The sequence below is a fragment of the Cucumis melo genome, chromosome 6, assembly GCF_025177605.1.
Source record: "Cucumis melo cultivar AY chromosome 6, USDA_Cmelo_AY_1.0, whole genome shotgun sequence".
In the NCBI taxonomy this organism is placed as follows: Eukaryota; Viridiplantae; Streptophyta; class Magnoliopsida; order Cucurbitales; family Cucurbitaceae; genus Cucumis; species Cucumis melo.
Window position 1 is genome coordinate 11,480,020 of NC_066862.1, and position 72,089 is coordinate 11,552,108.

Consider the following 72,089-nt stretch of genomic DNA (forward strand, 5'->3'; position numbering starts at 1 on the left):
ACAACCATTCACATCCTTGTAAGGAATAGGTAGTCAAACCACAAATACAGCCATTCACATCCTTATAAACCAAATTTCAGATACACTGTAAATGTGATACACACGTAAAACTAATAGACGTCCATTATAACAATAATGCATGATAACAAAAAAAAAATACATGTCATCATTGATCACAGCAACCCTTTTTCACTTGGTCACAGTTTCAAATATCCTATTATTTATGATCAGAGCTACACTTGATCAGAACTACACTTCTCATGATCAGAAATGACAACTTATGTTCAGACCAACTTATCTCATGCAATCAGAGGTCATATACCCTGTAATTGTTATCCGAATTGTTTAAATATAATAGTCATCCATTTATTGAGTATTATACTAATCCATTCATTCAATGATATTCATAATGATAAATGAGTCACAGAAACCCATTTTTAATTAACCAGAATAACACTGTAATCAACATATACTATGTAATGACCATCATTCATTACAACAAACAGTGTCAACTTGTAAATAACCCAAAAAAATATTCATATCATCGATTACCACACACTTCCTAATATGGTCAGCCTACTCCACACAGTTAAAGGTACAGATTCAATGTATTTGATATACAAATGTCATTAAACTAATAGTCATTTAATATAAGAAACATACACACATCCACAACTATACCATTTTTCCTATGTGTTCTTTTTTCTTGATCTTGTCATATATAACACTTTCATCGATTGACCGTATCAGCCTGTTTATCTCCTCCTCGGTTTCTTCTGTGGCTTATTACAATTATGTACATATGTTAGTTTATAATATGCATTATACACAGCTTCAACAGTTTGATTTTTTTCTTTACCTTATACGACGAACAATCTCTATCCCCGACCATTGGTGGTGTGCCTGATTTTGCCATTTTAGGTTGCCCACCATCTTGCCCTCTGGAAGTTTCTGCTCGACTTTCATCCATGAGCCCTTTTCCATCTTTGTCTTCATCGTCGTCCCTTTTTCCAAGCACTGTTTGATTGCTTGAATCCAAGTTCAAATCTTCAACGTCATCTTCTTCTTGGTCCTCCTCCACCTTGTCAAGGTGCTCTTCAAACACCCTTGCTCCCTGCGTAACAAATACATACCAGATACAGTGTATTTATTAAGATTCTGTTACATGCACACAGATTATTGAAGTCTACAGAACATGCTTACCATAAATACATTGGTGTATTGGGCACTCGAAGAACTAGATTTTTGGCTCCTTATTGCTTTTATTATTCCATTCATCTTCTACCTTAGTTCTTCAAGTCGAGTATTCATTTTCAATTCTACAGATTTAAGAAACTCAAGAATACCTTCCATACTTGTCTCTATCCTCTTTTGGCTATTCTCAATCCTTTCTACCATTCTCATTAGGCCACTAATCCCACTTGTAGAGGGAAAATTTTCTCAACCCAAACTTCAGAACTCTTCTCCTATTAGAAATTGAAGCTGACTAGTCGATTTGGGTTTACACATTCGCTGAATAAGGTGCAACAACAATTGGGAGGATTGGTTTGTTATGGAGAAGTTTAGAAAGTGCCCAAATATCCCCTCCCTAAACCTATTAATCAGCCTATCTCCAAGATTTTCCTTAATTTTGCCTACTACTGTGCTCTTAGTGTGTAGATTGATTTTTAAAGGCTCGTTTCTCCTCTTAGAACACATTAAATAGACAAGTCCTAACATTGATTTGAAAAAAATTATCAGTAACCACACATATATTTATCACATTTAATTGATTAACACTAAAGATATATTAAAAAAAAAATGTAACTACCACAAATGAATCTCAGACAGTCTATATAGTTGAATACGTCGTGAATACATTCAATGTAACAAAACATGGTTTATATTCATAATAAATAAATACAGTTTAATTAACTGCACAACATCGTCTAAATCTCTTTGAGTATTAACAGCTTGCTGGACCCATTTCTTGACTTCTTCTTTTAACTTTTCGTTCTCTGTAGCCAAAACACAATTCATTTCTCTTAACCGCTTTAATTCTTTTTCTTTATCATCATGATATTTCTTCAATTCTATGTTTGAAACTAAAGATTCTGGCATAGCATTAACTGTAATCCAATTCCTAGATGCTCTCCAATTATCATATTGTTTTGTAGTACCCTCATAACGTCGCAAACTCTTCATCTTCTTTACAAATTTCCATGCCTCAACTACTTCATTAATTTTTTTATTCGCTATGTCTAACTCATACAAGAATTCCCAATCTTCTAGCCCACATACAACTGGTGCAAATTGTTTTGACCATGATTGACGTAGTACCAAAAGAGGAGAATAAGCAATGCCCCCCCCCCCCCCCACCCATAAGCCTAATAGCAGGATAAAAGCCAATTTCCCACAATGGTGTGTTAGAGGACTTGTGAGCATCCAAGGAGCTCTTCAAATTGCTTTTACTGTCGTTAAATGGCTGAAAAACTGCATTCAAACTCCAAATTCTGGATCTTTTGGATCCTAGTGTGCACTATTGAATTCTCTGATAGTGTTTCTTGTATTATTCTACGGACTGCTAAATTTTATCGAAGGATATCCAAAATTATTAGGATACCTTAGATGACTGAAAATCCAAATGAAGAGCATAAGAGCACAGGTAAAGAATTTTCCTTTGCCTTGGATACGACAATGATTTAGCGATCTAAAGGTCTTTGCCATGATTGGGATAATAGGGTTTACCCCTCGTTCTATCCCAACAAAAATCTTAACAACCTCTTCTTCAAAATACCCATTAATTTTGGGAAAAATAACTGTTCCGTAAATACATAATGCAACGAGAGATAAACCATTCTTCCTTGATAAACAACCACGCGCAAGTTTGATAAGATAATTGATGGGAATACAATTCCTACCTTCTTTTGTCTTTATATGTTTCTTTATCTCAGATGCATGAATGTCACCCATAAACTTTGATAGCGACCGTTATAGAGTCAACTTTCGATCATAAATATAAGGCTTATTCCCTCTGTCAACTGGTAGGCTAATAAGTGCTTGATATTCTTCTATAGTATAAGTTAAATCACGTGTTGAACGTGAAACACTTCAACATAAGGTCCTAGAAATGTGACAAAGCTCGCAATGTCGATATATTAATGGTAGTGTATAAAAGGTCACCTATGCTTCCATATGCTTTTGTAAACTCTGCTCTATGCTCCGACGTTAGGTTTTCCTATAAAATTTTTAACTCTTCCAGGTTATTGTTGATGAATCCCAATTGACAAGTCTTTGGAAGTGGAACTTCTAATTTCTATGGCCAATCCACCCCTAACTCTAGTTGAAAATGTTTCGACCATTGAGATACATCCTCCCACGAGTCTTCATTAGGAATCAAATGGGCAACTGCCTCAGACGCGTAAGTATCTACCATCCTAGGACCAGGTATAAATAAGAATGCGTCTAGATGTAATGTTAAATGCGAGAAAGAAAACAATCAAATAATGCAATGGCTCAAACAAACTTAGTGAAGTTAATGCTAGTATCCTACAGGTCCTCAAAATGGTGTATACACGTTTATACAACCAAATTGAGTGAGAACTTTTCGTGTGCCTACACGGGAGCAACAACTCCTCGAAGGTCAAACACTACTACATTCTCGAATTTAATCCTATAGGTACAACCCGGGTAGAGGGCTTGTGCTAGTGTGTGAGAATAATATAATAAGCTAAGAAAAATTAACATTCTAAAACATATGAATTAACATGATATGCGAATCATAATGAGTGAAGCTGAATATAAGTCCTAAAGGATAAAAGGCCCTCAATCTGATCACAACCATCACGATTGTATGACCAAATTGAGTGAGATTTTTTTCGTGTGCCTACACGGAAGCATAAGCTCCTCGAAGGTCAACACTACTCCATCCTCGTTTCTAATTCTATAGGGTAGAGTCTGGGCAGGAGGCTCGTGATTATGTGTGAAACAATAATAAACAACACATTAAAAAGAAAAGAAAATAATAAATAAATAAATATGCAAGATCAAGACAACAGAAAAGGCTAAACTCTTGAGGTGGAACCTCATGTACCTAGGGGAGTCGCCAAACTGTCGTCACGTACCCGAGACGACGCAGAGCGGCCGACATCCTTAAAAAGGATTTAATTTTAAAAATGAAAAAAGGGGAGTCGCCACCAATCTTTTTTATTTTATGGTGTGATTGGACACCGAAATAAAGTAAATCATTTTAAATAAAATAAAAATTGGTCTAAGAAAAAATTAGAGTTGAGTTCGGGAGTCATTTGCATACAGAGAAGGTGTTAGCACCCTGTAACACCCGTTTTAGAAATTGATGGCCAAATTTAATTTCTTGAATATATTTTTTTTAAAAGAACTATGTCTTATTTCATTGCTCACCATTTCAATATTTAAAGCAATGATCCCATAAAATAAGTGGGATACACCAAGTATATTGAGGAAAAATTTCTCACTTTAAGAGAATGAGAAATTATTACAATTTCTCAAATACTATCATAGGCTAGTCTTTGAATAAAGTTTTTTTTTAAAAAAACATTGATTAAATTTATTTTCTCTTGGGATCAAATTTCGGACTCCCAAAGATATTGATTTCTCACCTCAAGAATCTAGAAATAACGGACTCCCAAAAATTTCTAGATTCCATCGTAATATTTTTTTAGCGACATCGGCGTGGGTTATTATAAAAAAAAAGTAGATTATGAAACCTTATGAAATATATATTTAATTTTGAGTTTAAAAGAAATAATTTTAAAGCAAAAAAAAAATCTAAATGGTTTAAAGAGAGAAATTTAAAAAACAAATTCAAAATTACATGCAATTATGATGATACATATTTTAAAAATTAAAAAAAATTAATGAAGGTCAAATAAAAACAACACATCATAAACCAAATCAAATATACCATACAATAAATTAGGCAAATAATTTAGGATGCCAATGCATGCATATACTAAATATAACGATAGTAAATGAAAATAGGTTAAAAGAAAGATACATAATAATGATAAATAAAATAAGAGAAAAAAGAAGAAAGAAAAAAAAACTAAAATGAAATAATACACAAATAAATATATAAATAAAAAGAAATTAAATAAATAAGTAAATAAAAAAATGGGACAAATGAATGACGGTAAATTTAAACATAAAAAAATATAAAATAAAATAATAATAATAAAGATAATAAAAGTTAAAAAAATTAGGAGTGTATGAAAAAATTAAATAAATAAATAAGAAAAAGTTATATATAAAAAGAAAAAAGAAAGAAGTGAAATAAAAAAAGTTTATAAAATAAAATGATAATAATAATAATAATAAAAGTAATAATAGGTTAAAAATAATTATAAATAAAAAAGTAAATGAATAAACATAAAATAAAAAAAACAAACAGAGGCGAAGTAAAAGGTTTATAAAATAAAATAAAAATAAAAATAAAATTAATAATAATAAGCTAAAAATAATTGTAAATAAATAAACAGAAAAGAAAAAAGGACAAAGGTGAAGTAAAAAAAGTTTATAAAATAAAATAAAATAATAATAAAAGTAATAATATGTTAAAAATAATTATAAATGAATAAAAATAAATAAATAAACAGAAAGAAAGAGAAAAAAAAACAGGGTTGGTTGCCACCACCCTTAAAGAAAAAAAATAATAATTAAAAACAAAATTAAACTGAATAGACAAATAAATAAAAATTAAATATAACAATAATAATATTAATACACGCTTTTTTCTTATATCTTTTTCTTTTTCTCTATTTTTTAGAGAGAAGAAAAAAAAAGTTACAAAAAATTTCTTTTTTTTCTTTGGGTGAATAACAGTCAAAAGAAAAGTGGCAAAAAAAAACTATATAAATATAGGAAATTTTCCTTATACATTTTTTCTCTCTCTACGTTTAAATAAGAGAAGAACAAAAAATAAGGATTCAATCCCGAATGAAATTGCTTGTTATATGAGGTGCGGATCATTGGGAGTAAATCCCTACCTAATGCGTTTAGAGTAAAGAAATTAAGACAAATAATTAAATAAAAATAAAATAAAAACAATAAAACGAAAAAAAAACTTAACAACCCACCTTTTGTAGAGAAATATGTTTCTTCAAAAAAAATTCGCAGGGAACACTTTTTTTCTCGTAGAGAATTTCTCTAAAACAAATTTTTCTCCCCTTCCAAATGATCAAAGATCCTTATTTATAGACTCGGGGTATCCCACAAATTAGAAAAATTTAATAAGTATAAAATCAAATTAGATATTATGTAATTTTATTAATTTTTCTTTTTTCTAAAATAGTAAAAATGTGATATTAAAAGATTTTGTCCAAAATAAAACTTATTTGTTTTTCCTAAAATGATAAATCAAAAAATATTTTGTATAAATAAATTAATTTATCTTTTTCCTAAAATGATAAGTCAAAATTGATTTTATTTTTTTTAAAATAATAGATATTCTCATTAATGGTTTTATTTTTCATTTTAATAAAAGATATATATATATATATATATATATATATATAAAAGATTTTATATTATTACAAAAAAAATTTACCCTTTTTTTTAAAAAAATAAATAAAATCTTAGCCAATATTACAATTACTATATATTTAAAAGAATAATAAAAATAATTCTAGGATGAAATTATGTGGCCATAATTATATACCCTCAAATTTTCTTCCGTGCACTCCATGCCTCTTGGCTCTTCATCTCCCACTTTCATCTTCATTTTGTGTTATGTGTTGTATCCAACTCCAGCGGTAAAGAGTCAGACCCAATCCCAAGTCTCATTGTCGGCCAATATCACTATCCACGCTCACCGTCGGATATCGCACTTCTTGCTTGTCGTCCACCACCAAACCAACTGTCAAGTATGTTTATTTAGTTATTTTCTATTAGTTTTAGCTTTTTTTTCTTCTAAAGTGTTAATTTTTTTTAACTATCAACTACCAAACCAACTAAAGTTTTAATCTTTTTCAACTATCAACTACCAAACCAACTAAAGTTTTAATCTTTTTTAAAAGTTTCTTTTTTTTTAAGTTATTTCCCATGTCGACAATTGTTTACATGTACACCATTATCAAACTTCAAAATTCATTTTTTTTCTTCTTTAAATGTTAGGAGGAACTAGTTCCATGGAAACTAGCAGTAGCATCGTTGAAGATGATTCCAAACTCTTATGGCAATATGTGACTAAAATTAAGAAGTTAAGTGACGGAGGTGAAAATTTTTCATGCCAGTGCAATTTTTGTCACATTATAAAGAATAACTCATATACAAGAGTGAGAGCTCGCTTGTTGTTGAAGATAGTTGGTCAACGAATTGGGCCATGCTAAAGGTCACTTCTAAAGACATAGCGGATATGTAAAGGTTAGAGGAGAGGTAAAAACTCAAATGGAAAGAAACACTCCAAAAAATGTTCCATTGCCAATGGCATCTTCATTCATATCAATTGGGGGAATGAATGTGAACAATTCAAATAGCTTTGAGTTTGAGAACAAGAAAATAAAGGAAAATACAAGGGCTATGCATTTGAGAAGTCACAAGTTTTGCAGTGTTGTAGTAAGTTGCATGGGTTATGTTTACTAAATAAGTATGCTTTATCATTGTGTTATAAGAACCATGCCTCGAGGTAGACCTCGAAAGCACCCTGATGCAGAAGCTAGTAACGTTGCTAGAGAAGTAACGGTGGGAAGTGGGGAGTCTGATGCCGAATCTAGTCGCCTCCATGTTGAGGGGAATGTAGAAGAACAATTGCTTGATAGATTGGCTCAAGGATTAGTTTCAGGGATTAGAGCGGCACTATAAGACCCTAAAAAGAAGTATAGGATTGAACAATTGAAAGCCTTAGGTGTCACTACTTTTGCGGGGACAACAAATCCCGTCGATGCTGAAGCATGGCTTACTTTGATTGAAAAGTGCTTCACAGTAACAAGTTGTCTGGAGGATAGGAAGGTGGAACTTGCTGCCTTTTTACTCCAAAATGGCGCTGAAGATTGGTGGCGTATAGAAGAAAGTAGACGAAGAACTACAAATGATATGAGTTGGGACGAGTTTCAAAAGACATTCTTTGACAAATTTTATCCGCGCTCCTTCCGAGATGCAAAACGTAGTGAGTTCTTAAGGCTCACTCAAGGGTCAATGACTGTTGCGGAATATGAGAAGAAGTATACATAATTGTCTAAGTATGCCACTAGAGTGATTGAGGATGAGGCGGAAAGATGTAAGAGATTTGAAGAGGGGTTACGAGAGGAAATTCGTACTCCTGTGACAGCTTGTGCAGACTGGAATGATTTCTCTAAGTTAGTGGAGGCAGCATTAAGAATAGAAAAAAATTTAAAAAGAAAGGAAGCAGGAAAGAGAAACTTCCAAGAATTTACGTACATTCAGCTTGTCGATGCATCGAAATCAACCAGGTAAAGAAAGAAGTGGAAGATTTGTGCTAGGGGTGTCTAGCAGAGGAAATTTTAAGTCTCAGTATAGTGGTTCTTCTTTTTCTAAATCAAGATCAGGCGGAGGAGCCTAGAGATCAAGTGGTGCTAGTCATACTATATCTTCTACAGGAGGCTCTCATGTTGCTCGATCAGATAAGGTTGTATCAGAATCTGGCAAGAGCAGTGTATGTTATAACTACGATCAGCCAGGACATTATCGTAAAGACTGTCCACATTTGATACCAGTTGGTAATACTATCTTGAAAACCACTTCTTAGACAGTAAGCCAGCAGCCAAGAACCACAAGAGGTAGTGGTGGAGGCTCTAGTTGGGGGAAACATAAAGGACCAGTGGATCGCCCTCGTCAAGAAGAAAAGGTTTTTACAATGACACAACAGGAGGCAGCAGATGCACCAAATGTTGTGACGGGTACGTTATCTATATTTGAAAGTCTAACTGAGGAATTTTTGATAAGTACATCTGTAGGAGATAGTTTTATAGTAAATAGTGTGTACCAAAAATGTAGTTTTATAGTAAATAGTGTGTACCAAAAATGTAGTATTCTTATTGGTGGTGAAACTTTAGAAGTAGATTTGATTCCATTAAACATTCAGGAGTTTGATGTTCTCTTGGGAATGAATTTTCTATCTAATCACTATGCCTCCCTAATTTTTCATCAGAAAGAGATTGTTTTTAAACGTCCAGGGACAAATGAAATCATTTTCCGCAGTGACAGAAAAATACTCCCCACCTGTGTGATCTCTGCTTTAAAGGCCAGTAAATTGTTGAGGAAAGGTTGTATGACCTACCTAGCACATGTGATACATACACAGAGTAGTAAGCTGAAGCTTGAAGATATACTAGTGGTAAGAGAATTCCTAGATGTATTTCCTAAAGAGTTATCGAAACTATCGCCTAATAGAGAGATTGAATTCTCAATTGATTTAGTGCTTGGAACGACACCCATTTTACAAGCTCCCTATAGAATGGCACCGATTGAACTGAGAGAGTTAAAGTTACAGTTGCAGGAATTGGTGGATAAGGGCTTTATCTGACCTAGTGCATCTCCGTGGGGTGCACCGATGTTGTTTGTTAAAAAGAAGGATGGTATATTGAGGTTATGTATTGACTACCGACAGTTAAATAAGGTACGAATAAGTAACAAATATCCTTTGCCCCAAATAGATGATTTGTTTGATCAACTTTGTGGTGCCTCTGTATTCTCTAAGATTGACTTGAGATCAGGTTATCATCAGTTGAAAGTTAAAGAGTCAGATATACCGAAAATAGCTTTTCGAACAAGATATGGGCATTATGAATTCTTAGTAATGCCCTTTGGGTTAACTAATGCCCCTGCAGCCTTCATGGACTTGATGAATCGGGTGTTTCATTCATATCTAGATCAGTTTGTTATTGTGTTCATAGACGATATATTGGTTTATTCAGAGAGTAAAGAAAAGCACGTCGAACACCTCAGGATAGTGTTGCAGACACTGTGGGATCGAGAGTTGTATGCTAAATTCAGTAAGTGCGAATTCTGGTTGGATCGGGTAGTATCTTTGGGTCATATGGTTTCAATGGAAGGCATTTGTGTTGATCCTAAAAAAATTGAAGCAGCAGACAAGTGTGAAAGACCTACCTCTATCACTGAGATCCAAAGTTTTCTTGGTTTATCGAGGTATTATCGTCAATTAGTGGAAGGGTTTTCTAAATTGGCACTTCCATTAACCAACCTAACTAGGAAAAATGTAAAGTTTGAATGGACAGATGCTTGTGTATGGAGTTTTCAAGAGTTAAAGAAAAGGCTTGTTACAACTCCAGTTTTAACACTTCTGACTCCTGGTATAGAATTCGAGATCTATTTTGATGCTTCTCATCAAGGTCTGGGTTGTGTATTGATGCAAAAAGGAAAGGTAGTGGCTTATGCTTCTAGACAGTTAAAGAAGCATGAATGTAATTACCCTACCCATGACTTAGAACTGGCAACAGTAGTCCTTGCATTAAAGCTTTGGCGGCATTACCTTTATGGTGAGAGATGTCATATATTCACTGATCATAAAAGCTTGAAATACATATTTGATCAGAAGGAACTAAATCTAAGACAGAGAAGATGGTTAGAATTAATCAAAGATTATGATTGCACCATTGATTATCATCCTGATAAGGCTAATGTGGTGGCAGATGCTTTAAGCAGGAAGTCAAATCATTCTAACACCACTCTAAATTCGATTGGTTCTTCACTATTAAGAGAATTGAAGATAGGTGAAGCCGCTGTGTCAGTAGGCAAGTTGGAAAGTTTAATTGCACATTTCCAAGTGCGACCTATTTTGATAGACCGTATTATTAGCTAGATGATGCAATGCTAAGGAAGTTAGCATAAGAGGTAAGACTAAACCAAAGATTGAATTAGCTTGAGGGGTGATAGTGCCTTGATGAAATATGATAGGCTGTGTGTACCTAGTGACCAAGCGATAAAAGATCTAATTTTAGAGGAAGCACATAGTTCTGCATATGCAATGCATCCTGGTAGTACGAAAATGTACAGAACTTTGAAGAAATACTATTGGTGGCCAGGTATGAAGCGTGAGATTGCAGAACATATGGCTAAGTGTTTGATATGTCAGCAAGTTAAACTTGAACGTCAGAGACTAGCAGGACTCCTAAATCCTCTTCCAGTGTCGGAATGAAAATGGGAGCATGTTACCATGGACTTTCTATTTGGACTACCCCGTACAATGAATGGGCATGATGGCATTTGGGTGATAGTTGACAGACTTACGAAGACAATAAGATTTCTACCCAAGGTCACTTTTACCTTGGATAAGCTGGCCAATTGTACGTTGATAAAATTGTGAGTGCGTATAGAGCTCCAGTATCGATTGTGTCTGATCGAGACTCCAGGTTTACCTCAAAATTTTGGCCAAGTTTACAACAAGCCTTAGGTACCAAGTTACATTTCAGTACCACATTTCATCCTCAGACAGATGGCGAGTCAGAACGAACCATTCAGACCTTGGAAGATGTGCTTAGAGCTCGTGTTTTGCAGTTTAAAGGTAATTGGGATGTTTTTCACCTACCCTTGATGGAATTTGCATATAATAATAGTTTCCATTCAAGTATTGGAATGGCACCATATGAGGCTTTGTATGGTAGACGTTGTAGAACTCTCGTATGCTGGGATGAAGTTGGAGAAAGGAAGTTAGTGAGGCAAAATTAGTACAAACCACTTCAGAGAATATGAAGATTATTAGAGAAAGATTGAAAACAACCCAGGATCGTCAAAAGAGTTATGCAGATAAGCGCCGACGAGACTTAGAATTTGAAGTTGGTGACAAATTCTTTCTAAAATTATCTCCTTGGAAAGATGTGCTTGGATTTGGCAGAAAAGGAAAGTTGAGTCCAAGATTTATTGGGCCTTATGAAATACTAGACCGTATTGGGCCTGCAGCATATCATTTGGCATTGCCTATGGAACTTTCCAGGATTCATGATGTATTTCATGTGTCAATGTAGCGTAAGTACGTCCCAAATCCATCTCATATTCTTGAAGCACAACCAGTTCATTTAAAAGAGAACTTGTCCTACGAAGAGGAACCAATACAAATTCTTGACAAGAAAGAACAAGTGCTAAGGAACAAAGTCATACCATTAGTTAAGGTTCTTTGGAGGAACCATAATATTGAAGAAGCAACGTGGGAGACGGAACAAGCAATGAAGGCGCAATACCCACATCTTTTCACATCATCACCTTGATCGAATTTCGCTTTCGAAATTCTTAAAAGAAGGTAGTAACTTGTAAGCCTCATTCCGTTCTCTTCTACTTTATCTATTTATTTAATATCTCCTTAATGATGAAAAGAAAAAGTTGATACTTTTATACTCCTTAAGATTTATACGTGTGATAAGGAAATTTTAGAACTTTTTTTTAATTTGGGTTTTAAAACTTACTTGTTTTGTATAGGTGTTGAAAAGAATGAAGAATGGTGAAAAGTGGGTTTAATGAATTGAAGGGCATTTTAGTCATTCTTTCAATATTATTAAGTTAAAAAAAACAAATTCTTCTTCTTCTTCTCCTCCTTCTTCTTCTTCTTCTTCAAGGACGTGAGAGAAAGCCCCCTCTCTTGATATTTTCTTCTTCTTCTTCCCAAGTTCCGACCAGCGTCACCCCTCCCGTTTTCGTTCTCCTCTTTTCGAATTCGTCGCCCGTTGTTTCTGCCCACACCACTGCAAAAGACCCGACGCCCCTCGCGGTTCAGCCACTCGTCGCTGTCTTCCGTTCGCGTCGTCGCCTCTCCTTCCTTGTGTGCCGCCCGACCAAACTAGCTGCTACACCACATTTCACCTTCAGCTACTATGTGTGGTAACCCGTCGGAGATCGGTTTAGTTGTTGGCGTCTATTTTCCTTTCAAATCAATCCTTTTAGAGTAAGAATTTTGTGGTTTGGGTTGTCTTTTTGGGTTAATTTGGATACCCAATAAGTTTAGACTTGGTTTTTATCATACCCATTACATTTTTATGCTAGATTTGAATATTAGAGGAATTGACGCCGCTATCCAGCACTTCGAAAACTAGAAATTGGGCATTTTGGCACAACTTGGGTAAGATTTTAAGTTCTTGAAGGTGATCTTGAGTACCCATTTAATTCTAATGATAACTTTGATTAACTCATTGTGTTGGATGTTTGATCTTTGAATTTAGAAGGTAGTTTAGTGATGTCCATGAAGTTTGGGTTACTTGGTTAACTTCTTGATAAGTTTTGGAGAAATTTTGTAGAGTTCTTGAATACCCATTAAGTTTAAGCGTTAAAATCGAATAGCCTGTGATGGTGGAGCTCGTTTACAAAGTAGAAAGTCGTTAGGGTGTTTTCCATTAAGACTAAAACTACTTTGTTAGGTGATTGGTAAGATTTTTTAAGTAATTTAGGTAAGTTTCGTGAATACCCATTTAGTTTTAGCATGAACTTGATATTACCCATATTATTATGTATGAAAAAATGAAGATTTAGAGGACTTAGAAACATTAATCAACACGTTTAAGGTTGTTTTAGACAAGTTTGTGTAAATTCCTAAGTTTTGGTTCGTTAGATTGATATGAAGTAATTAAATGGATCTAAACCTCTAAGGTATGGATATTGGGTATAAAAGCATATGGTTTTAAAGATGACTTAAGCCTGTTTGCTTGTGGCGTTAGAAGTTTAAGTTGAAGTTTAAAGGTCCAAACGTGAAAATTTTGGCTTAAATTAAATATGTGATGAATGATACAAGTTAATAAGAAAAGTGAAGTTTGACCTATTGAACCATAAATAATTTGAGTTGGCTTGATGAAGTAGTTTAGAAATAGTTGTGATATCTCGATATGCAAAGATAACTGAGGGTCATTGGTCGTTGTTTCAAGCCAAGTTGAAGTGGGGAAGCGTATAACCCCGGGGGATCGAGTTACTGACTGTGAGTGGCTTATTTTCAAGTATTTCCTTATAAATCTATATATGTTCTATAATATGCCATGATTGTGAGAACTTCAAACATAATTACTTCATGAACCATGTGCTAGAAATGTTTTCAATATGTTTTTCTGTTTTCCATGAACTCTTATTTCGAAAGCATGTTTGAACTCGAATTTCTTAATCACAATTTATAAGCAACTAATTTAAGGAATACTTGATCTGTTATTAAACGTGGATGTTTTGAATGAAAGGTTATTTTAAAAACATATTTTAGTTGCTAAGGATTTTAAATGGCTTTATGAAATGTGTTCCCGACCACGTTTGGTTGTTAAACATGAAATATGTGATATTATGAATGTTGGTGATTACCCTTAAGGCTACGAGAATGTGTTTCTATAGCGCCACCTATGGTTGTCAGGGGATTCCGGGGCTGAAAGAGGTCGTGATCGAAGATTCGAGAACCTGAGCCTAGGTGAGGATATGGATAGAGGATTGTGATATGGCATCGGGCCTAGCTTAACCCATGGTGGGTGGTTTTATGTGCACATAAGAGCGGTATGTAGTTATTGTGGTAGGTGCTAAGTGTGCGCGAGCTCCATTTGGCCGTGTGTTTCCTTATGGATATGGAGCACGTGTGAGCTATTCCCTGGCCGTATACTTAGTATGCTATCATGGTTGGTTGGATTGGTTGACGGTTGCTATCATGGTGGGTACTAAAAATGCGTGAGCTAATTTTGGCCGCATGATTCTTTATCATGTGCGAGCTATCTTTGGTCTTATCTTTAGATGCCTTGCATTGATTGTACGGATTACAGGTTTGTTGGTGGTCTAATGGTTACGAGTTAATGACGTTTTTTTCACTAATATTATATTTCTAATGCATATTTAAAATTTTCTCTTTAAGTATGTTTTATGAGCTTTACATTTAAGGAACTTGTCACTCACTGAGTATTTGACTTATGTTTTTAATGTTTTCTCCCCTCCCCCCCCCCCCCCACGGGTAGCGAGCCAAAGGCTAAGTGTTGATTGAACGTTCGTCATCAGTCGTAGATCTCCATTATTCTTTGTATGTTTATAGTATGTTTTTGTAGTGCATCATGAAGTAGTTAGTTGTGGCGAGAGTGAGGTCAAGAACTTGTGTTGAAAATCTCTCTTTAGGACGAAATCATTTGTATGTAACTTTTAGTCTGATTGTGAACTTTACTGAAACTCTGAAATTGTGAAACTGTCTGGATAAGTATGTGGTGAGACACACTTGTGGCATTGTGGAGTTTTTATGTTAATTCACATATAGAAGTGCAAAATCTCTCCTTTTCTAGGTTTGGTTAATCCATATTTTGGGGACGTGCTGTCGAATTTTTTATAGAATTTCTTGAAAAATATTTTTGCAAATTTTATAGTTTGGGAAGGAATGTTTTATTTTAAAAAGGAGTAATTCACACTACGATCTAGGTTAGAAGGGAAAACTTAGACCGGGATGTGACAAGAGTGCATTTGGATTTTTGATATTGTTGGGGATGTCATGGTAGTGAAATAAATTTATCATAAACCATTCCATGAGGCTCGTCATGTTTAATGAATTTGTGTCTCTTAAATTGCTTTCAATAGCTGAAACTCATTTTGCATATATTATTATTATGTTCAAGAGGTTTAAGCTTATTAAAGGCAGCTTACAAGCTATGGTCATCAGTGATAAATAGAAAAGTTATAGAGAAGATGATGTGGTCAGGGCAAGACATGTAAAGGAGTTGGTGCTCGAAGATATTTGGTGGGACAAAATTAATTATATTTTGTCATTCACTTTACCAAAGACATGTTAAGAGCTTGTGATATAGACACACCTTGTTTACATTTGGTGTATGACATGTGGGATACAATGATTGAAAATGTGAAGATTGACATATATAAACATGAAGGATTGCAACCAACTGAATTCTCTTCTTTCTATGACGTGGTGTATAACATTCTCATTGATCGTTGGAACATGAATAGTACTCCACTTCACTATTGAGCACATTCTTTGAATTCAAGGTATTTAATTAATTTTAGTATAGCACATCACATTCTAAGTCGATTCTTAATTAATTTTTTCGAGTTTAACATTTTCTTAAAACTTTTATATAGATACTGTAGTGAAGAATGACTAACAGAAGATCCTAATCGAGTTACTCCACATTCAAGATTTGGAACTAACTAGAGAGAGAATGAAGTGAATGAAGAGGTATTTTAGTAATCCCAAGGTTCGTGCAAAAGTTAATGTAGAATTTGTTCAATTTTCTACAAAATGTGGAGATTTTGATGATTATGATTCCATATGAGAGAGATACAGTATAAACCCTATAAGTTGGTGGACAACTCATGGGACTTATACACTAATGTTTCAGAAGATTGCGTTTGAAGTTTTAGGACAACCATCATCCACCTGATGTTGTGAAAGAAATTAGAGCTCATATTCTCTTATTAACTCCATCAAGAAGAGCAAAATGACGCCTCAATGTGCAGAGGATTTGGTATTTATCCACAGTAACCTTTATCTTTTGTTTAAAAAAAACTCTAAAATATTCAAAAGGAGAAACCAAGGCATGGGATATTGCGGGGAGATGCTTTTGATTCACTTGAAGATGTGAGCATTCTTGAAGTAGCTAATTTATCTTTAGAAGATCCAAAGTAAGATGCTAAAGTTACTAAGGAGGATGGTGTTCATAAGGATGAAGATGTCATTGAGATTTGAGATGATAGTTTTTCATTAGTCTTTAATATTTTATTCTTTTGTATGGAAAATCACTTTCCATGTTGAATATACCTAACATGTTTTGTACTCCTACAAACTACAATGGTTAAATATTAACTTGACAATTGACAATGACACATTGACATTTTATGTTTTTTTTAGTGAAGAACATTTAGTTTTTTTTTTTTTTTGTTGGAAATGAAGAACATTTAGTATTTTGTGAAAAATAACGTATCCCCAACATGTCCATATCTTATTATTTTAGAAATTGGCGTATCATCATATCCTGTTATATCTGTGTCCTGTGTTCCATGTTGGTGTCCATGCTTCTCAATTCCCTGAATAATGTTTTTCCATCTTCTCATTGAGGCTTGGAAACCATTCTTTTGTTGTATTGCCCCACTGTCGAGCGCTGGTGCCGATACATTTCCATTTCTGCCAATAATTTATCCAAATCTGCCTCCAACAAGTTGATTAAATCAAAGTCAACTGAAACCTACCAATATGCTTGAGAATATGTTGGAGTTTTATAGCACTGGCGGATCTATGAAGGGGCGGGGCACATGAGTTTTTAAAGTTTTAATATAGATTTTAAATATTTTTAAATATAGATTTGTATCTTGATTTAAAGATGGTATAGTGTTAGTGGGTGTCAATAATGGCAATTTCTTTTGAATATTTTTTGTTTTATTTATTTATTTTTTACTCTATGTTATTTTTCATTTTTATCTCAGTTTTAGATTCACGTTGCTTAGTAAGTATTTATTTTAATTAATTTTAAAGTTACAGGATAACCTTTATAATACTTTTATGGTTAATACTTTGGTAGAGTTAACTTTATATAAAGATGGATAGATATTATAAAACAAAAATAACGAAAAAAACTATAGAGTCATCATCTTAAAAAAAATAAGTATACATTTGATTATGAAAGAACTAATACATAAATGAATTTAGTAGAATTATCAGTATATTTTGGTATAAGAATTAAAATTTCCTAATATAATAATGATAGTTAAGATCAATTTGTCTAACTAAGAATACTTTTGTTTCTATATTCTTTTTATTGCATAGTGTCCCTATATAAGATTTTTGGATCTGCCACTAAATTAATGATCTATTAAACACAAAATTAAATTATATATATGATATAACATTCATTTAAGATTTTGGAATATATACATACAAGACCTATTGGAAATAAATTTTAAGCTATAAAAATCTATCAAACACACAATAAAAAGATTTTAGATGTCTATTATATACATTAAAATTCATATCCATATATAAAAACAAGTTTAGAAGTGTATGACCTAAACATTTAACTGTATTCGAAATTGTGTCCCCTAACTTAAAATTCTGGCTAGGTCATTATTTTATAAGGTGTATTTTTGTTGATACTATTATTGTTAAAGATAATGTATTTTTTAAATACAAATTGAAGGTGAAAATCAATACATCCGTTATTAGCTCTTCTCAACTAAAAATGTGTTTTTGATTTGTATGAACAAAACATATTAATTTAAAATTAGTTATCATTTTTTTTAACAACTTGTTTAAACTACATGCAACTCATAACTTAGATGTATAGAATGAAATAAGAGTCATACAAAATATAAAAAAGTAATTAAATAAATTTGAGCATTGAAAGATGGAAAAGAACATTTAGATAAACAAAATTAAAAAGATAAAGAGAACATATAAACAAAGAATACTACAGACAAGAAAAAAATTATAATGAAATATAATAATGAAGAGAAGAAGGAAAAAAAGTACCTTATAAAAATGTGAGCACAATTTAGTATACTTATAGAGAATTTATATTTAAAATTTAACATTTTAATCATAAATCAAATATTGAAATTATTTATATTAAAAAAAATTGTGTATTTATAGTAAATCAAATCTCAAAATCATTAGCAAATAATTTACACGTGTAGTGTAAATAAATAACTAAATTTGAAACCAATAAATCCATCCAAAGTGTTAATAATCTACACCGAAAATAATTTTTTTCAATGATAAACTTTTGAAAATCATTTATTAAAGATAACAATATTCTAACGCAATAAAAGCTATTCAAAATTTCAATTCTACACTGTATCATGGCTAATTTATTTGTAATTTTTATTCCCAATTCTATGAAATAAATATTACAATTTAAATTTAGGAGAATTCGTAGAAATAGCAAATATGAGAAAAACCCTAAATTCATCATCTTCTTCATCTCAGCCGCATCCCCCCTCACTCTCATCTTCTTCTTCTTCAAAATCACATGGTTGCCTCTACCCTTGCCTCTCTTCTCTCCACCGAGATCTCCGACGACAATCTCCCTCCGTCCGTCGAAGCCGTCACTGTCACCTTAGTTCTTCGTCAAGCTTCTGTTCGTCATTAGCTCAAGCCGCCACACCCTAAGTCGCTCCCCTTTCCGTTAGCCATCTCCTCTGCGTCGCGACGTCCGAATCTGAAGCGAGTGGATTATATCTGCTCCAACCGATGTTTGTTCAGGAAGCTCCGATCGTCATTGTCGCATCTCCACGAACCCAGCCACCGCCATCACGATCTCCCATTCGCATGGAGCTTGTTGCACCATCCATCCTTCTCTGTAGCACGCTGTCGCACTAGGGCGTGCTCTCCTCGTCGTTGGAAAAGCCTCCGTCCTCGAGCAGTCATATCCCAAGTGTGGTGCATAGTTTGTATTAATTATAAGGTATTTGTGGATGTGGGTGCATAGTTTGTATTAATTATTGGGTATTTATGGATTCTGTTACAAATGTATTTAGAAATCACATTTGTCAATTAGGTAGGGGCATTTAAGGCATTGTTCTTTCATTTATTCTTTAAAAATTTTATGTTTTGCTATTTTGTCAATTTAAAAATAAAATTGTCATTTATACAAAGTAAATCTCTAATTTTGCTCTTCTTCTTGTAAGAATAGTAAAATAGAAGGTTTACTTTAGATAAATGGAAAATCTTTATTTAAATTGATAAAATAGCAAAATCAGAAAATATGGAAAACTAATTGTTTGGATAATGTCATAAATGCCCTTACCTAACTGAAAAAATTGAATCCTAAATAAAATTATTTAAGAAACTACAAATACCCTATAATTAAAATCAAACTCCCAACACATGATTACCACATCAAAATGAAACTTTCATCTTGTAGAAACTATTGGAGCTTCCAGCTCATCTCCTTCAAATTTTCGTCTTGCTCCTTCCCCCTGATTTCTTCCTCTTTGAACCCTTCTCAAATCACTCCTTCACCATCCTCCAATCCTTCAATTCTTTCAATCCCAACAACCCATCTCTTGATTTCCTTGAAGATCTTGTGGGTTGTACGCATCTTTCATGAAGGAGATCGTCGAAAAAGTAAAGTCTAGGAATGTCATTCCACCGGTTCTTCGGATTACCGCCATCGTGCCGGAGGAATTTGCGATTGAGAGTAGGTTGATTAGAGAGAACCTTCGCCAATTTGCGCAGGATTTGAAAATTCGATTTCATATAGATCTCGTCCCACTTCGAACTTTCTAGACGTTGTCTTTCAAATCGATGAAATTCATGGAAGGAGAGAAGTTGACGATTCTCTTAAGAATAAGATTTAGTTAATTACAAAAATGTCATTAAGGCATATTTAAGGCCATTTAATAAATTGTTTAAAATATAACAAACCTCATGATCTTATAGATATATTTGCATCATTTTAGGGATAATGACAATTTGAATTCAAAATAAAAATTTATAAAATTATTTTTAAATCAACAAAATTTAGGAATAAAAATGGTATAAATGAAGTTTGTTGTTTTAGCATTATTTTAGGGATGATAATCTACAAATTTAAGTTTGGTATCCTTACCATAATTTTAGGGATTCAAACTAATTATTTAAAATTGAAGTGTAAAAATTGGATTTAAAAATAAGGTTAAAAATTGAGATTAAAACTAACTATTTTAGAGTGAGATATATAATTCTAAACTCAAAAGGTTAATAAATATCGAATATGTATTATGTATAATTTATGTCTATTTTTTGATAAATAGTTTGAAGAATTAAAAATGTGAAATAGTTGAATTTATCCTTGTGTTATTTTAGGGATATGAGGTAAAATCTGAATTCAAATTGACGATTTTATGGGATAATATAAATTGTAGATTAAAATTGTTATTAAAATTTTGTAATATGTATTATTAATAAATTTTTGATAAATAATATGAAATATAAAAAATTGTGAATTAATTGATTTAAATCCTAATAATTAGGGGTGTTAAAACTAAAGCCATATCTTTAGGGTTGTTGATGAAATCTTATGCAACAAGAAAATATTTGTTAGTTTAGTTAAGATTTACCAAAAGTGAATGTGTTTACAAATACACTATATTCGTACATTGTATTTGTAAAGGGTATGCTCAGGCAAAAAAAATTGAAAAAAATCCACCAAGCGGTTTTGCCATATCTTAAAGGATTGTAACTAATGACATATCTTTAGGGATTGTATGAACAATATAATATTTTTTTTATTTAGTTAAGAATTATCGTAAATAAGTGTGTTTACAAATACAATGTATTCGTGATATGTGATATTTTATTTGATTTTTTATCTTAACAAATACAGTATATTTGTATATGGACAATTGTAATCTATAGAGGGGTAAATTCGGATCAAAAAGAGTGGAAAAATATTTATGGCAGTTAGTTTTGCCATAAAGTAAAATAATATAATAGTTTGCTATTTTTCTTTTTTCTATCTTCATATTTGCTATTTCCACGAATTCCCCTACTTAGAGATAACCAAATCTTAAACCAATAAATTCTATTGGATTTTTCGATCTGTAAACTATAATAAACTATTTTGAAATCCACGTCAATCAAACAAATTTTTATGTGCATAAGGTATTTTTTAAAATGATAAATTATTTTGGATCTTGAATCAAATGGAGAGAGAACCAAATTCAAACCAATAGAATTAGATAAGTTTTTTTTAATCCACGAGATATTTTTTTTATTGAATGAGATATTTCTTTAAATGATAAATTTTATGATCAAACATTAGAGATTAATCTTATTTACGTATTATTGGATTCAAAATGTGTGAAAGAAAAATATAATGTTATTTTATTTTTCATTGCATTTCCACATTGATTAAGTTCTGGGAGGAGGGAGGATATAGACAAATGTGGATATGTCTATATCTTGATACGTGCGCCGCCATTGCTGTTCGTAGTCCCACGATTCACGTTTTTAGTTGATTTCTGTGCAAAATCAATTGAAGACAAGAGGTTGTTTTATTCTGGAGACGGCAAGACTATTATCTATTTGCACAATCGAGAGCAGAGTCGCGAAATGTCTTAAAGAGAGTGTGTTTTGTCACTCAGCCATAACCTCGTTTTTGTTTTACAGCTTCTGCTTCAATATCAATTTGTTGTTGCTGTTCTAATTCCTACGTAATAGTTCGCCGAACTAACCGAGCCGTGAGTTGAAGATCGAAGTGCAGCAAAACGTATATTATATACTATTTTTTAAAAATAATTTTAATACAAAATTAAATTATATAATCTGTAATCAATCACGAACACTTATATTTGTTACCGTCAAAATCTCTTTGGGCATGTTTGGAGTAAAGAGTGAAGTAGGGTAGAGTGGACTATGATAACTTACTCTTTATTTGAGGTTAAAGTTTAGTTTTACATAGGGATTGAGATTAAGATTTCAAATAACCTGTACAATTTCAATCCGAATTGATGTCTTTCGATCTTAACCAATCGTTTCAATTTGAAGGAGCACACTTCAAAAGGTGGAAACAAAAAATGCTATTTTTTCTCATGTTGAAGAAGATGGTTGTCACATGTACTACTGAAAAGCCGAAAGTCCCAGAAACAAATCCTACGAAAAGGCAAATGAAGAAACTCACCACGAGGACAGAAATCGATTTCATCTGTAAGAAATTAATTCTTAATGAACTTACTGATGAATTGTATAATTATTACAGTACCATGGTTATTGCAAAAGAAATGTGGGACGTGCTGCAAAAGAAGTATGATACTGAGAAAGCGGGATCAAAGAAGTATACTGTGAGCCAATACCTGTGACATCAAATGACTAATGACAAATCCGTGGAGGCACAATCACATGAAATAAAAAAAATAGCCCATGAAATTATTAGTGAATGTATATGTATGCCACTTGACTATCAATTTCAAGTTACTATTATTATTGATAAATTGCCCCCACTATGGAAGGATTTCAAGAACACTCTAAGGGACAAAACCAAGGAGTTCTCACTGGAAAATCTAATCACGAGATAAGATAGAGGAGGAGGTAAGGAAGTATGAACAAAAGAAGGAGGTGAATGATATCCCTAGAAAAAAGCCCACTGCAGTGCTGAAACAGGACCTGAAGCCAAAAGAAAACAAGATGAAACGTGGATCCAACAAACTGAACAACCCCTAGTCCAAAAGTACAGTACAAATTGTTTGTTATAACTGTAATAAGCTTGGACATTTAGCTAGAAATTGTAAAAACATGAATCGTTTTGCTGCGCAGGTGAACCTGATAGAAGATGAGTTAGTAGTTATGATTCCTGAAGTTAATGTCATTGGGGGTCTGAAGGTTGGTGTCTAGACACTGGTTTGCCACGACCTTAGTCTTTTTAGAAAATATAATGAGGTTAAGGATAAGAATATCCTTATGAGAGATCATCACACAACCAAGATGCCCAGCATTGGAGAAGTAGAATTGAAATTCACATCTGGTAAGACGCTTGTGTTGAAAGAAGTTTTGCATACTCCAAAAATTCGAAAGAATTTGGTCTCCGGATATCTCCTCAACAAGGCTTGCTTCACATAAACCATAGAATCAGACTTGTTTACCTTAACTAAAAATAATGTATTTGTAAAAAAAAGGTTACGCTACTGATGGCATGTTCAAGTTGAATTTGGAAATTAATAAGAATTTATCTTCTACTTACATGTTGTCTTCTTTTAATGTTTGGCATGCTAGACTTTATCATATTAATAAGAGGCTAATTAGCAACATGAGTAGGTTAAATCTTATACCTAAGTTATCTTTGCATGAATTTGAGAAATGTGTATGTTGTAGTCAAGCTAAGATAACAAAAACCTCGCATAAGTCTGTAACTAAAGTAACAGAGCCTTTAGAATTAATTGATTCTGACTTATGTGAATTTGATGACACATTAACTAGGAATAGTAAAAGGTATGTAATAACCTTTATAGATGACTATTCTGACTACACTTTTATTTATCTGCTTAAAAATAAAAGTGATGTTTTTGACATGTTCAAGGTGTTTGTAACTAAAATAGAGAATCAGTTTAACAAAAGAGTTAAGAAACTTCATTAATTACTATGTAGTTTACTAGCAGACCTAGTCTAGAACACTGGAATGCAGTAGAAAGAGTAATGAGATATCTTAAGAAAATCCAAAACATAGGATTACATTATAAAAAGTGTCCCGTTGTACTTGAAGGTTATGTGATGCTGATTGGAACTCCCTCTTAAATGACTCAAAGCCTACAAATGACTATATTTTTAATATAACAGGATGAGTTGTTGCTTGGAACTTCAACAAACAGACAATCTTAGCCTAGTTAACGATGGAGTCAGAGATGATAGCACTAGCTATTGCTAGTGAATAAGCAAGCTGGTTTTGAAGATTGCTATCAGAAATTCCCACATGGAAAAAATTGATACCAGCCATACTAATCTATTGTGATAGTACTGCAGCTATCGCAAAAGTTTAGAGACGATAAATACGTTGTAAGCACTGTATCATTAGAGAATTGCTCACTACCGGTGCAGTGATGGTGGATTATGTACAGTCTGATGACAAACTTGGTTGATCCTTTGACGAAAGGACTAACTAGAGAGAAGGTTTTTAAAACCTTAAAAAAAATGAGACTTAAGCCTATTAAAATTTGAATTATTGTTAGGTAAACCCAACTTGCAAGACTAGAGATCCTAAGAAACAAGTTTAATAGGTAACAGCTGATCACAAGTAATATGACAAGAATCATGCTAAATGATTAAGAGTTCCATTCTTATGATTTAGTGATTAGCATGACATCCTGAAGTGTATGAGGAGGTTGAACTTTGTTCTTAATGAAATCTATACTTGATATCAAGTAGAGTACCTATCTACAAGAGTACTCTTGATAGATTCACCTTTGTGAATGTGGAAGTGAGAGCCGTTTCCGATGAAATTTTGGACAGATTCCTAGAGCGTTGACTAAACTGAGATATACGTGTAAGGCCATAAAGCACGACCTATTTTAAAATTTCACTCAAATAATGTTGTGTGTGTAATAATGTTAGAAGTAAAGTTCAAAACTACGAGTTACTTTACAACACTCTAAACTATTGTCACTACGTAAAGGTTTAAGTCATCAGATACCTTTACTTAAGCATAACTCTATAGAGACAGACACTACTCGATGAAAATGTTTTCAAAATTTTTCAAGTGGAGGACTGATAGTAAAAATTTTTCAAGTGGGGGATTATTGGATGAAAAATTTGTGAAAGGAAAATATAATATTATTTTATTCTCAATTGCATTCCCACATTGATTAATTTTTACTGTAGAAGTCCTTTTTTTATACTCATAATTTGATCAATGGGTTTGGGCCTATAGGGTACCCAAGTTTTGGAAGGAGGGAAGAGATAGGCAAATGTGGATATGTTTAGCGCGCCGCCACCACCGTTCGTCGGTCGGACGTGACGAAGAGAGATAAAATAATATTTATATATTCTTTTACTAAAAGTTTCTTCTGACTTTCCAAATCGTTAAAAGTTTTTTCATTTTTATTAACTAAAACCGTTTTGAAAATTAATTGATATTAATGTTTCTCGAGTAATAGTGTGCCTATTACCCGTTGATTTCTGTGCAAAATCAATTGAAGACGAGAGACTGTTTTATCCTAGGAATAATAGGGCTATTATATGTTTGCATAATCGAGAGTAGAGCCGCGCAACATCTTAAAGAGAGCGTGTTCTGCAATTCAGCCGTCTATTAATCTCGTTTCTGTTTTGCAGCTTCTGTTCCAATACCGATATGCTTTGTTGTTGCTGTTCTAATTCTTACATAATAGTTTGTCGAACTAACCGAGTCGTGAGTTGAAGACCGAAGTCCAACACACGTATATTATATACTGTTTTTTAAAAATAATTTTAATACAAAATTAAATTATATAAATATGTAATCAATTGCAAACGCTTATATTTGTTACCGTAAAAATCTCTTTGGACATGTTTGAAGTAAAGAGTGAAGTAGGGTGGAGTGGGCTATGATAACTTACTCTTTATTTGAGGTTAAAATTTAGTTTTACATAGGGATTGAGATTAAGATTTCAAATAACCTATATGTCCTTTACTCTTATTCAACCAAAAGGGGTGTTTATTTCAAGAGATTTGAAGTTCGTCAATCAACTTTTGAACACCACCTTTGGTGACTGTCATTGACCAATCTCCAATCACTACTTTCTACTAACGAACTTTCGACAACTAACTTCGATGATTGTTGCCACCAACCTCTGATTGCCACTGATCAACCTTTAAAAGATTTAATGAAAACACTTTTTTTATAACAAACCGAACAAACTTGTATATAAAAATACTTTTAAAAAAAAGTTGGAAAACACACCTGTACTTTTGTACTTTTTTGTTTAACAATTTTCTTTATCATAAGAATTTAAATAAAAATGAGTTCTTAAAAAACCATTTTTTTCTGAGAAAATTGTCAAAAATAGAACATTTGACAGAATATTTACACTTTATAGAAAAATCAAGTCTAATAAATTTTGTTTTTTTTAGTGATTTTGTTCTATGAAATGTAAATAGTTTGTTTATTTTTTCTATTTTTGAAAAAATTCATTTTTTTTCCTATGCCGTTCCAAATATGCACTTAGTTTAATTATAATGCTATTTTTTTAAAATACAACCTCTCATTGAGTAATTAATATATCGATTTATGCTATATATGTAAAATCACTAATTTAGTTTAATTAAAATTTTATTCTTTTTGTTAGTCATGTTAACTAGCTTGGAGATTTAGAATTATTTTTTAAACTTAAAGATTAGAAAAACTTAGCGGTTGAATAAAAATTAAAACTCAAACTTTAGATTATTTTTCTATAGAAAATCTTATGAATAACAAAACAAAAATTAAAACTATTTACAAAATATAACAAAAGAAACTTCAATAGATTATAAAGAAATTGATAGATTTTGTTAGATTTTGTAAGTTTCATTTTTCTGATATATTTAAAAATGAAATGCTAGTTTATTTCAATTTAAAGTTATCATGTTATGATAAAAGAATTAGGGTCTTCTCAAATTACAAATTTCGTACAACCTAGTAAAATCAAAATATCAAATCATTAAACAAATGGACAAGGAGAGTATAGAGTAGAACTGGATTGTTTTTCAAAATAGTAACAACGATAAATAAAAACTATTTTGAAAAAGAAAAAAAATAAAAAGAGAAATAAAAAATGAAAATTAATGATCTATATGATAAATAACAAAAATAATAATAATAAAAAAACTTTAATGAGGTACATTAGTTCACACTAGAGATGTTAAAAAAATAGTTAAAAACCAAAACCGAAATCGAATGCATGCGGTTCAATTCAATTTGTGTTAAATTGAAACTGATTCTTACGTGGTTTGATTCGGTTTAAGATATTAAATCGATTCTAAAATCGAACCGAACCACTTTATTTAAAATATATATATATATATATATAAGTATAACTTAGGATAGGGTATAAATGTAACTTTGTAGAAATTATTTTAAAGAAAACTTGTGTAAATGTAACAAAACACCAAAGTATTTACGGCTTGTGTAATAAAGCTCATAAAATTAGCCAATTTTTAAATATTTCTGGTTTGCGCTTCAATCTTTCTTTTATTCCTCGCGATTAGTCTTCTTCCTACTATTTCGTCTTCCCCGTCTTTCCCTGTGATTTCATCCTTCTTTTCCTGCGATTTCGTCTTTCTTCTTCTTTTTTTTTCCTTTTCATCATCTTTCTTATTTTTCAATTATTTATTTACATCGTTTAATCTTTCCATCGTTTTTCTTCTTTTACTCTTTTTTTTCTGCTTTGATTTCTTTTCATCGTCTTTCTTCTTTTCTTTTTTACGTCGTTCACATTTGGGTAACCAAATCTAAACGACTGTATAAAATAAATAAAGAATCTTGAAAAAAATTATTTAGATTGGAGTAGCCAAATCTAAAGGATCGTTTAGAAAACATAAACGATTGTAAAAAAAAATAAAAGATAGTGTATAAAAAATCTTGAAAAAAATCATTTGATTGGAGTAGCTAAATGTAAACGACGTGTAACAAAATTAAACGATGAAATTGAAAAGATAAATTATACTCATATCTAAAGAATGTCGTATAAATTGTAGCCATATTTAAACGATCGCATTGTAGTCATATCTAAACGATCACTTATAAATTGTAGCGATATCTAAATAATCGCGTATCAAGCAATAATCAAATCTAAACGATCGCAAATATATTAGGCGCACGTTATTGACGGGACATTTTTGATATTTTACACGGACCTCTGATCTTTTTTTCATTTTTAGAATTGTTCTATAGGATGTAAATATTTTGCCACTTTTTTATATTTTTAAAAATACAATTTATTTTAGTGGACTTTCAAACATTTATATCTTGTACTTAATTACTATATAAATTAATTTAGTCTATGTTGATAATTTTGTACCATTTTTATTTATGTATAATGTTCATAAAAAAATTTGATTATAATATTTATAAATAAGTCTATCAGTCTTAATTCGATTTTATTTAGGCACAAGGTAGAACAGAAATGAGATTTTTTAGCTTTGAAACGCAATGGAAGCAAGGTAAACTCCACTCCAAACACTATAACACATACCATTATAATCTAATAATAGATTTTATTGTAGTCGACACCGCGCTCAAACCCTGTCTATCTCTGTGTTCCCAGACTCCCCCGGATTTCGAATTTAGGGGAATTAGAAATCAAATTAGGGAAATTTAATTTGATTTGGAACGATGAGCATTACCGCGAATCAAAGAGGGTCCCGATCATGGGCCACCGCCGAGGAGTTGCCGGTGTCCAGTGGGGCTCCGATGCCGGCCAAGAAAAAATGGTCAAATGCTATGCCTCTGTTCATCGCTCTCGTCGTCGTAGCAGAGATTATCTTTCTTGGTCGCCTTGATGTCGCTAAAAATGTAGCTATGGTCGATTCATGGGCTGATTTGTTCTATCGTTCGCCGCCTCCCCTTGCACTGATCGACGGAGGCGATGATTTGAATTCCCGGTTCATTGACGGCGACCGGATTTCGGAATTGGGGATTTGTGAGGAGTGGTTGGAGAAAGAAGACGCTGTGACGTATTCTAGGGACTTCCAAAAGGATCCGATTTTGGTTTCTGGGTCTGATGAGGTTGCTTTCTTTTTACCCCTTCACCATGCTTCATTTGTCGATTGCATATAAATTATACCCTATGTACTCGTGTATTATTACGATGTACTGCATCAATATGTTATTTAATGTGCTTTTAAGACTTTGTTCTGCATCGACGTAGAAATCCATGCAATGCTACACGTAATATCTATCGATCATTTGATATGCAAACTTTTCGTTCCATATTCAATTTTCAATGCACATCTTTTTGCATGCGTGGAGCGAGTTCATGCATTGATTTTGCATATTAGGAACTGAGATGTTTGTACCAAGATAGTGTTGTGTCCCGACGCTTGGTAGGAATTGAACTTGAATGTCCAAGCCTGGAGTATGAGACTATGAGTTGTGCTAAAAGGAGGTTGTGGCAAGGATTGGGAAAATGAATGTTCTTTAAAGGTCAGATTCTTCTTTAGTTCATGGCCCTGAATGAAATAAAAAGGAATAGTAATCCAACACATTCGTGTTAGTTGCAAGAACAGGTAAACCATATCTTAATTCATTGCCATTTCGCTTATTTGGGATGGAATGTCATTCATAAACTTCGTTGGTCTAATATGATGTTACCTATAGACATTGCTGAGGACCTCATTCCGATCCAACTTCTTGAAGGCTCCTACTTCTTGAGGATGCTTACTAATACACTTTAGCAAATGTGATAGTCAAGAAACATTGAATTTTCAACGAAAAAATCAGGGCTTTGAAATGACTTTCTTCAATATTTTAAATCTCAAAAAGTCATGTTTGGAGGCCCTATGAAAAAGGGAGGAAAATTTATCTATACCATGCACAACATTTTTCCTTCATTAATTCGTGTATAAGGATCAGGGAGACTATCTTACTTTATTCATGCTGGGATTATCATGTGGGACTTAAAGCTCCAAAAATCCTAATTTCTATGTTCTTCCACGAAATTCTAAATCCTTTTAGGTATTTGTTTTCTATAGGGGAGGAAGTCTTGTGCCGTAGAATGTGAATTTCAGGTCAGTCCAAGTAAGGATCCAGATGCTGCTTTTGGTTTAAATCACCAGGGTGGAATACCCTCAATTATTCGATCCATGGAATCATCTATATATTATGCAGATATCAAGATCGCCCAGGCACGACGGTGGGTAAGCACAATCTCTTATCTTACCATTATGCTGTTTGGAGTACAAAACTTCTCCTTTCTTAGTAAGAACATCCTTGATGTTTATTTCTAGCGATTATATTTTCTGTTTATTTTTTTATGAATAAATTTTTATTTAAAACCAGGAAATAAAATATTTAGGCATTACTGTCATGTATGATTACAAAAACTGTGCACGGTTTGTTTGTTTTGTTTTTTCTTTTCAGTCAATCTGAATGAAATGCCTGAAAAACTTATCTAGGAGAGGAAGGCTACCAGTTTGATTTACCTATGTAGGAAACAGAAGAAGGTGTCAGGATGGTGCCGAAGCGTGCAATAAGTGATATGCTTAGGTTGCTCGTGTGGCGTCAGGACTTTACTTGACCAGCCTTATTAATGGACCATCAATTTTTCCTCGTAAGATATGGTTACAACACCATGATCCCTAGAATGGGATGAAGGTTACCCATACTAACAAAGAGATAGAGAGGGAGAGTGTTAATTGTGGAAATAACTTTCTTTGTTGAATAGCTTTGAAAACCACAAATGTGCATTTATACAAGACCATTCTCTAGAGAGAATGTACAAGGAGAGTCACTCACTACACTTGTGAATGAATAGCGTCCCTTGACAAGTCCAAGGTTTGACTATTTATAATGTGGGAGGAGGAGATTGTTTAGCCTAAGTATAAGGAGGTAGTGGCCTTAGTGGGTGCTTAATTATCCCACAAATTACTCTCGGCCACTCCCCTCAAGCTCCATAACTTAGCCACCTTCCTAGTCTTTAGGAAGAAGTTGATGGACGCGGCCCTTGGTTCTAAAGTCTCTCCCCATGTTTGAACCTCCATTTTGTCCCTAAGGTCACGTCCTTTAGCACCTTGTTGGAAAGTTGATTTATTTGTCACATAGACCAGATATCTCGAATGTTGTGAGTAACGTCAAGCCAGCTCATGCAGGCTCCCTATGAGGAACACGTGGAGGCAGTTAACAGAATCCTGAGGTACTTAATGACAACCCCTAGTAAAGGGTTGATGTTCAGGAAGACTGATAGGAGAGCTATTGAGGCCTATACTGATTCTGACTGGGTAGGGTCCATTGTTGATAGGAAATCCACCTCCGGCTATTGTACCTTTGTGAGGAAATTTGTGACCAGAAGCAAGGAGTGCTGAAGTTGAGTACAGGGCCATGAGTAAGAAGCAAGGAGTTGTGACCAGAAGTAGTGCTGAAGTTGAGTACAGGGCCATGTTGGAGATATGTGAGGAAATTTGGCTTCATAAAGTTTTATCTGACTTTCATCAAGACTGTGAGGTGTCGATGAAATTATTCTGTGATAATAAGTTAGCTATTAGCGTCGCTAGTTCAACATGATAGAATTAAACATTTGGAGATTGATCGACACTTCATTAAAGAAAGATTGGACAATGGTAGCATATGCATTCTTTACATCTTCTCGAGCCAACAGGTTGGTGATGTTCTCACCAAGGGGCTTCTCAGACGAAGCTTTAACTCATGTGTTAGCAAGTTGGGTCTCATTGATATCTACATCCCAACTTAAGGGGGCGTGTTAGAATTAGTGGGCTTGGTCCAAGGAAGGATTTACCCTAATTTTCTTTCCCATTTTATCATAAGCTTGTTGTCTATTTATTTTCCCTTTGTATCTTTTCTTAATATGAGAAATTAATAAGAAAGTAAGATCATGGTTTTTCTCTCGGTACTTGAGTCACTCGGGTTTCCATGTAACTCGGTGTCTATTTTAATATAGAGTGATACAAAAGTTATCCATGACGAGCAAAAGAGTTATTTGGCATGAAATCTTCTGTGCTTTTTGATGGACCATTGTGCTGCCTCTTTTTGTTTCCAATTGGCTCAGTGTCACTAAGCAACCACCCATTCAAAGCCAGAAAAGTTGTTTGGTCTAGTATCAATTGTGTGGTGATATCAAAAACATATCCAAGTCCACAAATGAAATTCTTGATCTATCCAATTTCAATGCTCTATCTTTTGGTGTAAAAATTTACTTCCTCCGTTATCTTTTCTTGTTGCAAGTTGGAAACACCTTTTGTATTCCCTTAATGGAGCCCTTTTTTATCTTCTTGGATTATTTTATTCATCAATGAAATCATTTCTTAACTAGAAAAAAGTTATCCATAATGGAGAGAAAGATCGAGAACCTCATGAGATGGAACAGTTGGTTTCAGAGCACAAGTTGTAAGAAAACTATAATGGAAGAAGTCCATAGCCCCAAATTTGAGGGTTGAAATAGTGTTATGCAAGAGTTTGCCCACGAGGAGAAGAGTTTAAGAGAAGTAAGGGAGTTCAACGTGTGGTCGGAATCCATATTTTATAGTTTTTTTATCTGATCTATCAAGAGCATGGAAAGTTAATTTCTTTGAGGAGGCTAGGAAGCTTTCTAGGCTTAGTCAATTTTAGGGTGAAACATTGGCATGTTTTCTATGACTTAATTGATGGAGAACCGTCAAAGGAGGCTGAATTTAAGAATAACAATACAATTTGACTGTCATAGACCATCTAACCTTGAGGCTCTAATTTAATGGCTTGGCCAAGAATTGCACGATGCCTCATGTGAGTTTTTTGATGATATATGGATTGCTACCCTGAATTTCACTTCCAGGTTAAGGTGTAAATTCAGCGAGGGAATTAATATAGCTAAACAACTAGTCTGATAACCTATGTAGGAAGAAAAGAGCTAGAAGGGTTCGGTGTTCTCTACACCATGAGATAATTAGAAAACTAATGTAATGGTTGGCCTGGCTGTTTGGGATAATTGGAAAACAGATGTCATGGTTGGCCTGGCTGTTGTGGGAATGCGGTTAGTTGTGTTAAGCAGTCACGGATGGGAGTCCAGACGAGGAAGGACAGATAAACAAAGAGTTCAAGCCTTCTTGTAAGCTTAGGAATTAAAAAACCATTCTTGTTTCTTATTGTCCTCATAATTCTCTAGCGTAGAGTCCAATCCATGGAGCAAGGCATCCACAAAGAGTCCTTGGAGCTATATCCCTAAGCACAGTGATATTATCTGCAACAACCTCACAGGAAAGTTGGTGATGGCAGGACAACTGTTAGGAGTGATCATTGAAGTGTTTGCAACGCTGGGTTTCAGTATGATTTCCCCCAATTATATGGTACTACTGCTGAAACAAAGCATGCTTCCATAGCTGGAGTTTGGGATACAACAAATAACTGCTGGATTTTGAACTTTTGTGGAAACCTCAAAGAAGATGAAATCACAGGATGGGCCTATCTTTCCCAGCTCATTCCTTTTTGCCATCCAATGACCCATTTTCTTCAAAATTTAAGGTTTCATGCCCTTTTGGAGGAAATTTCGTTCAAACCAAGGAGGTTTACAAGAAGATATAGAAGGATTCCTGCCCTAAAAAGTTTGTTCCTTTCACACAACCCATACCTAAACACCTATGACAGGTTGTTGTTAGGTACTTAGATAAGAATATTAGTCTATTAATATTAAGGGTTATAATGGCCATTCGATGGAAAGTTAGTTACTGGATGTTGTATAAATAGCAGGAGGATGAGTGGGTGAAAGGAGGCTATTTCGTGGAGTGATTAGGACTTAGGTGAGAGGACTCATGAGGGAGGTTCCAAGTTCATTTATACATAGATTATCTTGTATTCTCTCATAGATATAATTCAATATATTGAGATCTTGTTCCTGTTAGGAAGAGTCTTAACAAATTGGTATTAGAGCTGTTCAATTATGTTAATATTGTTTTCTTTTAAGCAATGGAAGAGGAAGCAGGTTGGTCATGGGAGCAAGTGTTAAAATGAAGTGAGGATTAAAAACGTAAATTGGTGGAACGAGGAGAAACACCATGGACATGGGAGCAAGTGCTAAAGTGGATCGCAGATAACAAGTGCAAAAGTGGTGGAAGAAGAAGACTGGGAGGAGAAAGTGCAACAAAATCCGAAAGAAGAGCAAAAACAAGAAGAGTATGTTGATCTTGTGAGCAAAATGAAAAACAACGGTTGTTTGAAGATTGCCGATGACTCAGTTTTGAAAAAGTCATAGTGCAGGGTAGTGGTTCAACGGAAGGAAAGAAGAATGATGAAGAATCAAGAGAAACTCCACTCTTGGTCGAAGAAGAACAGAAAACAGGAGATAGATAATGTTGGCCACGATCAAAGCAAGTTTCTAAAGGTAGATTAGAATAAGAGAGAAAGAAAGCAGATGAAATCGGAGAGGAATCGAAGAAGGAGAAAACATCTTCAATGAAGAGCATAAGTAGTCTGAGAGAAATCTGAACCTACTCGAATTGAAGGGAAGAAAGAGATGATCATATTTGCACAATGGAAAAAAAATGTTAGTAGAGGAAGAAAGTTAGAAAGAAATACACGATTCCAACGGAAAAAGACAATGCAAAAGAAGAGAGAAATCAACGGCAACCACACTTCGAAGAGGCAGTTCCATCATATCCAGTGGAAGAAGAAAAGGATGGAGAAGAAATTTACTAGCAGAACGCGAAGACACAGACAAACGGAATTACGAAAATTGCTAAAACTAATGTGGTTGGAGATGAAACCTCAAGGAAAACGCTGTTGCAAGTTCCATAACCAACGATGATAGCATGGATGGCCAAGGGTCATACATTCGAGAAGGTGAGGCGGCAAGCGAAAGGAAGAAAGTCTTCTGGCAAAAACGTGGTCGGAGAAGGGGAAAGAAGAACAGAAAAATAAGAAAATAAAGGAAACTGATCACCGGAGGCCATGATCAGCAGCGAGTGGAGGCTCAAATGGAGATAAAATTCAGGGGAGGAAACGTATGCCGTTTTCGTGAAGGAATCGTGGGAAGGAAACCTGCTAGGTCAGAGAAAAGAAAATTTTGGAAACAAGTTGGTTACATTTGGGTTGGGCCTTGAGTTTTTTTTATAATGGACCAATTTTAAACAGCTTGGGCGAGGCCCATTCTCCTACAATAGTCGAAAATGTGAGAGTTTTAGAATATGGGTTTTGGTCAGGTTGTTATTTGACCTAAGACTCGACCTAACGCAAAATTATGGAAACCATGGGAAGAACTTAACCCTACTAGCTCTAGCTGAAGGGTTTTTGATGCATTCATCTTCCTTCGACTTGTCGATGCTGCTGACAAACAGTACTGTCTACCACTGCTTGTGCTTCTAACCCTCACCATCATTTGCCTTCTACAATTGATGGAGCACAATTGTAAGAAAATTCCCTCGAGCTTATCTTTCTCCAAACTGTTATTGTAATGACTCAACTTGATGTAAGAAGGCTAAGAGTTAATTGGGTAATTAGGTAATATTCTAGGTTAATTCCATTTTTACCCCTAATTGTAATAGAACTCTATAAATAGGAGGTTTCTACTCTTGTAAGAAACATATTATTCATTCTAATAATATGGTATCAGAGCAACCATCTGGGCTAAAATTGACTGCTGCCAGTGAAAGACCGAGAAACTCTTGTTGACGTCGATCACGAGAGGGAAGCTTTGAGTATTGTGCTTGTTTCCAAACAACACATCTGATTAGGGGGAACCCTTGAAATTCCAAGAAAGAAAGAAAAGACCAAAGATTTATCAAGATTTATCAAGAATGGACTTCTATCAATCAAAGAAGATGTCCAAGAAAAAACCTGCAGTAGGTACAGACAAGAAAACCAATTTTACTTTCATAAACAATGTTGATTTGGAAGAAGAATTTCAACACTCCAATTTTGGCCATGCTCGATTTTCTCAAAGAACCTATCATTATCCAAATTGGGAATTTGATTCTAGTGATTCTAGTGACTCCGACGATTTTTGTAAAGCAGTTTGGGATGGAATAAGAAGGTGACAATATCGAAAAATGGCCCAACGATCCAATCAAACCTATTTTTCAAGAAATCAATGTAAAGATTGGAAGTTGGATGAATTAAAGAATCATCAAGAATGGATTTTTACCAACCAAGAAGAACATTCAAGACTCAAAATTACTCTTTTGGTTAAAACACGATGAAGAAAGATTGATTCAAGAAAATTAATGGATGAGTCCCATACCCGCTATGAGATTAAAACCTATTCAAGAATCCAACAAAATGACTACTTTGATCCCATAGTATTGGAGGAAATAAAGAAAGAAACAAAAGAAATTCAACGTTCATCGGGGGAAATGACTCAAAATATGAAGCATCTATTAGTTCATTTTCGAGAATTCAAAAAGAGATTTTTTTTTGTATACGGAAGAAAAAGCAAAGGAATCACAGTTGGAAAATTTTCAAATTGAAAATCTTGAAGATAAAATTGAAGAACAAGAATTTGAAAATGTTGATTTGGAAATGGTCACAAGTGAAGAAAAATCCAACGAAGAAGATGAAAAAGAAGTATCAAACACCGAGCAAAAATAGAACAAGAATGACACATTAGTTGCAGTGGAAATTAATCTTCAAATTGTCCAAGAACTTGAAGCGAATGATAAAGAAAATGTGATTCTTGAAGATTTTTTTCGAAAGCTAATTCTTTTGAAATTTGTTCTTTGAATACGGTTTTGAGTGAGGTTGAAGGAAACATCTTTTCCGGGTTTATGGCCAATGGGGAGGTTCATCTTTTAGTGGCCATATTTGATTTTTTGTCTCAATTTTATCCCTTCAATCATAATATTTTTGTTCAAAATGTAGGAGCTTGGTTTGGTCATACTCCGTTGAACAAGTTTACTTCATTCTTTTTTTCTTTTTTTTTTTTGCTTCACAAATTTCTTCTTTTCAAAACTCGGGACGAGTTTTCTTTTTAGAGGGGTGGAATGATGTAAGAAGGCTAAGAGTTAATTGGGTAATTAGGTAATATTCTAGGTTAATTCTTTTTTACCCCTAATTGTAATAGAACTCTATAAATAGGAGTTTTCTACTCTTGTAAGAAACATATTATTCATTCTAATAAAAGATCCACAATCTTGGTTCTTAGAAGATTTCTCCTTGAGGTTACTTAGGCTACATCACAACTCCTTATACTAAGTTGAGGTCATTATTATTAAAATGAATAAAAATTCTTATATCTAGAATTAAAAAAAAAAGAGAAAACCAAGGTTCTTAATAAATAATTTCAAATGCTCATTCATAAAGCATAATTTGGAAAATAGAAATAAATACTTAGAAAATTTAATCCTAGTTCAGGCCTTATCTAACTTTTATAGAAAAATAATATAGAATAATTCATGAGTTTGATAAATTCAAATAATAATACTAAAATTCAAAATACCGTGAACATAAAGCGGAAGCATAAAATTTTCCGCTATGGTAAGTTGCGGTCACTTCTTGTCATTCGCCAGCTTTCCTCTACCTCCGTCTGAAAAGTTAAACATAAAAAGAGTGAGTATAAACACTTAGTAAGGGACCCATTACTAGTTCCGTTAGGAGTCTGTTAACTTCCCATTAAGGTCCCGCAAGGAAGTACCCAAAATTATCATGCTCCCGAACATACGTAATCTAGTGATCCCGTAGGAACACGTTTGGTTTTTCGGAGAACCTGAAGGAGCACCTAAGACAATCAGGTTGTAAGTGACCCTATTGGGCCTACTCATAAAACATGTCATGACAGACTAGTGGTTCCGTCGAACTCACACAGTCATCAATCTGTGAAAATGTGGTGATCCTGATGGAGACCCATGCAGGTATGACCCTAACGGACAAAGTTAACAGAACCCCAGACTATAACATGTAACATATCAAAAATATCATAACTTGGCTTGAGTATCAATCATAACGCCCTTATCATGTGATTAATGTATCAATACATCATAACATATCAGTCATCCATATTAATAATCCATATCAGTTATTAACATAAATTATTCTTATCAGTCTTCAACATCAACACATTATACATCTTAGCTACATCAATGCATAACGATAAATACATGTAAGCTTTTAATTCTATTTTCGAGGTTTAGTAGTAGAATCTCTTACCTGAGATTAGCTAAACAATAATTCCTTGGTTGACAGTAATTTTTCAATTTACTAAGTCCTAAACAAGTGAAATCAATAACTTAATTAATAAATTAACAATCGACTAATGACCCTAAAATCCATCACAAAACAACCTACCCAAAGTTGAGGTTTAACCCAACTAAATCTTGATCGGAAAAACTTCACAGCTCTCTCTCCAATTAAATTTAGCCCAAACCTTCAAGCAAAATTCCAAAATAAATCCAACACTAACCTATTCCAAGCAAAAAATTACCACTTGATGGTTAAAAACCAAAACTTACACCAAAACTCACCAATAAATGATTTCAAGGTCCGGGTGGCTTAAATGGCTTAAGAAAATAGGCTGCGACTAGGCTAGGAAGGGAATCGGCTCACACACAAGGGAGACGACTTCACGGCTCGGGGACAGAGGAAGACGACTTGAAGATAAGATGGCTCGGGTTGCAAGGGACACGACTCAGCTACGTTGAACAGAAACGATGGAGGCCGAAAGACGACGACAGAGGTAGAGATGCTCGACTCGTTTGACGGAAACATCTCTGCGGCAGATGAAGGCTTCGGTAAAGACGAAGACAAGGGTGGACGACATGCGAAACAGAGGTGAGACACGGTCGCTTGACGGAAAATGTTCGGAGTGACGGCTAGCTTCGGGTGGACAGAGAGATGGAGACACTTCGGCTTCACTGGGATGGAGAGACGCGATGGTGGAACTCGAACGGTGACGGACAGCGGCGAGGTAGGCTGGCGGCGGTAGGGTTTTCTTTGATTGGGAAAGAAGAAGTAAGATGAATAGTAAGATGGGGTAGGCGCATCGTGCATGCGGATCGAACGGGGTTAAATAACTAAAATATTACAATAATAATAATAATAATTAATATTATTTTATTTTTTCCTTTTCTTTTCCTAAAACATCAAATAAATCTTACTCTCTCCTTAATAAATCTCTTCCATCACATCATCTTTTCCCTCTTCCCAAGACAATAATATAATTACCCACAATCTTACCAAGCACAAATCTTTAACAACACCAAATTCCCAATTTCCAAAATTATATAAATATTCATTCAAAAATATCTCAATTAACACACAATAATTCTAACATAATTAAATCAATTAAGATAATTAAATTTAAAATTATCTTAAAATTTTGGGGCGTTGCAGTTCCTGTCAAGTCAGAAAGTCACAGTTTTATTCATTGTCCCTCACGAAGAAAGCATGGGCCGAAGTGTGTAAAGCTTTCCAATGGAGTATTGTAGCACCAGCAGAATCTCAAGACTGGCTGCTGCTGATAGATGATCCTTTCAAATCTGGGAAGGGAACCTTCTGGTTCTTCATTGTGAGGGCATCTTGGTGGAAGATTGGCAATGAAAGAAACTTGAGGATTTCCTAAAACAGAGAAAGTTCCCCGCTGGAAGTTTTAGAAGCTTCTCTTTTTACTGCTATGTACTGGGGTAAATTTGGCTCCTTTTAATAGCGACAACTTACATTCTTCAATAGCAAATTGGATAAAATTTTTGTAACCTCTTTGAAATGGATTTTACCTAACACCCAACCCCACCCCCCCCCCCCCCCCCCCCCCAAAAAAAAAACCAAAAAAAATAAAAATAAAAACCCTAACAGTCTTTGATGCTTTTTTAGGAATGGCTATAGTATAGTAATGACCACCAGTCTCTCATCAGATGTACCTGTTGGATACTTCTCCTGGGCCGAGTACGATATCATGGCTCCAGTTCAGGCAAAGAGTGAGAAAGCCCTTGCAGCTGCTTTCATTTCAAATTGTGGTGCTCGTAACTTCCGCCTGGAAGCTCTTGAGGCTCTTGAAAAGCTGAACATCACAATAGATTCCTATGGTTCTTGTCACAGAAATCGTGATGGAAGCACAGGTGCATTTTAAAATTTTCCTGTGACAGACAAATATAATTTAATATAATGTTTTGTTCACCTCTTAAATCACTGGGTTTTTGTTTTCTTGTTTGTACTCTGCTTTTGGTTCTAAGTCACATAATTTCCAGAGTCTGCTATGAGTAGTTCTCATCATATTGTTTGTTAGTATTAAGAAAGAGGACATTTCTCTTAATTTCTTGGGTCTAGTTTGATTCCAGTGTTATATTTGATGGTTTTTCCTTATCAGTCATTGTTGCTGTCTCGTGCTTCTGTTATAATGATGAGTGTGTGCTAGTCTTAAATCTTTTAAATCGTGAATTTGCTTGACCCAGGAAGCATGAACGCACTCTACTTATTTGTGTGAGGCATGGATGCACTCTATTGAAGTGAATGCTATTCTATTTTGGATATATTTGAAACACGTGGAGGGTGCACATCGTGACACACTTGAGTCATATAGGATGGATGTTTAGTAGAAAGAATTAAAAGACATGATAATTTTTTAGTTTAAACTAAAATTGTTTAGATCAAGTAACTGCAATACAAATTCTCATCTAATAAAACCTAATCAGCCTCAATCCTTTGTCTGCGGATAAAGCTCTCATCCGTTCATCAAGAGGAAACTTGGAAGATTTGATCGAGACCCCTGGGAAATGGAAACTTTTTGGGCCTTATTTTTACCTACGAATCGAAAAATGGAACAAGTTCAAGCTTGGTAGGCTGGATTTTATTAGAGGCTTTGGTGGGTGGATCTCCATAAAAACTCTCCTGCTTGATTACTGGAAAAAGGTGTCTTTGCTGCAATTGGAAATTATTTTGGTGGCCTTGAAAATATTTCTTTAGACGCTCTGAATATGACCAATGTGCTGGGAACTAAAATCAAAGTAAGACAGAATCTTACTGGGCGTTTTATCGGCGACTATCAAACTGAAGGATGAAGTTCATGGCAATTTTTTTCTTAATTTTGGTAGACCTTAAAGCTATCGAAGAGCCTACAGCCATTCAGAACGCACGTTTTATCAAGGATTTTACAAATCTGATTGACTTAGCAAGAATAGACCAAGCTTTAAAGGATGAAGGAGTATATTTGAAAGTTCTGAAACCGGAATGGGCATTTATTAATTCGTAACAATCAAAGCCAGGTTTTGTAAGGAATCCCCTCTAAGATAGTCAAGTCCTCAAGTCAGTTCAAACTTACTTGAACAGAATCTGTTTGATAGGTTGTACATTTGTGTCTTGAGTTTTGTGTTCTATAGGATCTGTTTTATAGGTTGTACATCAGTGTCCTTGAGTTCCGTGTTATATAGGATCTATTTTATAGCTTGCTCAGTCAGTGACCCATCCTCATCCCGCCTGAATTCTTCTCCCGCCGCATTAAATTCGAAAGAGAAATTCAAATTTGGAGGGAATACTCAAGCAGAAATTAAAGAGGTGCTGATAAGGAGGAGAGAGATTTTTTCGGCTGTGCCACCTGTTGTGGCCAATGGAAAATATAGAGCCACCCACCTGCTTAATAAGAAATTAATTTCGACTAATACACTACCGAAAAAAGGCCAAATGGCAACCATTTACTCAGACTTCCAAATTCTCCAGAGACTGACCGTTGTCTCATGCCCAAACAGAGCAGTTAGTTTCTTCCTCAACTGCCCCTTCAGTGCCCCCCATATTTCCACCTGGTAAAGTTCCATCCACCTCCTCATCTACAGCTTCTCTTTCATCTGCATCTCTCTCTTCCTTGGCAAGATCGAAGTCCAGAGTAAAAAATAAAACAAGTTGAAATCAAGAAAATTCCCACATCTCTTTAAACCATTACCTAAACATTTTGTTAGAAGAAAGAGATCGAAGGTCACCAAGATTAAGATCTTTAAAGACCAAGTTAATTTCAGAACATAACCCTGATTTGTTGGAGGAAAAATGTGACCATGCCCATTCTTCATCCCTCTCTAACAGGTTAGAATCTCGAATTTCCACTTTTCATCAATTTACCCACTCTGTTTTTTCCTTCCCTAACTCTAAGATTAAACTCTTGAGAGGTACTCCAACCACCCCCCACCCATAACAAAAGATGATAAAGACGTTGACCTTTTAGTGTAGCGAGGAAGACGATCAGCTAGAAAGGTTAGATGAAAAAGAGACTCAGTTCTCGAATGAACCCCTGGACACTGATCTCAATGCTCTGTTTCAAATTGAGGAGGATATGTTCATTGGAACACATTCTTCAGAACCACTATCACAGGAACAACCTTGTGATATTCCAGCACACTTGAAATCTGTTGTTGGAAAATGCAAATTGTTCTTGGTCTGAGTGCAGCAAGAAGCAAATTCGTAGTTACCTTGGCTGTGGAACAATGAAAATTATATCATGGAATACGAGAGGATTGAAGAATGTAAACAAGAGGTTGTCCCTAAAGAGATTCTTGGAAATTCACAACCCAGAAGTGGTACTTATCCAAGAACCTAAGAAAGATGAATTTGATGTACTTTTCATAAAATCACTTTTTTGTTAAAAGGACATTGGATGAAAATTTGTTGAATCAATTGGAACTTTGGGAGAAAGCTAATAATATTGGACACAAGCAAATTAACAGTCACCAAAAGGCAGATACTCTTTGACTGTAAAACGTACCACTGTCGAAAAACTTGCTGGATAACCAATGTGTATGGTACAAACGTTTGTAGAGAGGAGATTTATATGACCTGAGCTTCTCATTCTCTCATAATTTTGTTTGGAAGCTTGGTGTATTTGTGGGGATTCCAGCATCACAAGATGGGCACATGAGAGATTCCCTTTTGGAAGAACAACCAAAGATATGCGGCTGTTTAATAATTTGATCAAAAAAACTAACTGCTGGAAGTTCCCCTTTGTAATGGCATGCACACTTGGTCTCGAGAAGGGGCTACCATCGCAAGATCATTCTGGGATAGATTTTTTCATAAATAAAAGCATGGGATGATGAATTCGAAAACACAAGAGCCAATAGGAAAGCTCGTCTAATTTCTGACCACTTTCCCATTTCACTCAAGGCTGGTTCCTTTAGCTGGGGACCCTCCCTTTTTGGATTTTGCAATAGCTGGTTACTTGACAAAGATTGCGGTTTAGTCATTGAAAGAGCATGGAACAGCAGTAGCTCAGTAGGTTGGGCAGCTTTTGTCCTTAATTCTAAACTGAGGATGGTTAAAAATGCAGTAAAAGCTTGGCTGGTCGACTTCCTGAAAAATAAGAAAAAAAGGGAAGAAGACCTGATTAAAGAAATAGATAAGTTTGGATGCTTTTTCCAACTTAACAAGTCTCTCAGATTCTGAATTAGCTTCCAGATCTTCACTGAAGGCAGAACTGATGTCCTTATACAAACTTAAGGAGATTAATTTAATTCAGAAAAGCAAGTTGAACTGGATGCGGTTGGGGGACGAAAATACTAGTTTTTTCCACAGACTTTTTGCAGCTAAGAAAAGGAAAAATCTGATTACAGAGCTGGTTAATGAATTCGGGGTGCCTACCTAATCTTTTAGAGAAATTGAAAGTTTGATTCTGGAATTTTATACTAAACTCTTCTCTAAAAGTCTGGGTCTGAGGTATATTCCCATAAATTTTGATTGGCCTTGTATACTCCTAAATTTAATGCTTACAGTGAGGTTTTCTGAGTTTGAAATAAAAGCTGCTGTTAAGTCCCTTGGAAAACGCAAAGCCCCTGGACTAGATGGTTTTATCACTGAATTCCTTATTAAATATTGGAATTTATTTAAGCCAAACTTTCTCTATTTTTGAGGAATTGCATCAAAATTTAGATTAAACGCTTCTGTGCTGGAGAATTTCATTTGTTTGATCCAGAAAAAAGAAAATGTGGTGGCTGTCAACGACTTTAGGCCAACTAGTCTCACAAACCTTGACTTACAAGGTTATTGCCGAGAGACTTAAAAAGGTAATGCCTTGTATCATTGCTCCTTCGCAAAGTGCATTTATAGAAGGAAGACAAGTATTAGATCCCATCCTTGTTGCTAATGAAGTTGTTGAGGACTATCGGGCCAAGAAGAAGAAAGGATGGAAACTTAAGCTTGATATGGAAAAAGCCTTTGATCAAGTTGAATGAGACTAACTTGAGAAAATCTTGAAAAGCAGAAAGTTGATCACAAGTGAATTGAGTGGATAATTGGCTGCGTTAAGAATTCGAGATACTCTGTTTTTATCAATGATAGGTCGAGAGGAAAGATATACCCTAAATATTTTTTCCTTTTTTATCTCTTTGTACTTTTCTATTTATTCCCTCTTGTACCTATTGTATGAATATCAGAAAATAATAAAAACTAAAAACATCGTGGTTTTCTCCCGGTTCTCGGATTTCCACGTAAGCTGATTTCATGTTTATTGCTTTCAATACTTTGAAATAATGCAGTAAAAGCTATCTTGGCAGAAATTTGGTTTCAAAGAAACCAAAGTCTTTCCTGACAAATCAATGGGCTGCTTTGATCACTTTGATTTAGCACATAAAAATGCCTCCACTTGGTGCACCCTTTCAAATCTTTTCGAAAGCTACAATATTCAAGATCTCAACTTAAAAATTGAGAGCTTTTATTTTTCCAACCTGATTTTGTTGCTACTATTTTGTTTTTATCTTCTCTTTTCATTCTTATGGTTACTTTTCATTGTACTGAACTCTTTATTAGTCATGACTTAGTGAAGATCTATTATTATGCTTAGTATTGAGTTTTCTTTTCCATCTTGCTTTTGTTCTTCCGGAGGTTGCTAAGGAGGTGTCAACTTAGTTGAGATGCTAGATTGTGACCGTTGATTTCTAGTATTTGTTGACGACTCTTGTATTACCCTCTTGTACTTTGAGCTCGTCTCTCTTTTTGACTATTGGTAAAGAGCCATTTTCGTTTTTAAATTAAAAAAAACCTAATTGGCTGGGTGTGAGAGTAGGAGAAAGCCTTTTATACTTTTATTTATTTATTATTTTTATTATGATTTAAGAAACAAATTTATTCACCGTTGAAATAAAGGAGAAAAACTCCAAACCTATTGGTGAATTACAAGAATGTTATCCAATTGGAAATTAAAAAAGACATGCTATAATAAACAAAAGGGTGTTTCTGTTTTACCTAAAAAAAAAAAGCAGCTGATAGAATTACTCCATTAGACAATCAAAAAAGGAAACGTATCCCTAAAAAGACAGACCATTTTTTTCACCCCAAAGCAATCATAAAAAAGCACGAATGATAGCCAACCATAAAACTTTGGTACCTCCCAAAACCAACCAAATCAGGAGTGAGGATATTGAAAACGTTATTAGGGAATGTTAATGACCTGTCGAAAGCCTCCTAAATGATTAGCCAGCCGAACATGGATGGAAAGAAGCAATGTAGAAAGTCTTTTATTCCTCTCCAAAGGGAATTTGTATCTTTTGAACTTTTATTCCTTTCTCATTACATTAATGAGAAGCCGTTCCTTGATTAAAAATAAATTAAAAACGAATGATCGAGATATTCATCACTTGAAACCATCATGAGTTGACTTAGTGATAAAAAGAGACATAGTCACAATATATGGCTAAGAGGTCAAGGGTTAAATCCATGGTGGCCACCTCTCTAAAAATTAATTTACTACGAGTTCCCTTGACACCCAAATGCTGTAAGGTCAGGTGGGTTGTCCAGTGAGATTAGTTTGAGGTTCGTGTTAGCCCTAGACACTCACGGATATTCATCACTTGACTCACACACGAGTTTTTTGCTTGATTGGTTATTTGGCGCATTTTGTTGTCAAATTTATACCCTTAAGAGATTATAATATATCTTGCAATATTCTGGTCAACTCATAAGTTAAAAGAATTGCGGGGTGGATATCCTATCGAACTTGCAGGGATCAGAAATTTAGGTTTTTACCAGTTTTATTGCAGTGAAAAGTTCTGTAATACACATTTCTAATTTTCTTTCTGCAGTGAACAAATTGGAGGCTCTAAAGCGCTACAAGTTCAGCTTGGCTTTTGAGAATTCCAACGAGGAAGATTATGTGACAGAAAAATTTTTCCAATCTCTAGTTGCTGGTAAGAAAATTGGATCTCTTCACTGACTCCTGGATATCCTTTCTTACCTCATATGGTTCATTCAATGATGAATTCTTACATGATCATATCTCTTTTTTATACTTCCATATTAATTGAATTATAGTTTGCAAAGACGAAGAGTTGGATGAAAGTCATTCGCTTATGCTTTCAATTTTTTTGTTTCAAGTTGTCTTATGGATACTGGATAAAGAATTACTCCACTTATCATTTGATGTTCCAAAATCCAGTCCTTGTATTTGAAAGTTGCGGCCTTTCTTTTTCTTGTCTTTGTTGTAGGAGCTATTCCAGTGGTTATTGGAGCTCCAAACATTCAAGATTTTGCTCCATCACCTGCTTCACTTTTGCATATCGGGGAACTTTCAGATGTTGAGTCAGTTGCCAACTCTATGAAATACCTTGCAGCAAATCCTGAGGCATTCAACAATTCTCTGAGGTGAAATTAAATCCATCTTGAGAAGTGGGACATTTCAGGTCTATTTCTGATGTTTCATCTCAACTGTGTGCATTTGGTCTTTCCCATTTTAGGTGGAAATATGAGGGTCCATCTGATTCTTTCAAAGCACTATTTGATATGGGAGCAGTTCATTCGTCATGTCGCCTTTGTATTCACGTGGCAACTGGTATTCATGAGACCGAAGAGAAGGGTTTAGCGTTCAAAAATCGACCATGTAAATGCACCAGAGGTTCTGAAACCGTTCATCACTTGTATGTTAGAGAAAGAGGAAGGTTTAATTCTGAGTCCATTTTCTTAAGGTAATCCATATACTCTTTTCAAGATTACTGTATCAAGTGACTTGTCTGTTTTTTTCTTCAACAAAATGTGGGTTTGGATTGCCTGTTTGGAATGATCTTCCTTGTGGTTAAAAAAGAAAGTCTTTACGAACAAAACCTTTAAAACTGAGAAGTGTCTTACCTGCAAAGAATTTATTCCCTAGATTGTAATCTTTAAGTTATGACGAATATGAGTTACAGGATTAAAACTATGGTTTTGTGTAATCTATGTTTGAAGGCATGATAAAGTACGGTAGTCCAAGAAGACTACTTAAGGGAGTATAGTTGAAATGGAAATATGAAAAGAAGACCTAAAGATAACGAAGTTTTGCATTGAGGCATAGTAAATATGATTTTTTAGTTAATGACAAAGGAAAGTCCTAATTATTGCTGTTTTCTAAAACAATTAAGAAGACTGCCTCTCAAATGTAGGTTTGACTTTTCAACTCTAAGTTATACGAACCTAACAAGTCCAAGTAGTCTTTTGCCCCCTTCTCAGAATAGGATGTCTAAGACCTTAGTGTGCAGGTCGAGTAATCTGACGGTTGAAGGGCTGGCCTCAGCAGTGATTTCGAAGTTCAATTCTCTGAAGCACGAACCAATATGGAAGCAGGAGAGGCCTAAAAGCTTAAAAGGAGGGGATGAATTAAGGTTGTACAAAATATATCCAGTTGGGTTGACCCAGAGGCAAGCTTTATATACCTTCAGATTTAAAGGGGACTCTGGTTTCAGAAGATACGTGGAAGATAACCCTTGTGCTAAACTTGAAGCCATTTTTGTATAGTTTCAAGGTTCTTTCATTTCCTGTTTCACTCGATTAGGCTACAAACAAATGCTTTGTAAATGTTTTGTTGAGATAATGGCCAACGCCCATTTTAGTTTAGATAGAAATTCAACGTTCGAGTGCATAATACTAAATTATCATTTGTTTGGGGTCCAAGACCTTTTCAATTTTCTTTTCCTCTCTTTGTAGATTTGTTTCTTTCCTTTCGGGTATAGCCAGATGTCAACTGGAAGTGCAAGATTACAAATTTAATTTCTTAATTTTGATGATGGTTGATTGACGATCTGTTTGGTAGAGAATTTGGATTCAATGAATTTAACATATATGCATTTGGTATATATTTTATTTTTGAAAACTATTCTTGGATTATGTGATCTAAATAGAGTTCTAAAAACAATTTTTCATATTTTTATTATACCAAGAATTTGAATTTAACATTTTAAAAATTAGAATTATATTAAATACATATAAAAACATTTAGAAATACAATATTGAGTTACTCTGTTTTCATTAAAATATATCTTTCCATAGATTTGTTTCTTGTTTTTATATTTTTGTTTTCAATTTCTCTACCAAAATAATCTCTTTGACAAATCTTATCAGTGTAAGATTAGTAATTTAACTTCCGATGATGGTTGATCTATTTTATTTTATTTGTTTTATTTTTAAAAGTAAAAAATTTTGGTCGAATCTACTAGGACTGTATTTAGTTTATACTAAATGATGATGTGATTATATTTAGTAGATAAGTAAAGAATGATTTTGCTTTAATAGAATAAATGAAATGGAGGTTCATATGATAGTAAGTTGGATACAATTGTAATTTCTAATGTTGTTGGTTCAATTTTTCTAATTAAGAAAAATATGACTCACCGTACATAAGTAAATAACATTAGGTGTAGCCTTTTAAGAATTGTGGTTTGGCATTAACCAAAAATGTGAATGAAGTACGTTTCAAACTCCTTAACTTTTTTTTTTCCTTCTAGGTGTAGCCATGGAAAGAATGAAAACAAATCATGATTACAAAACCAATACTTTTCCACTGTCAAACTTCTGTCAAACATGGCTCATACAGTTTGTCAAGTCTAAAATAATTGGTCTGAGGCAGAATAAATATTGGGAGGAGACTGTGGTGAACCAGTTTCAAGTAAAAAGCTTCTACTACAATATGACCTAGATGTGCTTGATGAAGAAGCAAGATACCTTCCATCTCCACTATGGAAAATCACATCACTTTTATGCATTTTTCTCTTGCTCATGCTCTGTCTCCCTTCAATCCCTTCACATTCTTCATCATCCACAGCCTCCATGAGCCCTTGATGCATTGGATCCGAACTCTCGTATAATAGTCGAAGCACCTGCTTAATTGAAGGCCTTGCCCTGCCTTCTCCCTCGGTGCACCATCTCACAATTGACACGACCGTGTGAAGTTGGTCCAAGTTAAAACAGCCCTTGATACTTGGATCTACTAATTCAGATATCCTTGAATCTGAAATCATGTACCCTAGGGACCATTCAACCAGATTCTTCCCGTCTTGTATCGCACGTCTGCCAGTAACTATTTCCAGAAGTAGTACACCATAGCTGTATATATCACTTTTCTCAGTAAGTTCTTGTGTGATGACATACTCAGGATCCATATAACCTGGAAATTAAAGCAATGAGATATTACTAGCTTATGAAATGGTAATATCCACACACAAGTTGAACAACTCCTTGTCTTCCAAACCTGGCGTTCCTCGGATATCCGTATTTACAGGTTCGAAAAAAACAGAACCGCCCTTTGAAGCATGTGCAAGGCCAAAATCGGCAACCTGGAATATAAGATAGAATTATAATAAGTTATAGCATTTGGATCTGATTGTAACCGAAATTTATCTTCAGTTCAGTTGTAAATCTATGTTGGAATTCCTAATACAAATTTGTCATATGGCAACCTGCCCTTGGTCCAAACAAAAGAAAAGAGCAATATTTGTCATTACAAACGAATTTGCTCGGTTACCTTAGCTACAAAGTTCTCATCCAGTAAAATGTTGCTGGACTTGATGTCTCTGTGGCACAGTGGAGGATCACAATAATAGTGAAGATACTCCTGCATAGGAGAAGTTCAGACGAATGGTAAATGGTTTGCATTCAATAAAAGAGTTGCAGAAACCAGCTTTTGATGATGGTTGATCTATTAGTTTATTAGCTCTTCATGAGAATAAGAATATTAGCACGCTACCAGAGCATTGGCAACGTCAATGGCAATTTGGATTCTTGTCCGCCAACTTAGAGGGGTCCTGCCAGGAGCTGCACGAGAGTGAGAAAGAATTCATTTATACAAAATGCAAGTGAGGATGATAAAAAGAAGCTCATCCATTTAACCTACACACTTGAAAGGGTTTCTAAATACTTTTAGATTCTTCCGTTTGATTCCAACCGTATCCAAGAAAAAATGGTTCAAATGAAATTTCATCAGGAATTTTCTTTTCATTCTAAAAGGATGCGACCAGGCCCCAAGGAGCTTATGAGTAACAGTAGGTTCTAAACCAAATTTTGTTGAAAGATCGTCTGAAGATTGTTTTCATAAATAATTTCCGGAAACTGCATTTCAGTTAATCTTGTTTAAAATAATTTAGAATGAAACGTCATTCATATTTTGAGAAATACAAGGGGGAAAAAGGAAAGAACAACCTGAGTCCGTTAAAGAAACTGACATACCATGAAGATGGTCCTTCAAGCTTCCATTAGCCATAAACTCGTACAAAAGGAACCTGACATGGAAAAAAAAACGTAGCATTTCATGTTGCCTATCACACGATGTTAAATGCCTCCGCAAAAGTATTAACATTTAGTGAACTACCGTTCATGCTTTTCAACACAAAAGCCCCTTAAGGCAACAAGATGTCGATGATGTAATCTTGCAAGCAGCTCAATTTCTCGGCCAAATTCATCTTCACCCTGCTCGGAGACTTTGTTCATCCTCTTCACAGCTACTACTACGTCATCGGTGAACTGAGCTTTATAAACAGTTCCATATCCTCCTTGACCAATTGTTGTACTAAAACTATCTGTTGCCTTCTTGATCTCCTTATAGCTGAACTTTTTAAACATAGAAGGTCCTGCATGAGATGCCGGAGACAACAGAGGGCATAAGACACAAAAGAAAGAGACAACTGAAAGATGACTCGGACATGAATGTTCCCAAGGCTAAGCAAAAAACTCGAAAAATGAGAGGAGTAGAGATAATTCACCCAACCTTCCTGATACTTTTTCATGGGACGAGAGGGGAAAGATTTTGAAGAGTTGGCATCCATCTTATCAGAATCCTTTAGCTCTCGGCTTTTCCTTCGAATCAACACAATCAAGACAACCAGCATCATTACAGAAGCGACAGTCACCGCGATGCCAATACCCGCCACTAATGTCAGATGGTAGGAATGATGTTGGTGACTTTTATCACCAGCAACATCAAGCGTCAGTGATCCCGGGCTTTCAGCAGCTGATGGACTTGGGGAAATTTCTGGTGTGGTCGAAGATGGGGGTGGAGCTGACAACAGCATGAAAATTTAAATCACACTATAGTCTAAGTTGGAGAAGATGAGTTTGGGGAAAAATAAAAAATAAATCATTACCCAAGATTACGGAAACTTGTATCTGACCAACAAATCATGAGTAGAAAAATAATGCCCTCTTCTGTGTGCACCATCCCCTCACCTAATATCCTCTTTTATCAGAAAAGTATAATAGCCTATAAAAGGAGCGTGGATGGTGATCTAAGGTTTAAAACTACAGTTTAGTCTACTATAGTCTGTTTGTGTAAGCAAATACCTACCTTCATGGGTTGCTAAAAATTTATTCTTAAATAAACTTTACAACTGACGTATAAATGATACCTACGTAATGGCGTGTTAGGTACCCAAACACAAAATATATGAAAAACACTAAAGACAACTGTATTGCAATATCAACGAAGAAGTCACAATATTAATAGCCTTTTCGAGAGGGCTATGTCTCTCCCATGACCAATCCACTAAGGAGTAACTTGCTAAAATGATCTTTCCATCTAAGATGCCCAACCTCTGTATTTATAACCAATTCACCACTAACTAGTTACCACTACGTCTTTACTAGTTTCCTACTAATATTCTACAAAATATCCCTTACTAGTTAGTACTCTCACATGATGTTAACAACATTCTGTGAAACTAGAGACAGATGGCATTGAGCAACATACATTATGCAAATGGTAGCTATTGAAATTAAAGTGTATGCAAAGAAAAAAACCAAGCCTGTCTGGCTCTTACAGAAGAGGAGCTATACAACTTTCGTATTTGCTTATTTTTTATTCATACCTGGAGGCTTGTTAAAGCCTTGAACTCCAAAGAAGCAGGTTGCTAGATCAATAACTGAAGCAGGATCAAGTTGGCTAGCAAGTGCAACAAACGTAGCGTCACGACAAGTATTTAACGTTATATTATCTTCTCTTCCGATCAGATTGTGGAGATATAAAATCCCAGAATTAATACACTTCCTACAAGTACTCTCCTCTGATATTGGCAACTTGCAATTTTCACTGACATTTGTAAATTTTGGAGATTCCAGCATCTGTGTGACAGTTTCTCGACCTCTACACGCATAGTTCACTGGAATTTTGGTTCCAACCCCACAGAAAACCATGGCATTTCTAGGAACTCCATGCAGTCCCATGGTTTGAAGTATAAATTGCAAGCAAATGTCAGATAAGTCGGAAGAAACTCCCAATTCACCTGTTGCATTTGCAAGGTGAGCAACAGAAACTGCAACAAATGCATTGATATGGCGGCAGCACTTCCCTCTTTCATTGGGGTTGGAGCAAATAGAGGCAACTAAAGTAAAGTTTGATCCACTCAAGTCCAAGGGACAATCTGTGAAATTTTTAGAACAAGAAGAAATTAAAAGCTAACCATTGAAATATAATGTCGACTCGTGAAAAATCAACCCGAAACCTTTCCCATCTTAATCCAAAAACAACAAAACAACCAAAACCAAACTCAGCCAAATAAGACCTCGGCCCACAAAAGCAACCTTCAAGCTCCAACAAATAGAAGGTAAAAACAATCCCAGAAGTCAATACAGATTCAAATTTCAAATTGACCTTCTTCCTAAATAAAGAATCATTTAACCCTGAATCATTCCACCGATCTTTTTCCTCATTCACTCTGTTCTAAACAAGACTAGAAACCCATTTCAACAAACACCATTTCTTCTCAAAAGAACTGTTACTAGATCAGAGAAATCAGCTCCAGAAAACAAATCGCATTGTGAAAAACGAAGATCAAAAGAGAGAGATACAGAGATATAGTGACTGACCCGCCATTGTTTCAGGAAGCTGAAGTTGAAGAAAGAGAAGAAACCCCATTAGAAACAAAGCTCTACTCAGTGCCGTGGCGGCCATGATCGGGACAAAGACCCTTTAAAAGTTCCCGCCGCCGGAGGCAGCAAAAATGCCGGTGGCGCTTAGAAGCGGCGACCGTTTTACCACATTCTAAGAAGCATAAAAAAGGAGAGTGAGGAATCGAGAAATGGTTAAAGCGTGTGAGAGCGAGTGTTTCAAATCTGTTTCTCCCAATTTGTTATACGATTTATGGTTACATCTCCCAGTAGGACCCAAAAACCCATGGAAGTGCGACTGACAATTATAAAAAAAGGTAAAAAAAAAAAAGAAGAAATTATAATTTGGGTACTGGAAGAAGAAGATTACAGAAGCAATATTGACTAAAAAAGACAGACTCGAGAATCAAATTCATCGTTGTTTGTTTGTTACACATTGCAACTTGTGGGTTTTACTTTTAGCTTTAAAAGCTCCAACTTTTAAGAACAAATGACGTCAAAAATCGGTAATCAAACAATCTTCACGGGACATTTATCAGAAAAGCATAAAGTTGTTGACAAAATACGACTTAATATTTCTCATTAATTTATGACATTCTAAACAGAAATACAGACATTATTTGCTTTAATGTTCAATTATTGTAACTTTATACTTTATCAATGGCGTTAATAATAGCCATTAATGGTCTGCAACTGTAGTTTAAAATCCAGGTTTGGGTTGCTAAAAACAAAAGAAAATTTCAATTTTAGAAAACAAGGGACACATTATCATAAGGAAAATCTGAAATTCTTGAATCTTAGCTGAAGAATCTCTTAAGCCAACTCTTTACTTTTCCTCAAAGGTTTCATTCCATAATCAAGTCCATCATTATTGAAAATTATATCAAATTATTCATTTATAACTTCATTTTGAAGTTAAAAACTCAAAACATACTGCAACACATACAAATGGGTCAAAAACAATTTGATAGTAAAATAAAACAGAGAGAAAAAGACCAAAATACACCTCTTTCAGTAATTTGTAATTACAAAAGCACACAGACAGAGAAAGATGATCAAAAATCCCTCTTTTTCCCTCTCTCTCTCTCTGTTTCCCTCTGTAGCATTATATAATACCAGAGAGAGAGAAAGACCCATATCAGAAAAATCCATTTTTATTCCCCCCACCTCCCCCTCTCTCTCTCCAGCATCATAGTTGTAGTTCTATAGGAGAGAGGAAAAGACCACTTTTTCAAAAGAAGGAATAAAAAAAAAAAAAAGACCCATAGAAACAAAGCCCCTTTATCTCAATCTCGTTCAGAAGTCTATGAGAAAAAAAGACTTTCAAGCAAAAATACTTTTTCTCCCCTCTCTCTATTTGTATTTAGGATTATACATAGTAAAGCAGAGTGAAAAAGAACTGTGCAAGTAAAACCCCCTTTTCTCACATAGACTGAATTGAGAAAGGCAAAGGCTCATCATATAAAGAAAATGCTAAATTGCACAAAATAATCCTTAGCATTGTCCTTCTCATTTTTTAAACTTTTTATAAAGCTTTCGAAACTACCACTGAAATATATCTTAGAATTTTAAAAGAAAAATTAGGACTTGTAAACAAATATGGAAGTCCCAATCTTCCTTTCCAATCACCAACTCCTTGTTGTAAGTTCATCTAGTATTCTAATGGTTATCTACTTAAGAGTCGATAACTAAATTTTAATAGTAAACTAAACTCTATTGAAGTTTGTACTTGTATGGACTACCTCATCTCTTTATTTTTTCTTACTTTTACATTTATTGAAAAATTAGCCATCTTTGCTTTACACATTTATTAATTGACTCCATTTTCTCTTCTTAATCTACTTTTCATAGAAACTTATCTTAAAACTTTAAATTGTAGACATAATTTTGTGAACTCCACTCGCTAACACAAACACTCCTTTAAAGATAATTTTGAAACACGGGAAGTTGGAGAGTGGTGAATGGAAATAATTTTTTAAAACAAATGAGAAGGTTGTTGTTATTGGTATTGCTGTAGTTGAAGAAATAATAATAATAATAATAAAGGTAAAACAAAAGCATCCATGTCCTTGGAAGTGACACAACGAGCATGTGAAATTACATGGCAAGAAACAGATTATTGAGTGGTGCCCACTGCTTCTACTTTTGTGCTCTGTTTTTTTGTGTTTTGATACAGCCAAAACATATTCTCTCTCTCTCTCTCTTCAAATTTTTGTGTGTAAACAGACTGTCTTTTAGTTTTACGAACATCAAATTATGTTTTTTCTTTATATATACTGTGTCCAAGTGTTTCATGTCTTCTTTCTCTTTGTTATTATACTATCTCAACCATAAAGTTTAATCACTTTGTTTAATATTCAAATACCTCACTCCATCTTTCCTAAACAAACATCACGGATTTGAACTTTTTACCAATTTCTGACTTTTTAGTCAATTATGTATAAAAAGTACTTTTTTAAATGTCACGGATTTATACAAAGATTAGTGTATCTTACTTACATCATTCCTCGTGAAATCACCCTGATTCTTTCTCTCTCTCCTCATCACTTCTTCTTCTGTTGCTCGGTTCGTTTTCTTGATTTCCAAATTTTCAAAAAAATCTCTCGTCTTATACCTTCTTCTTCTTCTTCTTCTACAACTTCTCCTTCTACTTTCATCTTCTGAAACCTCTCTGTCTTCTTATGTGAATTCTTCCTTCTCCCTCGCGTGAATTAGAGCGAGATTGAGAAGAGAGAGCAATCCAAGAGGTGAGAGGAAGAATCTGAAGGGGAGTGTAAAACAGATTTGAAGAGGAAAAGTCGATAAAGCAAAATAAAGGAGCGAGAAGCAAGGGTAAGAAACGATTTCCACGTACCCGATTTAGTTCATAGAGCATGTTCATGGGTTAAATCGATATTTCACAGGATGCTTGCATCAGCATCAAGCAACTTTCATCTGATTTCAAATAGAGAGCCAAATTTCATCTGTGCCCCTAAAAATGGGACATCGGTTGCACCCATTTTTTATACGACAATTATTAGTCACTTTAAGTTTTACTCCATCATATATATTTCACGTCAGTATGTTCATGTTGGCAAATACTTTATACTTAAAGAAAAATGCTAAGTATATTTTTTAGATTCCGCTCATTATATTGCATCTCACTTTTACAGCCGATAGTTTTGCCATATTTGGCAAGGCATTAGTCAAGGACCTTGTCCTAAGATTGGTTACAAATAGTACTCCTACTGCTATGACACACAAGTTGTTTTATGATTTTTCCCAAGTGAAAACCCTCCTTTTTACAATTTTTTGAGTTGGTTTCAAAATCCTTACTCTTCCTCTCTTAAAACATAATCCAATTTTTTGAGATTGAGTTGGTTTCAAAAAATTGTAAAAAGGAGGGTGTTGGTTTTGGGAAAAATCATAAAACAACTTGTTGGACGTACTCCTTTAGAGAAGTGTTTCATGTTTCACCAAATCCTGGTTCATGCTGACAACTCTCAAATCCTGGTTCATGCCTAGCTTCTTCCATCATGGATTTTCTTTTCCTGTTTCACCACTCTCTGAGATTGGATTATGATCTTCATTTGGGTGATTCCCTCTAGTTTAGTTTGCCTCATCTCTTTTCTTATCCTTTTTCAACCTCCTTCTTCTACCTAGTTGGACGTACTCCTTTAGAGAAGTGTTTCTAATTAATTAGCGCCTCGTTAATCTCATCTCCCATGTTAAACACCAAATCATTGGAACAAACAATTTTTTTTATGTAACGAAGTTGAAGTCATTACTAAAAAGAAATAATAACCAGAGACACTTTTTTGAAACGAGGGAAATTGAAATACTGAAACACTGGTACATAGATGCGGAAGCAAAACTGAGTCCCCATATGGTATGTTACGGATCATTCTCTGTCGTTTGACAGCTTTCCTCTACTCATAAGGGATCTACTATTAGTCCGCTAGGTGTCCGTTAACTTTCCATTATAGTCCTTAATACTCCTAAACTGGCACGTTCTCGAAACGTGCAATTTGTCATCCCATAGCAATATCTCTGGTCTTTGGTGAAGGTAAGCTAATCGAAGTTGAAAAATTCTCTTATCCTTAATGGAAAAATTCATCATTTTAAATCATTTTAAATAAATGATTTTAAATTTTCAAGCTTTCCAAAAGACCAATCTTAATGTACGGTTATCGGTTATCTTAGAGAAGAAGATAAAAAAATATTTTTTTTCTTTTTCCTTTACTTTCCAACTTAAGATTTCAATGCAATTTATAGACCCAAATAATAACAATAATATTTATAATTATTATTATTATTTCCTTTATATATATATAATACCAACAGATATATATATCTTTATTCCCATTATCTTTTCTAAATAAATTCCTTAAATGTATAAAATCTTAGGCATTTATAACCATTAATAATAATAATAATAATAACTCTTTATTATTATTATTTTTCTTTCACCAAAATCTATAATAAACACATATATATTTATTCAACCATAATTCTCTCTCATAAATACATAATATCAGTCATCATTATCAATTATTAATATAATGACAATCATTATCAATAGCATCAAGTTATGTATTTTAGCTACCATCAATGCATAATCATAATTACATGTGGTCTCTTAAATTTAGTTCGAAGATCTAGTAGTAGAATCGAGATTGCATGTGTTGGGGAACGTGCCAATTTAGGAGTACTGCTCTACAGAGCTCTAATGAAAAGTTAACAGAGAAGGATATGTGACATACCATATGGGAACTCAATTTTGTTTCCGCGTCTATGTACCAGTGTTTCAGTATTTCGTTTTTAATGAAAATATAGTTTCTCTCGTTTCAAGAAAGTGTTTCTTGTTATTGTTTCTTTTTAGTAATGACCTCTGCTTAGTATAAAGAGTTGTGTCGTTACATTTTATCTCTTCGGTGTGGCCTGGACTTAATAGTTTTCAAGTATTTTGAAGTAAGTTCATGTGTCTTATCTTCATAAGGATCTCCTTAATCTCACCTTCTCATTATCATGATCTTGGTGGTCGACTTATTACTTCTTTTGATCAACCTTCAGAAGTGGGGATGCTTTTGAAAGATCTTCCCGGCGATTCTATCGGGATCCTTCTTATTGAAAGATAGAGAGGAGAAAACTTGCAGAGATTTTTGTTCTTTGTGTAAAACCGAGAGAAATCTAAAATTTGAAACAGAATTTTTCTTTACCGTTCATTCACCTCTCCTCTACAAAATCAAAGAGTTTAATTTAGGGTAATTATAATGGATAGCAATTTTTAGAATAATTATTAAGTATGTAGCAATATTTTAAAAAAATTGCAAATATAGCAAAATCTATCAGTCATAGCTTCTATCGTTGATAGACTCTTATGGTTTATTAGTGATAGACCAACAGTTGCTACATGGTCTATCAGTGATAGACTCCTATCATTGATAGTGATATTGACAGATTTTGCTATATTTGCATTTTTTTTAAATGTTGCTATGTACTTAATTATTTCAAATATAATTGCTACATTTGCAACTATCCCTTTAATTTAACGTGAGAATTGCAACTTCAAAGTAATTTTTATTAAATTAAATATTTTATAATTAATACGTAATTGGAGTTTGAGATTTTTAAACACAAATTATTTTATTTTGTAGTTATTAGTATACTACTCATATGCTAAATATTTGAATCATTCAACTAGACATGTCTTTTATAACCTATAAAATTTAAATATGAATTTAACTCATATTTTTTTATAACTTATAGTATTTATGTTAATTAATATTGGAATCAAATTCAAATTTTATAAAATCTCTCATAATTTATATAATAGTTTAATTCAAAATTTACTCCATATTATAATGTATCTACATATATTAGGTTAATAGGTATCATAACAATTAACTTATGTTTCCGTCCATCATTTTGGACCTTTCAAATTATTCTTTCAAAACCTATGATCCTTGTTAATTTATTTGTTGTGAGCTAACATAAGAACTCCAAGATTAATTAATTGAACTGTCTAATTAATAACATTAATTAATTATGGAAAAACCATTATAAATCTATTGTTGCACCCATATGCATCCTAGAATTTATTGTGTTCATAGATATAATAATTACACTTCATACTTACACTTGGGTCAAATTAGAATTTTAACCATGTTACTACATCTTTGTCCTGGGGTACCATTGATCATCTAATAAACAATTTCTTTACCGCGGTCTAATCATAAACCATGTCCGTCCAAAATTGCCCTTAACACATACAACACTCTTGTAATGTTTTATGAAGTAAATGCATACACACAATGTGAAGTGTTTTCGATGCAACAAAATAAGTGTTTTTTAATATGTAGTCCTTAATTTCGATCAATAATTGATTGATATGTTTGGATTAATTTTCTAAAAGTTTATAAACACATCATTTCAAATACGTAAATTGGGATGATAACATTATCATACTGGTTTAGAATTGATTAGGATTGCATCAATTGAAATAAGATGGAGTTAGCTTGAAGCAAGAAGATCCATTATATAGTTGAGTTAATTGAGAATCAAGTGTATGCATTTCTTGTTAAAAAGAAAAAGAAAAGGATAATTGGGTATGTAACAATATTTACAATAGCAAACCTAAAATTTTATATTGAAAAAAGTATCATGCTCCATCTCACGTGTCTTGAAAATTTTAATTAACCCTAAAATGCCCTAAGTTGGTTCCCCTTGATTTGATTTTTTTAGAAAAACCAATGTATTTCTTTTCCAAATTACTTTATCTAATTTTTCAAATGTTCATCATTTTTCCTACTTTTTATTCCAAATTTTTAATGTTTGCTAGATTTCTCACACAACAACTTGGTTCTCTATCTCCGACTTGATCATCAACTTAAATTAGGAATTTTGTCGATGACAAAGAAATTATGAGCTATACTAAGAGTTTAACTTGCTAAATCTTATTCTTTCCTAAGTCATGATTCTTCTCAATTCGTTGTAAAAGAGCTAAAGCTGAGTTTTCCAAGTCGACACGATATATGGATTGTATTGATATATTAACCACTTTAGTTAAATATTATAAGTCTTAATAAACCACCTATATAGAGATTTTTTGACGAAGTTTTATACCAACATATGGACTGCGTTGAATATCACTACCAAAATTCATGGTATGTTTAGCATAGATCAATTGCAATTTAGTCCAATTTTTCAATTAATTTAAGATTAATGTATTTGTGGTCTTTAAGTCTAATGGCTAGGTACATTCTTCCTAAAAAAAAGGAAAAAGAAAAAGAAAAAGAATTATATATATATAATCTATCCATTGATAGGGCACCAAAGAACTCTCACAAAACCATCCATTGCAATTTTCAATTAGAGTGCAACTAATCTTTTTTCTTTGTTCTTTTCTTTCTTTCTAAATATCTCACATGTTTAGAACGACAAAATCAAACACATATATTTTTCAAATATCAAAATAAAATATGATAAATTTTCAAATAATCATTTTATTTATTTATTTCGATTTTCATATTTTTCTTATTTCTTATTTTGATTTTTAATATTTTTTAATGTAAGTATTTCCAAATATAGTAAAATAAATTAAAATATTTACAAACTATAGTAAAATTTTAGATTCCGTCAATGATAGAAATTGATAGACTTCTATCATTGTCTATCAATGCCACTGATAGAAGCATATTAATGTCAATCAATGTCTATTATTGATAGAATTTGAAATTTTGTTATATGCTGTAAATATTTTGTTAAATTTTCTATTTTTAACAATTTCCCTTCTTAATAGGGGTCTTTTAAAAAATATAACAAAACAACAAAATATTTTCAATGTATAAAACAATTTTAAAAACGGAAAAAGTCCACAGTTCACAATAAAAAAATACCAAAAATTCTCTCGTCAACAATGTGCGTAATGTATTTGTTACACGTGTAGCCACCTAATTTTATCCTACATTTTTTTTATTCTTTAAATTATTAATTGTAGCAACGGTTAAGATATTTCATTAATTTATTTTGTTAAAAAAAAGAAAAAGGTAAAATCTTTTTGTAATAATATGAAATCTTATGTTTTTTCTTATCTTTTTATTAAAATGGAAAATAAAGTCATTAATGTTTTTTTTTTTTTGACTTATCACTTTAGGAAAAAGAAAACAAATTAATTTATTTATACAAAATATCTTTTGATTTATCATATTAGGAAAAGCAAGATAATTTATACAAAAAATTTTAATACCATATTAGACTTATCTTTATCACTTTAGGAAAAAAACAAAAAATTTATTTTGGACAAAATCTTTCAATATCATATTTTTACTATTTTAGAAAAAAGAAAATTAATAAAATTACATAATATCTAATTTGATTTTATACTTATTAAATTTTCCTAATTCGTGGCACACCCCGACTCTATAAATAGGATCCTTTGTCATTTGGAAAGGGGGGAGAAGAAATTGTTTTAGAGAAAGTCTTGAGAAAAATTGTTTTAGAGAGAATCTCTACGAAAAAAAAGTGTTTATAGAGAATTTGAAGAAACGTATTCCTCTGCATAAAGGTGGGTCATTAGCTTTTTCGCTTTATTGTTTTTATTTTTATCTTCATATCGTCTTTTTTTTATCCTAATTCTAATCCCATAAGGAAGAAAAAACTTAGTTGGAGGTTGCATTAGGTAGGGTTTACTCCCAATGATCCGCACCTCATACAACAAGTAATTTTCTTCGGGATTGAATCCTTATCTTTGTTCTTCTCTTTTCAAATGTAAAAAGAAAGAAAAAAAAATATAAGGAAAATTTCTTTTTTTATTTTTACTACCTTTTTATCATCATGCTAAAAGAAAAAAAAAAGATCTTTTGACATTTTTCTTCTCTCTAAAACAATAGAGAAAAAGAAAAGTTATAAACAAAAGAAAATTTCTATTATATCATTTTTCTTCTTCTTATTATTATTATATATATATATATTTTCTCTTTTAGGGTGGCGGCAAACCTTGCCGTCACCCTCTGTTTCCATTTTTTTTTCTTCTTTCTTTTTTTAATTTATTTATTTACTTATTTAAATTTAATTTTATTTGTAATTTTATTAATATTATTTTTTTATTATTATTATATATATATTTAACCTTCTTTTTTTCTGTTTTTTTTATGTTTTTTATATATAACTTTATTTATTTATTTAGTGTTTTTATATTTATGATTTTTTTAAAAAAAACTTTTTGCTATTTTTATTCTTATACCATTATCGTTATTTCCTTTCATAATTTTTTTTATCTCTTTTAACTTATTATCATCCCTATGTCCTCTTTTCTTCACTTATTTATTTAATTTCTTTTTTACATATTCATTTGTTTATTATTTCATTTAGTTCTTTTTTTCATTTTTTTTCTTATTTTCTTTATCGTTATTATGTATCTTTTCTTTTCCTTTTCTTTTAATTTATTTTTTATTTATTTATTGTTATATTTAGTATATGCATACATTGATATCCTAAATTATTTGTCTAATTTATTGTGTGGTATATTTTTTATTTCTATTTGACTTTCATTAAAACTTTCTTGAAAATTTTAAGATACTTTTAATCATAATTGTATTTAATTTTGAAATCTTTTTTAAAATATTTTTTCTCTTTAAACCATTTAGAAAATTTTTTTTCTTTAAAATTATTTATTTTAAAACTCAAAATTAAATAGATATTTCATAAGGTTTCCTAATCTACATTTTTTTATAATAACCACGCCGATTTCGATAAAAAAAAAACCTACGATGGAATCTAGAAATTTCTGGGAGTCCGTTATTTCTAGATTCTTGAGGTGAGGGATCAATATCTTAGGGAGTCCGAGATTTGATCCCAAGAGAAAATATATTTAATCAATGTTTAAAATAAAAAAAAAACTTTATTCGAAGACTAGCCTATGATAGAATTTGAGAAATTGTAACAATTTCTCATTCTCTTAAGGTGAGGAATTTTTCCTCAATATAGTCTAATTAATGGGTGTATCCCACTTATTTTATGGGATCATTGCTCCAAATATTGGAGTGGTGAGCAATGAAATAAGACATAGTTTTTTTTAAAAAAATAAATTTTATTCAAGACATTAAATTTGGCCACCGTTTTCTAAAACGGGTGTTATGGGGTGCTAACACCTTCCCCGTACACAAATGACTCCCGAACTCAACTCTAATTTTTTCGTAGACCAGTCTTTATTTTATTTAAAATGATTCACTTTATTTCGGTGTCCAATCACACCGTAAAAAAGATTGGTGGCGACTCCTCTTTTCTTTGAAAAAAAATAAACCTTTTTAAGGATGTCGGCCGCTCCGCGTCGTCTCGGGTACGTGGCGACAGCTTGGCGACTCCACTGGGGACATAAGGTTCCACCTTGAGAGTTTGGCCTTTTCTTTTGTCTTGATCTTGTATATTTTTTTATGTTGTTATTATTGTCTCACACACAATCACAAGCCTCCTGCCCGGGCTCTACCATATAGAATTAGAAACGAGAATGAAGTAGTGTCGACCTTCGAGGAGCTTATGCTTCCGTGCAGGCACACGAAAAATTCTCACTCAATTTGGTCATACAATCACATGTGACGATTATGATCAAATTGAGGACCTTTTGTCTTTTAAGACTTATATTAAACTTTACTCATTATGATTCGCATTCATATGTTTTATTCTCACACACTATCACAAACCCTCTACCCGGGTTGTACCTGTAGGATTAGATTAGAGGATGTAGTAGTGTTTGACCTTCGAGGAGTTGTTGCTCCCGTGCAGGCACACGAAAAATTCTCACTCAATTTGGTTGTATGATCAAGTGTGACTATGCACCATTTTGAGGACCTGTGTTAGATAGGATACTAGCATTAACTTCACTAAGTTTGTTTGAGCCCTTGCATTATTTGATGGTTTTCCTTCTCACATTTAGCATTTACATCTAGACTCATCCTAACCGAATCATTATTCTCTTTTTAAAAAGATAAAAAGCCAAAACTTGCAAAATAGCTCTAAGTTCACCTCATCAACATCCATATTGGACAAGAAGAAAATAATGGATTACATATCCTACATCCTTTCCCGCGCAAAATCCTAAACACAACCACCCAATAGGCAGCCCAGGTCAGTGATCCCACATCTACTCCAATTACGTAAAGTGGTAAGAAAATTTCAGAAGAGTAGGGTAGTAGAAAAAGACTAGAATTTCTAGAAGAAAAATTACGCGCCATTGAAGGTGCAGACATGTACGGGAGTATCGACGCAGCACAACTATGTTTGATATCAGATGTGGTAATCCCTCCCAAATTCAAGATTCCAGATTTTGAGAAGTACAATGGAACCACGTGTCCAAAAAAGTCATCTAGTTATGTACTGTCGGAAAATGTCAGCTTACGCTCATGATGATAAATTGTTGATTCATTGCTTCCAAGACAGCTTGGTTGGCCCCGCTTCTCGATAGTACATGCAGTTGGATGGTTCACAAGAGCATAGGTGGAAGGATCTTGCCGATTCATTCTTAAAACAATATAAGTACAACATTGATATGGCACCCGACCGTTTGGATCTTCAAAGGATGGAAAAAAGAATGTTGAAACTTTTAAGGAATATGCACAACGCCATGCGTCTGCCTCGAAGTCGAGTGTTCGAACTCCAGGCGAGCCCCTTTTTTTTTCTTTCATTTTTTTTCGCACGACCTGGAAGCATGATTCGGTAACCCGATCCACGAACCAATTCGCAATCTGCGCCTAGTCCGCCATGTGTTGAGCCCTCGTCCGGGCGCGCCTCTCCCCTGTCGGCAATTTCACTTGAAGAAATCAAAGAATCATAAAAGGAAGCAACCACTTCGCTTTGAAGCAAGATTTTCCTCGGTACTTTCATACATTTCTTTTACATAAATATACTTTGCGGACAATGCAAAGTTTTTAAGTTGGGGGTGGGTGCTAATTTTTTTTTCTTCGTTTAAGCATTTGCATGACTTGGGTAGATTAAAATTGACCAAATTTTTTTTATTATTCTGAATGCATGAATGAAATGAATGTTGTTTGCTTGAATGAATGCTTGCAAAAGAAAATGCATAGATGTTAACGTTTTTGCAAAGTTTCTTATGATGATTGCCTATGATACACCTCTCTCAGCAATTTTCGTTTGTATTTTAAATAGGATAAAGAACCATTTATGAAATTGAGGTTAATTTTTAAACTTTTCATCTCTTTGACTCATGAATTAGAAAAAAAAACCCTTTGTCGAGCCATGACGAACCTAGAAGTCTTTAGAAAAGGATAGAATGCTTAAATTCGCTTGTTGTAACCTCGAAAGAACGGTCAGTCATAGAACCTAATAGATTAAATCCAAGATTAGAATTAGCCAAGCCGGAGCTAAGCAAAAAGCTTGCTATCAAAAATAGAATCTCAATAAAAAAAAAAGTAGCAAAATGCATACTTTTAGCAAAATGCTTTTATCACAAAAAAAAAAAAAAAAAAAGAAAGAAAGAAAGAAAGAAAGAAAGAGTACGATTAAGTCGAACATTAGGATTTTTTCCATGATCAGTTAGGATTACTCGATGTTAGTGAGGTACGAATCCCTACGGAAAAAGCCTATCCTTTGCCTTAGTAAGACCCATACAATTCTATCTTAGAATTTTCTAGCTAGTTTCAATGTTTTGACCGAGGGCCGAGTTTAAGGAGGGATCCTTCCCGCTTCAGAGTAGAGGGAAAACAAGCCTAGGGCATTTTTTAATTCTTTCGAAGCATGTCTAATGAGTCGAAATAGCAAGACTTAGATGTTTTATCTAAACATGATTTCAATAAATGAACTTTATTAAAAATCAACCTCAAATTGACTACTTGCTTCTCTTGAATATTTAATAAAAAATTACTTTGTTGAATTGTTAAGGCATGAGTAACATCCTTTGCATATTTGTTTGAAAACATCAACAAATTTTTTGCATGATTGTTTGAGTTTAATTCTTGCAAAATAATGTTGAATCCCTTGCATTATGAATGACTGAATGTTAGCACATTTTTAATTTTCTTGCTCGGGACGAACAAGTCTTAAGTTGGGGGCAACTGTTTTCCTTTGAAAGCTAAAGTGCAAAGTCTAGTCAAGGTCGGATGGTTGAAATTCAAGAAGACAGAAGAAGATTACAACGTTAACTAGAACCCTTTACCAAATCATGAGGGTCCGGCCATAAATGTTGTTGACACATTTACGGAAAGATACAAGAATAAGGTGTGTGATGTGACTACCTCAATGAATACATTTTTCCAAATCCTTTGTGGAGCTGGATATTTGTCACCAAGGTTTAGCAATGATGAGGGGGAGAAGTTTGGATGCATCAACGAGAAGCAGTGTTTATTCCACCCCGAGATAGATGACCATTTCATTGAGGATTGTTGTGAGTTCAAGAATAAGGGGCACCAAAGTTGAAGGTGACATTGATGACGTTATTGATTTTAAGGTTTCAATCTATAATCTTAAGCAGAATATCGAAGAGGATGAATATGATATATCTCCTGAAATACTAAGATTGATAGAGCAAGAAAAAAAATACTATGTCATATCAAGAGACTTTGAAGGTTACCAATTTGGGAATACCAGAAGAAGTGAAAGAAGTGTGAATTGACACTTTAGCTCAAGAGCAGGATCAATCAGATCTGGTGATCCTGCTTCACGAGTTCAAAAATATTTTGCATGGTCCCATCGAAATATGCCTGGTTTTGATACAGAGATTGTAACACATTGATTACCACTTAAACTAGAATGTAAACCTATACGACAAAAGCTTCGCAAGTTGAGCTAAAGATATCAAATAGCCATCGATTCATTTTGGTAGCCATAGATTATTTCACGAAATAGGTAGAGGTTGCTTCATACAAAAGTGTCACCAAGCAGGCTGTTGTCAAGTTCATACGAAAGGACATTATATGTCGGTATGGTTTACCTGAGCGCATCATCACCGATAATGGAAAAAAACCTGAATAATAAATTAATGGAGGAGTTATGCAGTGAGTTCAAGGTTAAACACTATAATTCCACTCCTTATCGCCCTAAGATGAATGAGGCAGTGGAAGCAGCCAACAAAAATATCAAAAAGATTCTTGAGAAAATGTCAGTCACTTATAGAGATTGGCATGAAATGCTACCTTTCGCATTGCATGGATATAGAATATTAGTTTGAACGTCAACAGGGGCAACCTTTTTTTTTACTGGTGTATGGTTTCGAAGCAGTTTTACCTATTGAAGTTAAGGTGTCGTCCCTTGGGGTAATCCAAGAGGTAGAACTAGATGAAGCAAAGTGGGCTCAAATAAGGTACGGGCAATTGAATTTCATAGAAGAAAAGAGACTGACTGCTTGACACTGTCGTTTTTAAAAGGGAGTTTTAGTATTTAAAAAGATCCTACCTTCTCAAAAGGATCATAAAGGAAATAGAATCCTAATTACGAGGGATCGTATATAGTAAATAGGCTTTCTCAGGAGGAGCTTTAATTTTGACAAATATAGACGGAGACAACTTGCCTAACTCGATAAGTGCAAACTATGTGAAGAAATACTATGCATGGAGCGACGATTAACTTTTGGTTCTAGCATTTTCTCGTCAAGTTCCTAATATCTCAAGGATATGGGTTTGTACTTGAGGTTTTAGTACTCATGAACGTTATTGGGCTATTACGCATGTTTTTGGTTTTATTTCTTGAGAAAAGTAAACAATGATTCAATTTTTTTAAAATTGTTCATGCATACATGACTTTTCACATTGTCTGCATTTCCATAGGTGGCATGGTATACATTATTGATATGATAATTTAATATATGACCTTTAGTTTGACTATTCATCATTTTGTCATGAGGCACTTGTTTTATCCCTGGCCCTTGACACCATGTTGCTGCGATGGTGCTTGTTTTATCCCTAGCCTCTAGCTTATTTATTCTTTTGTCATGAGGCGCTTGTTTTATCCCTGGTCCTTGACACCATGTTGCTGCGATGGCGCTTGTTTTATCCCTGGCCTCCAGCTTATTTATTCTTTTGTCATGAGGCGCTTGTTTTATCCCTGGCCCTTGACACCATGTTAGTTTGATGGCGTTTGGTTTATCCCTGGCCTCCAGCTTATTCATTCTTTTGTAATGAGGCACTTGTTTTATACCTGGCCCTTGACGCCGTTAATTTATTTAAAATATCTTAGTTTGATGAGTTAGTGGCTACACCTTCGTCCACCTTCTAATTCTATAAGGATGCACGAAGGGGGGCATCCTACATTTTTTTTTATTCTTTAAATTATTAATTGTAGCAACGGTTAAGATATTTCATTAATTTATTTTGTTAAAAAAAAGAAAAAGGTAAAATCTTTTTGTAATAATATGAAATCTTATGTTTTTTCTTATCTTTTTATTAAAATGGAAAATAAAGTCATTAATGTTTTTTTTTTTGACTTATCACTTTAGGAAAAAGAAAACAAATTAATTTATTTATACAAAATATCTTTTGATTTATCATATTAGGAAAAGCAAGATAATTTATACAAAAAATTTTAATACCATATTAGACTTATCTTTATCACTTTAGGAAAAAAACAAAAAATTTATTTTGGACAAAATCTTTCAATATCATATTTTTACTATTTTAGAAAAAAGAAAATTAATAAAATTACATAATATCTAATTTGATTTTATACTTATTAAATTTTCCTAATTCGTGGCACACCCCGACTCTATAAATAGGATCCTTTGTCATTTGGAAAGGGGGGAGAAGAAATTGTTTTAGAGAAAGTCTTGAGAAAAATTGTTTTAGAGAGAATCTCTACGAAAAAAAAGTGTTTATAGAGAATTTGAAGAAACGTATTCCTCTGCATAAAGGTGGGTCATTAGCTTTTTCGCTTTATTGTTTTTATTTTTATCTTCATATCGTCTTTTTTTTATCCTAATTCTAATCCCATAAGGAAGAAAAAACTTAGTTGGAGGTTGCATTAGGTAGGGTTTACTCCCAATGATCCGCACCTCATACAACAAGTAATTTTCTTCGGGATTGAATCCTTATCTTTGTTCTTCTCTTTTCAAATGTAAAAAGAAAGAAAAAAAAATATAAGGAAAATTTCTTTTTTTATTTTTACTACCTTTTTATCATCATGCTAAAAGAAAAAAAAAAGATCTTTTGACATTTTTCTTCTCTCTAAAACAATAGAGAAAAAGAAAAGTTATAAACAAAAGAAAATTTCTATTATATCATTTTTCTTCTTCTTATTATTATTATATATATATATATTTTCTCTTTTAGGGTGGCGGCAAACCTTGCCGTCACCCTCTGTTTCCATTTTTTTTTCTTCTTTCTTTTTTTAATTTATTTATTTACTTATTTAAATTTAATTTTATTTGTAATTTTATTAATATTATTTTTTTATTATTATTATATATATATTTAACCTTCTTTTTTTCTGTTTTTTTTATGTTTTTTATATATAACTTTATTTATTTATTTAGTGTTTTTATATTTATGATTTTTTTAAAAAAAACTTTTTGCTATTTTTATTCTTATACCATTATCGTTATTTCCTTTCATAATTTTTTTTTATCTCTTTTAACTTATTATCATCCCTATGTCCTCTTTTCTTCACTTATTTATTTAATTTCTTTTTTACATATTCATTTGTTTATTATTTCATTTAGTTCTTTTTTTCATTTTTTTTCTTATTTTCTTTATCGTTATTATGTATCTTTTCTTTTCCTTTTCTTTTAATTTATTTTTTATTTATTTATTGTTATATTTAGTATATGCATACATTGATATCCTAAATTATTTGTCTAATTTATTGTGTGGTATATTTTTTATTTCTATTTGACTTTCATTAAAACTTTCTTGAAAATTTTAAGATACTTTTAATCATAATTGTATTTAATTTTGAAATCTTTTTTAAAATATTTTTTCTCTTTAAACCATTTAGAAATTTTTTTTCTTTAAAATTATTTATTTTAAAACTCAAAATTAAATAGATATTTCATAAGGTTTCCTAATCTACATTTTTTTATAATAACCACGCCGATTTCGATAAAAAAAAAACCTACGATGGAATCTAGAAATTTCTGGGAGTCCGTTATTTCTAGATTCTTGAGGTGAGGGATCAATATCTTAGGGAGTCCGAGATTTGATCCCAAGAGAAAATATATTTAATCAATGTTTAAAATAAAAAAAAAACTTTATTCGAAGACTAGCCTATGATAGAATTTGAGAAATTGTAACAATTTCTCATTCTCTTAAGGTGAGGAATTTTTCCTCAATATAGTCTAATTAATGGGTGTATCCCACTTATTTTATGGGATCATTGCTCCAAATATTGGAGTGGTGAGCAATGAAATAAGACATAGTTTTTTTTAAAAAAAATAAATTTTATTCAAGACATTAAATTTGGCCACCGTTTTCTAAAACGGGTGTTATGGGGTGCTAACACCTTCCCCGTACACAAATGACTCCCGAACTCAACTCTAATTTTTTCGTAGACGAGTCTTTATTTTATTTAAAATGATTCACTTTATTTCGGTGTCCAATCACACCGTAAAAAAGATTGGTGGCGACTCCTCTTTTCTTTTAAAAAAAAAATAAACCTTTTTAAGGATGTCGGCCGCTCCGCGTCGTCTCGGGTACGTGGCGACAACACGATCGTTTAAATTTGGCTATTGTTTGGTACACGATCGTTTAAATTTTGATTGTTTAGATTTAACAGATTTGGGTAGCCAATTATAAATGATTTTTTTCAAGATTCTTTGTACCGGGATCGTTTAATTTGGTTAAACAATCGTTTGATTTGGTATACGATCGTTTAAATTTGGATAGTCAAATCTAAATGATTTTCTTTAAAAATTATTTGATACACGATAGTTTAGATTTGGCTACCCAAACCTAAACGACGTTTTTTCAAAATCTTTTATATTTAGTACACGATCTTGAGCAACCAAATAATAGTTTAAAAAAAAAAGAGGAAGAGAAGAAAGAAGATGGAAATTAAAGAAAAAAAATCGTAGAAGAAGAAGAGAAGAAAGACGGTGAAAAGGAAAGACAAACGTGGAATATTTAAAAAAAATGGCCACTTCATGAGCTTTTTCATTTTATTACACGTGTAATAAATATTTTGTTGGTTTGTTATATTTATGAAAATTTTTATTTTTAATATGGTTGCAAAAGGATTTTAAAAAAAACTTGGTCCGTTTGGATTGCCTATGAAAAAAATATTTTTTTAAGAATACGTTTTTTAAAAAACATTTTTTTGTAAAATGGGTATAACATCTAAACACTTGGGACCGTTTGGGGGAATGATTGAGTTATGGAGGGTTAGTGTTATGATAAACCTAGTTTTATCATAACATGTGTTTAGGGGAAGAGTTTAAAAAGGTAATTTTCACTACAAGAAATTAAAGTTTTTCCGATGCACAAAGAGGCGTCGAAGGAAATGACGTCGAGAAATACACCTTATTCCGATGCCACTTTTTACACGTCGGGCACAAGAACTTTTTCCGATGTTAGGGTGAATAGCATCAGGAATAACAACTTATCTTGATGCACCATACACGTAGAAAACTATCATTCAGAAATTTTCATAAATTAATTATGTCAAATAGGTTTTTCTAACGCATCCTGCATGGCGATCGGGACGTCGTCGGAAGTAATGGGAGATCTTGACGCCATTGGTGACTCATTGGAAATGGCATCGGGAGAAGTTTATAATTTTTTTAAATATATTTAACTTCTATCGACGTCGTTGTATACGACTTCGGGAGACGTTTATAATTTTTTCAGTTTAACTTCTCCCGACGTCGTACATAACGGTGTTGGAAGAAGTTTATAATTTTTTTTAAATATATTTAACTTCTCTTGACGCCATGAGAAACGACGTCGGGAATTCCCCTTTAAAATCCATTTTTCAGATCTGTTTGACAGATCTGATTGTTTTATTCGTTTGTTTTGGTTTAGGTAAGTCAATCTCTTCTCTTCTCTGTCTTTTTTTTTTTTTGGTTTAGGTATTAGAAATATAATTAAACTTGTGATTGTTTTGTGGATTTGTATCAATAATGTTTAAACTATGTTCATTTTGTTGTGGATTTGTTGTTGATTGTGTAAATTTTGTTTT

The 72,089-nt window shown here is 33.5% G+C and overlaps 2 protein-coding genes and 1 long non-coding RNA gene across 8 annotated transcripts; 1 reads left to right on the top strand and 2 right to left on the bottom strand.

The window, feature by feature from the left end:
• Positions 1-22,252: 22,252 nt before the first annotated feature.
• On the bottom strand, positions 22,253-38,929 carry LOC127149929 (uncharacterized). 2 transcript variants are annotated; one of them, XR_007821797.1, is made up of 4 exons: positions 38,438-38,929; positions 37,417-37,503; positions 22,605-22,695; positions 22,253-22,495 (listed from the first exon to the last, which is right to left on the bottom strand). It is a non-coding gene; the product is annotated as an uncharacterized LOC127149929 (long non-coding RNA). The 2 variants fall into 2 exon arrangements; XR_007821798.1 differs by lacking the exons at positions 22,253-22,495; positions 22,605-22,695 and adding an exon at positions 22,767-23,448.
• Positions 28,483-47,927, top strand: LOC103496162 (glycoprotein 3-alpha-L-fucosyltransferase A-like). Of its 2 annotated transcripts, XM_051086328.1 has the most exons (8): positions 28,483-28,504; positions 28,609-29,069; positions 30,035-30,195; positions 39,783-40,027; positions 45,962-46,066; positions 46,364-46,520; positions 46,613-46,840; positions 47,387-47,927. In XM_051086328.1, exons 2-8 carry the CDS (start codon positions 28,677-28,679, stop codon positions 47,640-47,642), a joined length of 1,545 nt encoding a protein of 514 aa, XP_050942285.1. In that variant the 5' UTR covers positions 28,483-28,504; positions 28,609-28,676; the 3' UTR covers positions 47,643-47,927. The 2 variants fall into 2 exon arrangements, with proteins under 2 accessions (XP_050942285.1, XP_008456133.1); XM_008457911.3 differs by lacking the exon at positions 28,483-28,504 and having other exon boundaries at positions 28,542-29,069.
• Positions 47,928-48,659: 732 nt separating this feature from the next.
• Positions 48,660-55,982, bottom strand: LOC103496163 (probable receptor-like protein kinase At1g49730). 4 transcript variants are annotated; one of them, XM_008457912.3, is made up of 11 exons: positions 55,852-55,982; positions 55,497-55,758; positions 52,977-53,151; positions 51,980-52,531; positions 50,884-51,174; positions 50,488-50,746; positions 50,319-50,398; positions 49,867-49,934; positions 49,645-49,734; positions 49,372-49,456; positions 48,660-49,287 (listed from the first exon to the last, which is right to left on the bottom strand). In XM_008457912.3, the coding sequence occupies exons 3-11, from the start codon at positions 53,059-53,061 to the stop codon at positions 48,728-48,730; spliced, it is 2,070 nt and encodes a 689-aa protein (XP_008456134.1). In that variant the 5' UTR covers positions 53,062-53,151; positions 55,497-55,758; positions 55,852-55,982; the 3' UTR covers positions 48,660-48,727. The 4 variants fall into 4 exon arrangements, with proteins under 4 accessions (XP_008456134.1, XP_050942282.1, XP_050942284.1 ...); XM_051086325.1 differs by having other exon boundaries at positions 55,493-55,758; XM_051086327.1 differs by lacking the exon at positions 52,977-53,151 and having other exon boundaries at positions 55,852-55,979.
• Positions 55,983-72,089: the final 16,107 nt, after the last annotated feature.

Bases quoted from the DNA above. Each gene is read 5' to 3' on its own strand.
- LOC103496163 (XM_008457912.3), bottom strand. From the start codon at position 53,061: ATGGCCGCCACGGCACTGAGTAGAGCTTTGTTTCTAATGGGGTTTCTT. The intron at 51,175-51,979 runs GTATGAATAAAA...TGCTGTTGTCAG, and splicing joins AGGCTTTAACAAGCCTCCAG to CTCCACCCCCATCTTCGACC. The intron at 49,288-49,371 runs GTTTGGAAGACA...TTTAATTTCCAG, and splicing joins GGATATCCGAGGAACGCCAG to GTTATATGGATCCTGAGTAT.
- LOC103496162 (XM_051086328.1), top strand. From the start codon at position 28,677: ATGAGCATTACCGCGAATCAAAGAGGGTCCCGATCATGGGCCACCGCC. The intron at 29,070-30,034 runs GTTGCTTTCTTT...TGTTTTCTATAG, and splicing joins TGGTTTCTGGGTCTGATGAG to GGGAGGAAGTCTTGTGCCGT. The intron at 46,521-46,612 runs GTGAAATTAAAT...TTCCCATTTTAG, and splicing joins GCATTCAACAATTCTCTGAG to GTGGAAATATGAGGGTCCAT.